This window comes from Leptosomus discolor, chromosome 19, assembly GCF_034619465.1.
Source record: "Leptosomus discolor isolate bLepDis1 chromosome 19, bLepDis1.hap2, whole genome shotgun sequence".
Classification (NCBI taxonomy): Eukaryota; Metazoa; Chordata; class Aves; order Leptosomiformes; family Leptosomidae; genus Leptosomus; species Leptosomus discolor.
In genome coordinates, this window is record NC_141409.1 from 11,086,744 (window position 1) to 11,149,667 (window position 62,924).

The 62,924-nt window shown below is 58.8% G+C and overlaps 1 protein-coding gene across 1 annotated transcript; it reads left to right on the forward strand.

The window, feature by feature from the left end:
- The first annotated feature begins 18,190 nt into the window (after positions 1-18,190).
- NOTCH1 (notch receptor 1) lies at positions 18,191-60,709 on the forward strand. The gene is made up of 34 exons (XM_086475884.1): positions 18,191-18,248; positions 20,013-20,094; positions 37,526-37,788; positions 38,170-38,508; positions 41,777-41,899; positions 42,074-42,307; positions 42,453-42,608; positions 42,695-42,880; positions 43,333-43,446; positions 44,031-44,144; positions 45,195-45,428; positions 45,751-45,861; positions 46,632-46,824; positions 47,058-47,203; positions 47,535-47,648; positions 48,631-48,750; positions 49,106-49,258; positions 49,690-49,918; positions 50,076-50,277; positions 50,423-50,576; positions 50,827-51,011; positions 51,211-51,343; positions 51,643-51,900; positions 52,030-52,142; positions 52,697-53,268; positions 53,984-54,412; positions 55,206-55,354; positions 55,980-56,196; positions 56,533-56,623; positions 56,900-57,065; positions 57,786-58,081; positions 58,415-58,562; positions 58,669-58,766; positions 59,228-60,709. Exons 1-34 carry the CDS (start codon positions 18,191-18,193, stop codon positions 60,707-60,709), a joined length of 7,662 nt encoding a protein of 2,553 aa, XP_086332010.1.
- The last annotated feature ends 2,215 nt before the right edge of the window (positions 60,710-62,924 follow it).

A 62,924-nucleotide genomic window follows, 5' to 3' on the forward strand; every position in this document is an offset into this window, starting at 1 on the left:
TGGGCTCTGCCGCCCCGACAGGGAGGGTTTCCCTGCCATTACGGGGCAGGTTTCGGTCCCTCCCCGGGGTCAGCTGCTCCGAGCAGAGCGGGGCTGTTCCCTGCCCGTCGGCACCAGCAGCCGCAGGGGGATGGCACGTTCCCACCTCTGGGCTGGGGTCCCAGGCAGAGGAGCGAGGTGCAGGCAGGAGAGGGCAGCGGGGCTGCTCCAGCTCCTGGGACGAGCGTTCCCAGAGATGACACCTCTCCCGGTATTTTTAATGCCCCCCTCGAGGCCCCACTTGGCCGATGGGTGCGAAATCTCTCACCCGCCTGCGAAAAGCAGCCGGGACGGCCATCGCCGCCCCGTCCCCCTGATGCCCTGGTGTGGGCAGCAGTGCCAGCACAGCCCATGGGCACAACAGCTCTGGCCTCACCACCCCTGGGGACACCCTCTTTGTACTGAAACAGGAGTGAGAGGAGACCAAGGCCTCGTTCCGGGACTGTGCTCAGAGCTGTACACCCAGTCACCCCCCAAAAGCTTGTGGCATCCCCAGGACAAGCCACCTTGAGTGGCGGGAGGGCGTCGGCGCAGGAGCCCCGGGAAGGGTCGGGGTGTCCCATCGCCTGGCCACCACCTAGGACACATTTTGCCTCGCAATTCTTAGCTTTGCTGAGGAGGAAAACCAACAAACACCCCCAAAGGAGCTGCGGGGAGGGGGAAATGCCTGACAGTAAATCAACCCAAGCCAGACACAGCAGTTTGCAGCCTATAGCTCCGGTAAGACCATGGTGTGCATCGCGCCCTCAGCCCCAACACGGCAATTAGCTGCGTCTGCAAAGCAACACCACCCAAAATGCCAGCTAAGCTCTGGGTAACCAGGCACCAGGTTTGGCACTTGATTTAGTGAGTTGGAAGCTAGAGGGGCCTGAGCAGAGGTGTGCCAGCACTGCCCAGCTCGGCCGGCTGCGGGCTCGGCTGCAGAGCTGTGCTCCCGTCAGCCGAGACGCGATTCTGACCCAGAGTGGTTTTAGTTTACAGTTGCCAAAGGCAAAAAACCCCCGAAACTCAAACCACTTTTTTTTATCTCCTCTTTGGCAAGTTCTGCTCTGAAAAACCTCCGAGTGTCGTAGTATTGTTGTCTTTTTCCAACCCGGAGGCTGCCTAGTGATTCGAACCATCAATGAAAGCTGCTGCCCCGGCCACAGCAAAATGAGGCGCTTTCAGCAGCCTGAACGTGTCGTTGGGAGGTTGCCATCAAATGCTGGTTAAAAAAACACAGCAGAAAAAAAAAAAAAAAAAACAAAGGCAAGAGTACAAACAGACAGGGCTTGGGATCAGACCGAAGTTTAAAAAAAAAAAGAAGTTATGAACTATATTTACTCTGACTGAGATACTTCACTGCCTTCGCTTCTGTACGCGGTTATTTATTCACCGAGGGCCAAATCGCAGGATGCGCTCGCAGCCTGCACCTCCTGGCAAGTCACTGGAGCTGCCACAGCCACCACGGTGGCAATCCTGTCCCCTGCCCACCCCGGCGATGCCGCCCCAGGGACCTTCTTCCAGCAAAACATGATGCCCGTGGCGTAGCTGGGAAAACGCGGTGTTCCCCAGTGGGTGCAGACCAGCACCCAGGGGAGCCACTATGTCACCTCCTGGTGATGGTTTCCAGCTTTTCTGGGTGGTTATTGGCACCCCCAGCACAAAACCAGCATAAGCACCATAAGCTGCCACCACCAGCAGTGTTTCTGCAGAGCCAGCTGGGTTTTAGTTGGGTAGGAGCTGCTCCCCTGTGGTACCACGAGCCCAAATTTCATGTGCCTGACCAGAGGAGTCAAGGAGGGGCTGGCCAGGCACCCAAAACCACCCTGGCTCCTGCTGTACCTGTTGTCCCCTGCAACTGGGGCAGGGGACTGGGTCAGGTCCCGCAGTTGCAGAGCAGCCCCGCGCCCCCGAGGGAGCCACAGGGTCAAGGTCACCCGATGGCAGGAGCTGGTTGCTTGTCCGTGCCTGTGATTGACCAGGGGCGTAATGGATGCCTTAAAGTCGCCCATAAATTGCAGCCCTTGGAGAGACCATGAGGCCCCCAGCGCCTGGACTGTCCAAGCTCGAAACGGAACAAAAGCGGAGGAAGCTCTTCAAGCGGGTTTACTCTCCCCGCACGAAGAAAAGGCGATGCCAGTTACCAGCACCAGCTGTGGCAAGGACAGACATCCCCAGGAGACCTCCAGGACACCCCTCTGCGAAGGGTCGGCCTTTCTGCCAGCCTCAAATCGCACCTTGTGCCCCAAAGCGGGCTCCTGGGCAGGCTGAGCCCCAACACTAGCCCGCCTGTGTTTTGCAAGGCAAGCAGAGAGGAGCTCAGACCCACCACGCCAGCCCCAGACCTCTGTCCAACCAGCGTGACCGGGGCTGCTGTCAAAAGCAGGAAGGGAGCAAAGGCTGATGGCTGCCCCCCACGTTCTTTTTCTTTTTCTTATTATTTTTCTGCCGAAATGCCTCCTACCTGCGTTCGGGGGTTTCTTACGGACCCCACGCGGGTCCCCAGCAGCGCTCTCACCCCGCTTTGGGGGAAACTTGAAATGCAAAACTTGCCTGGCTTTCAGATGCTCTTCACACATCAGTCAGGCCAGCAGTGAAAGCGCGCTGCAGCCCTGCCGAGCACTTCACACCAACGTGTCCAGCCCACCGCCACCACCGCCAGCACCGCCAGCAGCCCTGCAAAAACCTCCCTGGGTCCCCCCAGCCCAGGGTCGGGCAGCGGGGCCGGCCAGCAGCTGCAGAAAGGTTTCCCTTTGAGTCTTTGCTGCTTTCCAGGAGCATCAGCGTCAGCAAGGGGTTTCTGCCGGCTGGGAGCCCCGTGGCCGTCAGGGCTCGGCACTCCCACGTGCCTCCACGCAGGGTTATTTTTCTAGCATTTATTTTCCTTCCACTCATCCGGTACGGTTGTTGTGACACTATAGTCAGCAAATATCATTAAACAGTAGGAAACTTGAGGTTTTACTGCTTCAGTGAGATTTGGCTGATAAAAAGAGGAAGGCAGAAACCCTCTTCAAGAGGGTGCGAAGTCCCACTGTGCCGCCCCCAACCTCCCCGCACCCCTCGTCTGCTCGGACCCCCAGGTCTGGCTCCAACCCTCAGCTGCAGCCCCACTTGGGGTGGGGGGACGTGCTGCGGGTCACCCGCGAACCCGCTGGAGCATCGCTGCCTGCCTGTCAGCCCCACCCTGGGCCAGAAGGCAGGGTACGACCCCCTCGCTGCCGGCCATCGCGGAGTGCCTGGGGCTGGGGGCCACTCCCGGGACCCCCAAAATCTGGGTAGAACCCATGGGCTTGTTCTCGCCGGTGCTAGTGGCCATGCAATACCCATCGCCGGCACAGCCCAGGGAGCCGTTTTCAGCTGCTTTATCTGATGGGACATTTTGAGGGAACAATGTCCCCCATGGCAGAGCTGGGGCGAACAATGGGCGCAGGGGCGGCGGGCGGCTCGGCGGCCGGGCTGCGGGACCCCGGGCGCCCTGGCCCGCAGGAAATCCTTTTATTTTTCACTTGTGAACTGAAACAAACACAAGCTCCTGTTTATTTCCTGGTCGATTGTATTTTGGAGGATGGAGGTGGCTTCCCCACGCCGGGCAGCTTAACTCCTCCCGCGCTGGCTGCGACTGTCCCCCTCCCCGCAGCGAGATTGCTCCTCGCGCGGTGATCGCCATGTGGCAGGACCCCCGCTCGCCCCCACCCTGCCTCTGCTAATTTATGTTTCGTTTGAAAACCTGGGGGTCATAAATAACACGTGCTGACATGGGAAGTCTGGGAAGCGGGAAACCAACCTGTCCCCTCCCATGGCTGAGGCTGGGAAGCCCGTGGAGCGGTGGCTGGAGCTGCTGCGGGAGGAGTGATGCAGCATCCCCGGGGCTGCTCCACGCCAGCAGCCCGAAGCAGCCACCGCCGCGGCCCCGTGGGATGCCCCGCTCCAAAACAAGAGAGAAACTGGGCCCTGAAGCAGCGCTGGCTCAGCACAGAGCTGCTGGGAAGGACTTGTCCCTCCTCTCCCCATCCCTCGGCACCTCTCCTCGCCATCCCCCAGCCCGGACTGCCACCATCCCTCGGGCTCGGGGCTGGCATCGCCCCGTGTCTCGGGCTGCTGAGCCCTCTCCTGCAAGGAAGAGCGGCTCCCACGGCGAGGCCGAAGGTTTGCCGACCTCAGGCTTTTCTCACAGCTTCCCCGTCACATCCTCCCCGGCTCCCACGTCTGCCGTTCACAGGCGCTGCTCTCTTGGCTCCCGGCCCCGGGGCCTGTGCCTGGGTGGAAACAGCATCCAGATGGAGCTATTTTTTCACATTTTTGGGGGGGGGAGGGGAGGAAGGTTTGGGAAAAAGCCGCCAGGACCAGGAAAGCGGAGGGAAGGAGCGGATTTGCAAGGAGGCTGGTGAGCACGGCCCCATTCCTGCGGGGTGCTCGTGGGAACACCGGAGCTCTGCAGGGAAACTGAGGCACCGAGCGTCCCACACAGGGTAGTGTCCTGGCTGATGGTGGAGTCTTTAACTCCTGTCCCAACTCTGCGTGGATGCAACGAGGGGACGCCACGGTCTGGATCGCACTTCCATTAGTGGGGCACAGCTCCCCGGACAGGGAGTTTGGTGCTGCTGGCAGATCCCAAACTTGGCGCTCGCTCATCCAGAGGCTGGAGGGGGAGGAAAAGCCCCTCCGCCCCTTCAACCTTAAAATCATATCCATAGAAAACCTTTGAAACCCCACCATTGTGTTGGAGGATAAACATTTATTGAATATTTCCTGTTTGGCACAACTACTCTTCGACTCCTCTATGGTCTTTTTCTTCTCGTGTCTTTAAACGAGAATTATTTGAGCTGAATGTAAAGCAAAAGTATCCCCAGAGCGCGGAGCCCCTGGGAGCGCGGAGCGAAGGAAAGCCCACGTGTGTGCCATGCCTGCTTGCTGTTAGCTATTAATTTCTGTCTCCCGAGGTCTGACATGAGCAATGCATTATGCAAAGGTTGTGGGAATATTTCAGACGCTGCATCCCGGGAGAACTACAATTTCAGTTTTACAGTGTTTAGGGTATTTTTTTTTCCCCCTTTCGTTCAAATGTGTTATTTCACTGAGATGTAACAGCGGTTACGACTTACACAGCACAGCGAAGGACAAGCTGGGTCCTGGCTGGGGTGGTCAAGGGCTCACCGCCCCTGGGCACTCATGGTTCAGCCTGGCCCCTCGCACCCCCAAAGTCCTCCGAGGTGGGCACCCACCAGATGGAGGAGCAGCGGTTGGACCCCACTTGCATGCTTGGGTACAGGCGAAACCCATGGGGATGGACAGGGGCTGAAAACGGGGCTGTGAGCCACCGGGCAACTGGGGCCCAGGCAACAGCAGGGGCTGAAGGCTTGTGGTGAGGCAAGGAAGGCAACGCTGGGGGACACGCTGGGTTTTGGGCCAGCGTCTGGCACACCCTGGGCTGGGGAAAACCTTGCAAAACACGAGCATTTCCAGCAGAGAAGTCTTGCCACGGGCACCCTTCTGCTGCGGCACCTCCAGGGCTGGAATTGGGGAAGGTGGGGGAGACACGGGGCCAGCCTGTCCTGCACAGCCAGGAACCCAGAGGGAGAGAGAGGGCTCAGGTTGGGATGAAGCTGAGCAGGGCTTGGTCCGGAGGCAGTCTAATTCTGGCCCAGGCACAATCAAAAAGGATTTATTTTTAGGCTCCGGGCTATCGCTGGTTTGGGGAAATGAATGGAAAATGTATATTTAGCCTCTTTGGCTATTTGCTTAGAAAAATAAGCTCCTGTCACCGCTGTGGGTGGTGATTTGTGCCAGCCCTGCCCTCGCCAGCGCCGCCGGGCCCCCAGGCAGCCAAGCGAAGCCGGCAGCGTCGCCCCACTGCCCGGCTGGTGGCGGTGGCCCCGGCTCGCTCGGGCAGCGCTCGGCCGGGAGCTGGCTCGCAGGTTGGCCGCTTTTTCATTTCTCAAAAAGCCACTCGCCATCCCACAGGCTTTGCCCTTGCTGTGCAAACAGGGGTGTTGGAGGGCAGCGGTGAGTGCCCCCCCTGCACCTCCCACAGCCGGTGCACCCACGGGGCGTCCCACTGGGACCAGCACCGTTCCCGTGCCCAGCAGCCAGCGCAGAGGGACACGGTCACGTAGGTCCCGCTGCAGGGACTTGATTTATGTAGTGCCTGTGGGAAGTGTTGAGGCCCCTCTGGTGTGAAAGACGCGCACAAACGCACGGGAGGGAGACGGTGTTTCCTCCCCAAAATGCAGGTGAGAACCAGAAGGGCAGAGCACGGAGCCCTTTGCACTATAAATACACAGGAACCCGGGGCCCGTCGCTATTTTTGCCCGCAGGAAGCCGGGATGAGAAGGAGAGCATCCCTCCCTCCCCAGCACGTTGGTGGCAGTGGGACGTGCCCAGGGCCAGGGCTGCTGGGCTGGACACATCCTGCCCCGCGCCGGCTCTGAGCACTTGCACCCCACTGCTGCCAGCAAACACGAGAACGGGTGCGGGGCTGCTGCTGCCCCACCGCCTTCACCCTCGCCGGGCAAAGAGCCGTTGCCAGAGAGCTGGGTGTCTGAAAGAGGGCGCGTGGTCCCTCTGTCAGGCTGCTGCGAGGGTCTCGCCTCAGGGTGATGGCAATGGCCGGGGCAGGAGCCTGCGTCTGGGCGAACCCCGGAGCCTCGAGACCCTGCGGCGGCTCGTGCTCCCCAGCACTGGCTGGCCGGGCAGCTGAAGGAAAAGACCTGTTGCCTTCCCCGGGCCTGATATCAGCTCCACGTCCTGCAGAGATCTCTGCGGACTGGTGAGCTGCTCCCCTCGCACATGGGAAATGACATCAGCTTTACTGGCACTGGATCAGGCCCGTGAAGCAGCCGGTACGGGAGGCAGCAAGGGTTGCTGCTGCACTCCTCTCCATGGCCGGCTGCACTGAAGACAACTCCTGAGCAGCTCCAGCTCCTGATCTGTTTTTCTGACCCCACTTTTGGCGCGCAGACGGGCTGTGCCGCCGCGGGGTCACCAGCCCTCCCGTGTGTCAGGTGAAGCGCACCGGTGAGCCGAAGCGCAAACCGCATGGAGGGGATTAAAGGCGCTTGGTGCCGAGAGGGGAGAGCAAGACCAGGACAGGGCTTGGGCCTGCCACCTCCTCTGATCCACTCTCAGACAGCTCGCTCCATCCACACTGTCCCGATTTTCCCATTGCTCAGCTCTCTCTCGGCTGGCATAGCTTCTTTGGAAGAAGCCAAAGGCAATAATTGCACGAAACCAGTGATGGCAAATCACCAGCAGCGGCGTCACTAATTGCACAGACGTTATCACCACCTTCTGCAGTGCCTGTCTGCCTCTGCGTCCTCTCACCTCTGGAAAACGGAACTCAGAAGCATTCCTTGGTCCAAAAACCTTAAGGCAGAGTCCTGCCTCTGCTGGACGCTTGCTTGGTGTCTACGTGTGTGTGTGTGTTGCACACGCACGCCTGTGGGTTTGAGCGTGCGTGTGTGTGTGTGCACTTGTAGAGAAAGCACATTTTGCAACAGACAAAGGGGGACAAAATATTTCAAGAATGTCTCTTGAACAAAGTAATCTCGGGGAATTTGACAGCCAAGGTCACCAATAACTTTCTCTTCTTGTTTGCTCTGTGCAGAGCCGGGTCTGGGCTCCGCCTGGGCAGGGTCCCACTGGTGAGGAAGGTGGCTGGTGCCCAGCTCCCCAGCTGAGGACAGCTGTGCGGTTGGGGATCTACGTCCAAGAGCAGCAACAGCCTCAGGATGTGGCTGGGACCCAGAGCTCCCACCTCACCCCCTCAGCCCTGCCTGGGGAGTGTTTCTCCTCTGAGTCCTGGCGTGACCTGCCGGGGCACGCTCCGTCTCCAGCATTCACCGAAAGAAAAGAAGCAGGAAGAAAAAAAAGCCAGCCCCTCGTGATGCAGCCTCATAATTACCTGTTATTCTCATATCGAGGTAATTAACAATTAGGCAGCTGTCTGAATCACATGCAGAGGAACAATTATTTCGTTATTAATGGATTCTATTTAACAGGTCCTATTTTCCCAGATGTTTTTTTTTCCCTTGTGCTCTCATGAATTACCCTAGCAATTAAACCTGCACCAGAAAGAGGGAGGAGTAGTCCTAATATTTACTGAACCTTGCAAAGCATCGCATTTCTCAGCTTATGAACCTGTCACAAGTCATCGGGGGGCCATCAGCGGTGATGGGGAGCCCGTAACCCAACACCCTCTACTGTCACCTGCACAGATCTGCTGGCTCTGCCCCGCCGCTGCCGGGGAGCTTATTCATTTCACGGGTACCGCTGCAGATAAAAGCTATTATTTACAGTCAGTTACATATTTCCGTTGGCAAACCTCCTCCCTTAAGTGCAGGTTTGAAAACATCTCGCTCAGCAAACCAAAGCCGCACGGGCTAAAGCCAACGCGCTCTCGCGCGGGTGCCGTTCCTCCCCCCTCTGTGCTGGCTGCGGTTTGGGGTGCGGGAACAGCCTGGCTGGGCCCCTCACCTTCGTGTTCCTTGAAGGCGCTTTGCAGGAGGCACCCCGGGTTCTCCCCAGGGCTGCTGCCGGCCCACCCTGGGAGCGCTGCAGGGTGGGGGTGTGCTCCCCTCCCCTGGGCACCACGCTTTGCTCCCGCACCGCCGCCGTGCCCGTGCAGAGAGACACGTTAATAACCCCTGAATGCTTAAAATCCGGGATAAAGCAAGGATAGCCCGGGTCTGCCCCTTGGACTCAGCTCCCGTGGGTGCAGAGGTGGATTTGGCCACGCTGCCCAGGACTCTGCAGGGACGGGGACCTGCTGGGCTGCCCTGGGGAGCCGGGGTGGACACAGGAGCTGCCGCGGGCTGGTGCGGCAGGCAGCGGCGATGCCGGGCGGAGGGGCAGCAGGCACGTGGGGGCTAATTCCTCTCCAGGGAAAGTTTCATGTTGGTTTTCCCACCTTTCGATTTTGGTTCATGCTCTAAAGCACGAGGGTTTGACTCCTTCCCAAACCCTTGAGTTTGGGGTTTTTTAGAGGTGGGCAGGGGGGAGTTTTTTGAGTTTGCTTTCATCAGTACGGACTGGCCCAGCTCTGGAGTTTGTGTTTTCAACAGCCAGCCAGGGTTGAGCCCTCGCAGCCGCCCTGCGCAGGGCCAGGCACCTGCTCCGCTCCCATGCGTTTTTTCCAGGCACGGACTTGGGGATTTCACTGAAAAACAGGAACTTTGCCGGACAGCAGCTGCTCCGATGCGGTGAATCAGCTCGTCCCGCCGACGCCCAGGGGAGCCGTGCTAGTGCCGCGCCACGCTCCCGTGCCCAACGCCCCGCACGCTGGGGGCCCCGACGTGGCAGCACGTGCCACCAGCCCGGCGGGCAGCAGCCCCCGCAGCGCGGGGACCTGGCCGGCGGCTGCGACCACCCGCGTGGCAGCGGCGAGGGGTCTGCGGCTGGTGCCCCGTCCTCGCTGCCTGCGCAGAGGTCAGCGGGCCACAACCAGGCGCGGACAGCTAATGCCTTTTGTCCCAGCCTGACTTTTCCCCTCCCAGCAGGATTAGGACAGGATGACCGGCCAAGGAGGCCTCTAATCCTATTATCGGACCCTGGCGCAGCCCCGTCGGGCAGCCCTGGGAACCGGCCTCGCTGCAAGGCACCGGGGAGGCAGCAGGCGAGGAAGCAGCCTGCCGTGCCCCGCAGTGTTGCTGCAAAACCGAGCGCTGCCGCCGTCCCAGTCAGCCCCGTCTCCACCAGTTTTCCTAAAACCGCTTTGCAGAGCTCGGGGGACGACGCCTCAGCAGCGGGAGACGCACGGGCACCCCCAACCCCTGCAGCCCCCGCCGGCGGGGCTCAGCCCCCTGCAAGCCATGCACCCGGTAGCCTTTAGAGCAGGTGGTCCCGAGCCCTTTTGGCTCATTTGGCTCATTTGGCTCATTTGCCACATTCCTCCATGGGGTTGCAGCTGAGAGGGCAGCAAACCTTCTCCCGCCCGGAGAGCGAGTTGTTTTTCTCCCCTGACAGTTGCAAGGAGCCGTGTTTGTCTTTCTCTCCCTTCCTGTTTACTCGCTGCCATCAGGACGCGCTTTGATGTGTTTTTGCTGCTGGATGTTCGTGGGAGCATCGTCTCGCAGGCGCCTGCAGCTCCCTGCACGGTGCAGCAGGGACCATGGCTCTGAATGCAGCAGCTCCAACCGCACCGGGGCCCCGGCAGAGCCCGTGTGCCGCAGGGGCACAGCTCGGCGACATGCCAGGGCAGGAGGGAGCGAGCACACCCTTACGCTCGTCAGCGCGCAGGCTGCTGCCGTGCCTCTACGCTCCAAAGTCCGGGAGGCAGCGAGAGCCCTGCCCGGCTGTGCCTGCGGCAGACGTCGCTCCGGTGGGGCACAGGCTTGTGCTGGGAGCGTGGCGGTGGCATGGGGGTCCCGCTGGGCAGCATCGCCTCGTCCCTGTGTGCTGGGGCAAGGGGGTTGGCCCCATCCCTCCAGCGGGTCGAGGCGTGCGCGTATCCCCCCCTTGCACTCCCTGCTTCCTCCCCGGGGATGAGTTACACCGCCCCGTGCAAGAGTCGCTGCATTTGAAAGGTCACTGGGCTTTGAAGTCGTCGGCTCAGGGTGGCAGGGGAGGGCTCGCACCTCGCTGGCATCTCTGTGCCGGCTGGTTCCCAGCCTGCCACCCGCGCCGGCCCGTGCCACGGGGAGGGGTGCTGCCGGGGGGGTGGTACGGCACACGGCCTGGCCCGTGCCACCAGCCCTGCGCCTGCACCGCGGCATGGGAACAGCGGGAACGTCCCTATATGTGGAGATGGGGGGAAGCCCCGTGGGCTACCTGGGCCCCCGAGGGGGCAGAAGCCCAAGAGAGAGCCCCCATCCTGCTGGGGGAGGCAGCAGGCAGCAGCCCTCCCCAAGCAGGTGCACGCAGAGGGGACCCCACAGAGGGAGGAAGGGTTGTGGCATCACTGGGGCTTTTTTGTTAACTTATTTTTCAGCCTAATTCTAAACAAAATCCACGATGATTTTCCAGGAAATAAATCGCTTGCCTACAGCCACCAGCACGCAGAAGTTGGGGAACGGGCTCTGGGCCTTCTCCAAACCCTTTGGCACGGGCTGCAGCACCACGAAAGCCCCCGAGCGCAGCCAGCCCTGTGGGAGCCACCACGGCGCAGGACAAGGGACCCCCGGCGCCCTGGCATGAGGGACGATGCGCTGGGCATGACGGGGGGTTTTCCTATGGCTCCTGGATGCACCCAAGCGTGGCTCAGGGAGGTCGTCCCTCCCTCCCAGGCACGGAGCCCGCTGTGATGGGGGACCCCACAATAAAGCAGGCGGCTCCAGGGAGGCAGCCGGTGCCCCACAGCTTCTCCTCTCCGAGAGGAAACAGCGTCTTTTGGCTGATTTCTCCTGATTCCCGTCTTCGTGTGCCTGGCTTTGATTTGCGGCCGAGCCCTGTGATAATGTGGCTGCCTGGGAAGGAAGGGAGTAGAAGGAACTGGCTATTATGCTTGGCCCCTCTCCAGGAGGTGTTTTTGCTGGGAGGCACCAAGGTCAGGGCTGGGTGGGAAGCGTTCCCCAACAGCAGTCCCCGCACATGTGCCGGGCCATGGTGGAGGGGATGCAGGAGCCCCACCACCACGCTGGCAGCGGGGCTGCCATCCCACGTGCCCATAGCCCCAAATGCCCTGCATCGGCGCGGGAGGTGCGTGGTTCCCTCTGCGTGTGTTTTGGCGGCGGGGTTGGAGCGGGGGAAGAGCTGCTTTGCAGCCGCTCTGTGGAATGAAACATCTCCAAATCTTCCTGTTTCCACGCGGAAGGAAAGAGGGGGCGGTGGGTGGGAGTGCCCGTGAATGGAGCAAGCAGCAAGGGCTGGGCTGCGGAAAGCACTTCTTCACCCTCTTTTTGTAATCGCTGAAGAATTTCAGCTGGCTCCAGCCTGGCATAGGAGTTCTCAAGTCCCGAATCCCATTGCTGTGAGAACAGAGCTGGCACTGAACTCCCCCTGAAACTACCTACCGGCATCGGTGGCATCCCAGGACCCTGCAACCCAACCCGCCCCAGGTCAGCGCAGCGAGAAGGGGCATGCCCAGATCTCCGGGAGAAAAGTCTCCCGAAAAAACCCTGCCCAAAAACCTGCACGGAGAGAGTGTCCGCGCAGCATGACGTCTTTCTTGAGCGCTTGCCCTGGGAGAGGCAAATCCCAGCAGCGCGGAGCCGGGTGAAACTGCGAGGGTGCCAGCGTAGCTCAGATGAGCTTGGCATTGCGCGGCGGTCCAGAAATCCAGTATCAGGTTCATGCCCGGGCTTGCGCGCAGAGAACCACGCTTGGGTTTTCACTGCTGCGAGCGATGGTTTTCAATTATTTCATGTAAATATCGGAAGAGGTCTGATCCTGGCCCTTCCACACGCTCTGGTGAGCGATTTCTTTGCTGAGGTGATGAAAAGTCCCAGGTGCCTCAGCAGAAAAAAAGGAGGAATGGAAGATAAAGCAAAGAAACGGTTGGTTTTGAAAGAAAACGCACGTGAAATGCAGGGTGCAAACATGTCCCACACGTCCCCAGGGCTGGGGACAAGGCTGGGCTGGGGTCTGTGCTTTGAGACAGCTGGGGTCACATCCTGCATCCCTCCCGTGGGTGGGGACAGAGCCACCCCCTGCCCCGAGCTGAGTCCCTGTGACACCCCGAGAAGTTGCCCTGGGGAGGGAGAAGAGGGGACGGGGACACGCAGGGTCTGCAGCACCTGGGCGCCAGCAAGGACATGGAGGGGGACAGGGACACACATCGAGGGCTGGCTCGAGGTGCAGGTGTGCCCACGCCGCGGCACCCCCAAGGGAGCAGCGTGGGGAATGGGCCAGGCTTGGGACCGGGGCACGTTGTCACCCGCAGCTCCATAAATGCCATCAGCCTCTGTTTACACAACAGCGAATGTTTCGATTGTTTTATGGAGGGGGATAAGAACGGCGCAGGGGCCGGCGAGGCCGGGGCCGGGCCGAGAGACGCCTGCCCAACACCTGCTCTCCCTTCGCAGCCCATAAAGGCATTTTATTTTAAACGTGACACAGATTTTACAGCGCGATAGCGCAGCAGCACCTTTCACCCAGGTACAAACAGTGCGGGGAAATCTGCTCCTCGGGGACATCTCCCCGCCTGTCGCTAATCCCGTGGGTGAGAGTTGCTAAACTGACTTTACACACCGAGAAACGACGGCCAGAAGCAACCCTGCAATTAAAACCAGTTCCAGCAGCCTACGAGGAGGAAAGCCCCGTGGGTGCCAAGCCCGGGCACAGCAGCTGTGCCAGGGCAGGGACACACATGGCACCGACCTCCGCCCGTGGCGGCGAGGGCTGGCTGTCCTCTGTCCCATCCCGACCCTGCACACCCCGGTGGGACCGATCCCCGCGGCACTACTGGGAGGAAAGTCATCCTCCGTGGGCACGTGCTGCCGGAGGTGCTGCCATTGCCGCCGTGCTGGAGGGATGGCGCGATCGGTGTGGTTTATCCTGCGGCCGTCCGTTCACAATCCTCCACTCTGCTATTTAAGAAAAAAAAAAAAATTTAAAAAAAAATCAGCATTTAGACCGTTCTTGCAAATCCAGCCTCATTTCTCTGGTGCCCCGGGGAATCGCAGCTTAATCCCATTACGGGGCAGCCTTGGCTGGGATAGTTTTACATCGCAGACTCCATGACCGGCTGTATTTTTATCGGCTCAGGGTTTTCGGGGTGTTCTACCCACTTTAATTCAGGCTTAATTACTAAAAATTGCTTTTTTTTTGAGAGCGTGAGCAAGGGTGCGGGTGGGTGTACCAGCGCGAGGAGGTCTAACCCCGCGTGCCGCTCCAAAAACCAGCTGCAGAGGAATGCCAAACCAGGCACGGCGGGGAAAGCAGGAGAGATCCAGTTTGATGTCTGCCTTATCGGTCCTATTTTTATTGCACTGGATGTATAAGAGCAAAATATTGATTGTGATGATAAAGAGATGAAAGTATCAAGAAGGAATAGGCACACTAGTTACTCAGGCGATTGGAAGCAGCGTTGGTTGTATTTAACAGGCATTTGCCATTAAAAAAACGCCTGTTTTTATTTAAATAGCCTAGGGCAAATTTCTCACTAAACCAACTTTCCCACGCCAGCCCAGTGCTCTAACTCTGGTTTTTGGCAATTTTTTTTCCTGAGCTGTCAAGGCAAAATATATATAAGAATGCTGGTCTCACTTAGGTTTTTTTCCAGCCCCTGGAGACATGAAAATAATTTACAGATGTGCATTACCTGTTTATATTTGTATTAAGTTTTGCTTAACGGACATAATTTTCTTAGCTTGCAGTAACAAAAAAATATTCCCAGAGTTTCACTCATTTAATTTTAACTTATTAAAACTTTTAAACATGTGTGGAGGTTTTATGTTTTTAAATCACTAATCGCATGGACAGTTGCCAAGGTTTCTATTAAAGCCTTTTATGAACGCTATTTTTAAAAGTACCTAAAATCCCATTATTTTTAACCCCTGAAGACCACTCAGAAGAAAAAGTTTCTTTGGGTTTATGTCATATTCACCTCTTATTGCAAAAAGATTTATGCTAAGCGCTGACTTTTCCCTTCCTCCCCTTTTTCTTCAACGGGTAGGAGTCTCTGGGGGAGGCATTTGGGAGAAGGAAACTCAAGGAGGTTCCCTGGGAGGATCCTGCACCGGATCCCCCCCTGTACCAGGGGAAGGATGGCACCAGATTAAAGCGGGGCATCTCGCGGCAGCGCCTGGCTGGAGGAGTCATCCTCGTGCCGAGATGCTCATCCTGCCCGTGGGAAACCACAGAGGAGCCTTTTACCTCCCCCACGGCAAAGCCTCCCCTGGTGCAGAGCCGCCTCACCGCCGTGGGTCACGGCAGCCCCCGGGTGATGGCAATAAACGGGTGTATTTGACCTCCCGTGCTCAGGGGACGAGGCAGCCGTAGCCTTACCCCTGGTTACTGCAGGCAAACCCACCCCACCACAGAGGAGAGCCGGGGCCAGGCGTCACCCGTGGCTTCCCCCATGCTCTTTCAACCACAGGCTCGTGGGTGTCCAGCACCCTGAGAGCAGCCAGTGCCAGAGACACCCGGTTATCCGGCAGTGCCCGCCACGGCAGCATCTCCACCACCCAGCCCTGCCACCGCATCCCACCACGCTGCGTGGCAGCCGGCATCGCCACCCGTCCGCCCCCAGCCAGCACGGGCACTGCGGGGACCCTGATGGTCCCATGTACCCAGGCACGGCCGCAGTGGTCTGGTGGGGCTGGGGGAGCTCCCTTAAGTTTCGGGGAGCAAGCCCCTGCGCGCAGCTAAGCTGAACTCGTGGTACTTTCAGCACGTGGAGAACAAGCCCGGGCAAAGCTACGGCCGGTATTTCCAGGCAGGTAGAGCCGAGATGCTCCCTGCTCGCTGGGCTCCAGCGGGAAGGGAAAAAGGAGAAGAAGGAGAGAAAGAGAGCAGAGGTCTCCATCTCCAAGGAAGCCCGGGCGGTGGAAACCTCAAGCTGCCCTCGCCGCTGCCTTGCCTCCGGCTGAGGCTGAAGGTGGTGACATGGTCGCGGTGGCACAGAGATGTTGCTCAGCCAGGGCGGAGGCAGGAGCCACATCTCGCCGCCCAGCTGTTGCCATCCTACTAATGTCTACAGGGAGGATAAAACGGGGGACACTCGCTTCCCTGCCAAAGGTGGAAAACGAGGGTGAAGAGGCACTGCAGCCTCGCGTCCTTTGGCATCTGTTGATTGCTCTTGAAACGCGCTAATGGCCCGGCCTTGCCCCTGGTCTGCCGCGATGGAGCGGGGCAAGTGGCATCTCCCCGGGATGCTTTGAGGTTTCAGAGGGGGCTTGAGCTCCCAGCGGCACCTGAACCCTGAGCAGCACCATGCTCCGCTGGGAGCCCCGGCTCCCCAGGCCGGATCAGGGCACTGTTTTAGAGCCCAAAGCGACGAATGCAGGAGGAGCAGGGAAGGAGCGGAGACCGCGGGAGCAAGGTACCGCTGCAGGGCTCGTTCCTTTGATCTGACGAGCAGACTCTGCCCTTCGGTTTGTTTAATTGTTTCACACTTGCTCTGGAAATAATTTACAACAGGAAACAGTGGGATAACACCGGGCCTGGCATGGGACGGGATGAGCCAGGGGGCTGATGGAGAGGTGCCCTGTGATGAGAGACACAGATGACAGTGGTGTCACCTGCTTCCCATTAACCCGTTGCTGACCCTGGCTCCTCTTCCTCTTTCCCAAGCTTTCAGGCAAAGGCCGGCAGCTGGCCCTGCATGCCCTCATATTTGGGAGCTGTAAAAGAGCCATCCCATGGCCTCCAACAGCCACAGCTCAGAGGGGCTCGGGCAGAGACCCAGGAGCCCGGCAGGATTTAGGTGCCCCCATCCACGGGGCAGTTGGTATCCCCAAATTCTCCGTGCTCCGAGCTTTCCCCCCCCACCACCTTTGCAGGCACAGTGCTGCGGCGGCAGACACCAGCCTGCCGTGGCGTGACACAGGGAGCCGGTGTCGCGGTGAGCCTCGCCGAGCAGGGCTGGCCCCCGTAGCCCCATGAGGAAGCATCACCCATCAGCACCCTCACACGGGGCTGTTTCCAGCAGTGGGTACAGCCACTGAGCACGCCCCTACAGCCACAGCTCTTGGGTGACACCAGCAAACACGAGTTTAAGTGCTTAAGCCTGTCCCCAGGCTCAGGGCCTGGCTGGGTTTTGGGTGGGACATCACGCTCCCATCCCACAGGCTCTGGGGCAGCTCGGTGTGCCGGGCTCGACCCCGGCACAGCAACGGCTGGGGGAGCTGGAGCAGGGCTCTGGGGACGTGGGGGTGAGGGCGTGGGGGCGTATAGGCAGTGCTGCACGCACGGGAAGCCTGCGCCCATCTGGGGGTTGTCGGGCTGCCTCCTGGCTTTGGCTTCTCTGCTTCTCCTAATTTATTTGTTTATTTGTTGATGCGGTGCGTTGGGCTGGCCAGGGCTCTGCCGGCGAGTTCATTAGTTCACAGCACAAACCAAACAACATCCGACCCCAGCTCTGCGGGCAGCTGCCTGCACGTATGGGGAAGGCGGGTAGGAAAAGGCTCGGCGTACCTGCACATACCTGCGTCGCTGTGGTGGTGGAGGGTGGAGGGTGAATCCCACTCCCACGCCCCCAAACGCACCCAGCTCTCCTGTGAGCCCTGGGGGATGCTCAGCCCCAAGCCCTGGGCCCCCAGTGTAACCTGCCGTTCACAACCGCCCCCTTCCCGTGTGTCCCCATGTCCCCAGTGCCCCAACATCGACATGCTGAGGGTCAGGCTGGGGGCCTGAGTCCTCCTGCGGTCCCTGAGAAGGTGCTGCAGCCCGCAGGGGCTGTGCAGGGGCTGGGGGGGCTGCACTGGACGAGGGGCTGTGCAGGGGATGTACTAAGGGTGGTTACGGGGCTGCTCCAGAGCTGGGTTGGGGCTGTACTGGGGCTGCACCGGGCCTATGGGGGGGAATTGCACTGGGATTACGCAGGGTGTGCATGGAGGGGCTGCACCAAGGCTGGGGTAGGGGGGTGGAACTGGGGGTGTCTGGGGCTGCATTGGGGATGTCCAGGGGCTACACTGGGACTGTGCGGCGGCTGTATGGAGATGTCCAGGACTGTGCTGGGGCTCTGCAGTGCCTGCGTGGGAGGGCTGTGCTGGAGCTGCGCTAAGGATGGGGGGCTGCAACGGGGGTATCGCGGAGGGGGGGGGGGTGCTGCATGGGGAAGCTTCACTGGGGGTGTCCCGGGCTGCACTGGGGCTGGGGGGGGGGGCTGCCTTGAGGGGGCTGCACCGGGGGTGTCCGGTGGCTGCACGGGGGCAGCTGCCCTGGGGCTGCCCGTGGGGTCTGTGCGGACCCGACCCTCCGTGGCGGGAAGGGGGTTCCCAGCGGCGGGCCCCCGGGCTGGGTAGGGAGGAGCGTCCCGTGCCGTGCCGTGCCGTGCCGTTCCGTGCCGCGCCGTGCCGTGGCGTCCCGCCCCGCGCCGTCCCGCCCCCCCCCCCCCCCGCCCTCCCTCCCTCCCTCCCTCCCTCCCTCCCGCCCGCCCGGCCCGGCCCGGCCCGCCGGGGCTGAGCAGCCGCGGGAGGCGCCGGCGCTCGGAGTCGCTGCGCTCGGCGTTGGGGCGCGGTGTGTCTGGGGGGGGGTTCCCGGCGGGGCAGCGCTGTACCGGTACCGGCTCGGCTCGGTTTCGGCCGAGACCCCGCGGATCTATGCGGCTGTGAGCGGCGGGAGCAGAGCGGGGATGGAGCGGCTCCTGGCTCCCGGCCTCCTGGTGCTTCTGCTGCCCGCCCTGACGCGAGGTGAGGGCCGCCGCCGCCGCCGCCACGGGGCCCCGGACCGGCCGCCCCCAGCGCCCGGCAGGAAGTTTGCCGAGAGCGGGGCCGGGCGCGGCGTGGGTCCCGGTCCCGGCTGGGCACCGCGGGCACTGGAGCACGGGGCGGGGGGGGGGGGGGGGGGGGTTGTCCGGGATGCGGAGTCCCCGTGGGAACCGGCACTCGGTGCCGCGGGATGCCTGGAGACCGGGCACAGCTCTTGCGGGAGAACCGGGGCCGGAACTGGGGGAGCGGGGGGGAGCGGGGCTCAGCACAGAGGGAGGGGGGTCCGGGGCTCGGTGCCCCGGAGGAGGTGGCGTGGGAACGGCGCTCGGGGCCGCCGGGAACCGGAGCTTGGGGCCGGGGGGTGCTGCGGGGAACTGCGCTCGCTGCCGTCGGAGGGGACCGGCGCTCGGTAGCGCGGGCGGTCGGGGGGGGGGGGGACTGGAGCTCGGGACGGTGGGCAGTCTGGGGGGGCCGGAGCTCGGTACCGGGGGCGGCCGGAGCAGGGCGCAGCGGGCAACCGGCGGAGCCGGAGCTCGGGACGGGCTCGACCCGGCGGAGGGGCGCGTAGGGCGGCCGCGCTCCTGCCTGTTGTTCCGCGAGAGCTTTTGACCGTTTTGCAAATTTTTCTCGGTTTCCTGTTTCTTGAAAGTCAGCCGGGTATCCCCCCCCCCCCCCCCCGCCTCCCTCCCCGGGCCCCCCTTTCCCCCCCCCCCCCCACCTCCCCGGGCGCCGGCCTCGGGGCGGGTCCGGGTGCTTCGTCGCAAAGAGCGGGGCGACCGGTTGGGACTGGGGAAAAGAGCCCTAAAAGTGGCCGGAGGTGCTGGGCGGAGCGGGGAGCAGCTCGCCCCAGGGGACCGGGGTCCTTCGATGCCCCCAGCCCCTGTCCCGGGGGCCGAGCGAGCTGCCTCCTCAAGAGCAAGATGTCCCGGGAGGATTTTGGGAAGGAAAAAGCAACGGGGCTGCCTTCACCCCGCTTAACACCGGTGCAGCCCGGGCTGAGAGGGGACAATGTTTGCAGAAAGTTGTGCCCGGCTGGAGTGGTCGCCAGCACCCAGCTCCATCCCCAGTGGGACGTGCAGGGCTGGGGACAGAGCCCCGAGCGAAGTCCTGGGGTGTGTGTGGGGCTCGGCAGCCATCCGGGAGGGAAATTCGGTGGTGGCGGTGGCGGTGCGAAGCCGTAGTCGCTCAATGTGAAACTCCTCTGGCTGCACACGCGTGTGGCAGAACCGGTTACCGTGAAGAGCGAGCGGGGCAGAGAAGGGGAAGAGTGAGCCAGGGTGGAAATCGGAAGCGATTCTGATACTTTCAGCGAGTTGCTGTGGTAACTGTGCAGAATTTGGCTCTGGGGGCCAGACAATGAAACCTTTACTCACAGCAAGTTGGGACGGGCGACTCATTTTGTTACCGAGTTGATGGTAACTCATGGGCCCTCAGGCAGATGGTTTTTCCCAAATGGCATTTGTCACTCAAGGGCCTGATCTGGGGTTTCTCTCTGTCAGTCCTCCCGCTGGAGGAGAAGGCAGAGCCTCCCCTCAAGCCCACCCTGAGTTTATTTTTAGGTGAGCCTCTCGGCACTGGGCCGTGCGGTCCCTGCCCGCCTCCATCGCCCTGCAGCCCCCATCTCACCGGGCTGCACAGAGGGGCTCGGCGAGCCTGTCCCCGCTCCGGGTGACACTAGGGGCTGCAGCCCCCCTCCGCTGCCACCTGGGACCTGTGCTGTGGCTAACGCTTTCCTTCTGCTTGCAGGTTTACGGTGCACGCAGCTTGCCGAATCCTGCCTCAACGGGGGCAAGTGTGAAACTTTTCTCAACGGGACGGAGGTGTGCCAGTAAGTATGGAGGAGCCAGAGGATTTTCATCTCCCCTGACCAAAGTATTGACATGCATGTTGACTTTGCTTTGAAGGCTCTGGATTTAATAGGGCAAGATGCGTTTTCTTTCCTTGAGTGGCAAGAATAACCTGCTTGTGTAGGAGTCGCCGCGAGTTTGGCAGGATCGGGCTTTGTTCCTAGCTGGGTGGAAAAACATGGGCAAAGGGCCATGTTTTGCTGGTGTTAACCTATGCAGACTGCCCTGCTGATGGAGCAGGAGGTAGGGCCAGCCTGCAGCGCTCGTTGGACCGTCGGGCGGGGAGGGAGGCTGTCTGTCTGGCTGTCTGTCTTCCAGCTACTCCCTCCTGGCCCTGAAGCATTGCCTTTCAGTCCCTTGCAGCCCGGCAGTTTGTGGTCCAATACATCTCCAATAAACATTCAAGAGAGGTTTCGTGGCGTGGCTCTGGCTGCTGGAGCTGCCCCCTTGATGTCCGTAGGTCTGCGGGGCATTGCCCGGGGCAGGGCGGGGGGGCAGCAGGGCCACCTCCTGCTACAGCCCTGCCAGCGCTGGTGCCAAGCTGCGGTCCAGCCCGGCATTTCTGGCGGGACCTGGCACCCGGGCAGGAGCTTTCTCCAAGCTGATTGTGGGGAAGCGGATGTGTAAAGCGTTGGGACTCTTTGAAGGACCAACCGACCCACCGCAGCGATGGCCGATTCACTCCAGGCTCCCAGGGAACAATAACCAAGAGAAATGAATAAGACTCCAGCTCCCTTTTAAAAACTATTCCATAAAAGAAATGTGAATGGGCAAGGCTCTGTTTTCCGGCCAGATTTCCCCTCTGCCTGTTGAACGTGGCCTGAGCTGAGAGCAGGCGGGGAGACGTTCCCACCCACCCCAAATTCCCAAATAGGAAGTCCTCGGCGGAGGAACCTGAAGGCATTTCCAATCCCAACCTGTTGAATGGCAGTTTCCCTTGACAATGCGTGTTGCTTTTTGCAAATCCGCCTGGGTGCCGTTACTCTGCCCAGTAGCTGGGTACCTCCCGCCCCCTTTTCCAAGCTGAGCCCCCCAACCCTTTGGTGCAAATAAATCAGCAAATCAATCAGGCACATGAGCAATTTAATGGACAAAGGCTGGGTCCCTTTGTGAGACACTAATGAATGCACGCCACTTTTTTTTTGCACAGAAGCCCTTACCAACGCTTGACGCTCTAAATCTTGTTTTCTTTCATTCAAAGAGCGACAGCTGGGATTCGGTCGAAATTCGGCAGCTATTGTTAAGGGAGGCAGATTAATGCTGTGTGACTAATCATGTATGGCTTCCCAGAATGCCCAACCCTCCACCCCCTCCCCAACCTTACACCCCTCCTTTTCCTTGTGGTCATTCTTCCCTTTTTTTCTTAAGTCTCTGCAACTCCTGATTTACATTTCATGTGCAGATGGTGATGGAATCTAATTAGATCTGATGTGTGCGAGCTCTATTTGGAAGAGAAGCCTCCAAAGTAGGCTTGGGTGGCTTTTTTCTTTTTTTTTTTAAGAGAAAAAGTTAACTTTAAAGAACAACTTCGTTGCTGGCTGTGAATAACTGCCTCCCTCTTGGCTGCAGGCACCGGGACGGCTTCGCAAGTGTGTGCGAGTTATTTTTGCAGGAAGCCAAGGTGCGTGCTCTCAGTGTGTTAAGGCGCTTGTCCCGTGCAGGGTGCGCTCCGTGGGTGATGGGGGCAGATAGGAGAGGTACCGCCAGACTGGAGGAGGTGCAACTTTCCGAGGTATCTGATAGCAGCTTGCAAAATCCTGGTTTTTCACTTGTTTGAATATCTCTTTACGAGGAGTTTTGCTTCCAAGCTTCTTAAACAAAGCAGAGCCAAGAACACAGATACCAGACGCAGAAAAGCTTGGCACTGCCCTTTGGCGCCTGCGTGAAATGCACCATTTTGGCTGCTGGCCACATCTCCGCTCGGCCTGGCACTTAACAAAGTTTGGCCATAAAGCCCCATTGTGCTGCCCCCACAAATCCAATTAGAAAGTGGAGTGAAATAAATAGCGTACGAGGGAGACGCTACTCCAGTGGACGAGCGTCCCGGCGTTTGTGGCGGGAGGGAGCTCGTTGGGTTACGTGAAGACGACTCTGATAACTCCAAAACCGAGTTATCAGCCCTCTTACAGAAAGGGAATTGGCTGGTGTGAGACGAGGAACTTTCTCTGCCTTTATTGTTTTACAATGACAGTTTGTAAAACTCCAGGTGCCTTATCTTGCTTGTCCCTTTGCCAGGCAGTCCGGGGCACTCGGGGCTTTAATTGAATGGAGAGGACTGAGCATTTGATCGGCTGGAGGGCTCGCGACAGAAGCGGCCTAATTAAGCCGCCTTTGGAGCTGCTTTCCATCTTGGCAGGGGTAGCCGGGTCTTTCAGTGCTGGGAGAGCAGCAGCAGCGTTCCGTGCGGCTTGCAGGGACCCCAGCTGAAGGCGCGGGGTGTTTCTGTCCCACGGATGGCGCTTGCACCAGATCTGGAGCTTTAAAAGGTCCGGTCTGCAGCCGGGGGGCTGCTGCGGTGTTTGCCATGTGGTTTCACGGCGCTGGGGAGCTGTGGCTTTCCAGAAAGGGCACTTGCTTTTCACTAAGGCATTTTCCCAGGCAAAATGAGGTTTTCCAAAAGGTCATTTTGACTTCTAGCGATAGCTCCTAATTAGACTGCTGGATAACTGTAGTTTTGACTGGCATCCCTGCAAATGAGTAGGGCTGATTTTAGATTGCTGTGCCATGTGACGTGTGTTCCCAGGACCTCCCTTGCTCCGCTAGTTAAAAGCAGATGGCATGAAAGAGGGCTGAGTTTCCAACCCCGCTCCACCAGCCTTTCACCATTGAAGTCAGAGGAGCTGCGTCTGGGTTGTCGTACTCTTGCCCAGAGAAGCAAAGGAGACGGCAAAGGAAAAGAATAAGTTAAATTAATCACTAGGCTTGCGCTGAAAAGGGGGAAAAGTCGGTTTGCTAAAGTACTTCCTCTGTTTATGAATCAGCGCGGCGTTGTAGTTCAGCCGGGGCGAGGGCTCCTGAGCTGGTGCCCGTTGCCACCACCAGCTTCCACGGGCAGAGGGCCAGAAATGTTGGAAGAAACATTCAGAGGGGGACCGTAGCGGGAAGAGATGATTATTTTAGCTCAAAACTCTTTGAGGAGACAACCAGGAAGACAGAGGAGTGATCTGAGCCCTGTGGCTCTCTGTGCCCTTCAAGTTATTCAACTGCTCAGTCATTGTTATCTCATTGTAAAGGGCGGAAGTTTCCTTCTGGTTTGGTTTTTCTCATGTGCTTTAACCCAACGTTATTTCCATGAAATAATAACAAAGAAAAAAAGTGCAGTCTCCGTGCTGGAGAGGAAGAGGGTGGAGTGTTGAACAATCAACCAGAGGAAGCTCTTAAAGAAGTAGACGAGCGGTGATTCAGCCATGTTGAGAACTCTTGATGGCTCTTTCGAGTTTGATCTCATTCTCGGAAAGAACAAGGTGGAAACGGGTAAGAGGGCAGATTAAAATACAAAAACGTCACCTGTTGCAGATTCCAGTGGAAGAGAAACGTAGCTGCGGAGCCCAGCTGGTGAGGTCACTGGGACGGCAGCAGGATTTTTTAGCTCACTCTCCTCTCCGCAAGGCGTCTTGATGGTTATCAGCTGTCTCAGGTGGTCCCACTGACTCCTCCTGACTTGCCTTAGGATTTTATTTGTTAGGCTGAGGTTTTTTGCTTGATTTTTCTCATGGCTTGGATATTTGTAATGGCCAGAGGGTTGTATTGCATTTGGGCAGGGGCCAGCGTGAGTCACGTTCAAGAGGAGATATCTCAGTAGCTCCCTCAGCAATACCCGGAGCACGGGGATGAGCAGGAGAGATGGGGTGATGCCAGCTGAGATGAATTTGCTCAGGGGCTCCCCAGGATGCGGAGGGGATGAGGTATTCACAGTGGCCATCATCACCTGAGATCAGAGGGGCTGTTCCCCGCCAGGTAGTTGTAGCTGTTAAATGGGTGGTGCGGTGCCCGGGGCTCTGCTCCATCGACAGCTTCTGTAGGTCACTCACTTTGTCGTACAGGGTGTGTTTTATTCCACCAGAATTTCTTCCATCTCAACCACCTGACTTGTTGTCTTCCTACCTGCTGGGAGCCACGACACGTCCATTTGTTCCAGCTGATGCTGCACGCCCTGGTCTCACCTCCAAGGCTGTTATGGTTTATTGTATGTAGCTCGAGGGAGACACGTATAAGTCATTGCAAGACCAAGCTATTCACCAATTAAGGGCTTGGATAACATAATCAGGAGGCAGTTAGCAAGTTTTAAAATAACATTGTTTGGAAATTAACCTGCTCTTTCCAGGCCTGGAGGTGTGGTGACCCTCGTTTTGCTCGTGTTGGTAGGTGTCCCAAATGGTAACGGCATGTGTACATGAGTGGAATGTGAAATTTATAGAGCATCAGCATGTTTAACGAGAGAGTAGCCTCGGGGTGCAGTTACTGAGAGCTGGTAAGCTCTGGATCCGGATGGAGACTTCTCCATGGTTAACGCGCTGACAAACTCCAGGTGAAGGGTTTAGACCACGTATTGGGGCTGTGAAGAGCCTCTGGGATACAGCTTAAACCACCTTGGGAAAGCAGACTTGCAGTGCCGTCTTGGTTGAGTCCTGCCTCTATCCCAGGGGCCAAAAAGGTGGTCGGGGTCCGCCTGCTCTGCTCGGAGCTGCAGGTGCGTGGCTTTGTGTCCAGCCATCCCTGAGGACTGCTTGGCTCCTGCTGCCCCACCTGGGATGGGGCATCACCGTGGGGTACGTGGGCTGCTCACTTACCCCTCCCCAAACTGGTCTTGGGCTGATCTCCTGCAGCTTTTCGCTTTGGGGCCCAGGGTTAGAAAGACCATCAGGCTGGAGAGGTGATGGTTTGGGGTGCTTCCAGATGCTTTCCGAATGGTGTTTTCATCTCATTACCTGCCCTCGGCACATGGCGCTGAGCCCCAGTGCCTGGAAGGATGGTGCTCCAGCCACCCAGCCTGGCGGCTGTGCCAAAATCCCACAAGTCCCTGATGCTGCCTTGCTGCGTGGTGCCCTCATGAGCCCAGATTTGCCGCAGGAGGAGGCATGCCAGCTTTCCCAGTCCATCTGTCCATGGAAGGGCTCCGTCCTGCGGTGGCAGGTTCCTTGGGGTTGGCCTCAGCAGGTATCAGCAGCGCTGAGTCGGTGTTCCTGCCATCCCCCAGAGGACTGCTGGCCATGGGCGTTGTGTTGGGTGCTCACCAGCCCAGGACCGCGCTCGTGCTTTGGTCTGGGGCAAAACTGCAGCTACTCACATCGATGAAAGAACTGGAATGAGCAGTAGAAATGCTGCTCTGGTGTTGAGGGGGACGTTGCAGTTTTGCTTCACGGGTAACATGGAGGCATCCAGGAGCAGGAGCAGAGACGTGTGAGGGTCAGGGCCCTGCTTTGGCACTGCTGGCATCAGCAGGGTCTGCGCAGAGCTGGGGCTCTGAAGGGCTGAGGAAGCCCCAGTTTGGACTTCATAGCACAACTCTCGTTGCACATCTCTTGCATGGGATGTTGGGAAGTCTTTGCAGCGTCCTGCTCGGTCTTAGTGGCACCAGACCATGGCAGCGCCCATCTGCGTGCTTGGAGAGCCCCCGGACAGTTGGAGATGCCCATCTGGGGCCACCCCAGTCTTTACGTTGACACCTGACTCTTGCTGGTAGAGCAGCTCAGTGCTGCTTCCCCCTGGCCGTCTGACCGAGGTGTGATGGCGCCTGTTCAGACCTGCACACCCTTGTCTGGACTCTTCCCTCCTCGGTGCATGGCAGCACCCGGACCTGTTGCAGTGCCTCTGTCTACAGCTCTAGCGTGCGTCTGGCGGGTCAGATCCCCTCCTTGCATCTCCCCGTGTTGGCAAGTACCCCGTGGGCCGGGGTCTGCGCTATAGGCCGGTGTTGGGGTTTCTACATGCATCAGGTGAGGTCTGCCTAGTGCCTCAGTTTCCCTCCGTGTCCTGTTGCTTATCTGAACATCGAAACCTGTCTTGCTGCAAGGTGGAGCAGCACAACCTGCCAGGCGCATCCTGGCTCATGGAGGTGAATTAGGTGATGGAGGTGCCCGATCGCGCTTGGTGCGAGAAGTGCAGGATGAGGACCACGACTAAAGCCCATGGGAGGGGCTGGGTACAGGGCGGGGAGACCTTTGGCTGGGCCATGTGGGGAGCTCTGCCCCAGAATAGACTAGAATAGAGTATTTTCAGTTGGAAGGGACCTACAATGATCATTTAGCCCAACTGACGGGGCAGCACCCTGCCCCGCGCACAGCGGGGTTCGTGCTGTGCTCGCGACTGGTGGTGTCCCACATCTCTGCAAAGGGCTGTTGGGAGCGCGACGTGAGCGGTGCGCGCTCTGGGTGTGCTTCCCTCGCACAGCCGTGATTCATGTCTACTTTAAGCTTTCACCCGTCACGTCCTCCCTTCCCCCACGGCAGCCTGGAGTTAATATTGGAAAAGTCAGTTAAACAGTTAATGTTTAGGCCCTGGTTATTAGGCTTTTGCACATTTCCAGCGAAGGGAGCGGAGTTGCATTTTAATGGCAAACTTTCACGCTCAGTCAAGTTGCAAAAATTTATTTGCGCAGAAGTCATTTTCTTTTAACAAGTTTTCACCCTAATTCCCTTCCCCAAAATCTGAATTTAATGGTATTTATATGGGAAATGGATTTATTAAGTTTTAATGATGCTATAATGTTGTAATAGAGGGGACATGCTGCAGGCAGGTGGCCTCGTGGTGGTGGGCTGGGAGGGCTGGGTGCCGGGAGCGGCACCGACGGCCGCCACCGGGCTGGGAAGCCTGTTGCTTTGGGCTTGATCTAAAGTCGGTGTAGCTGAGGGTGGCGGCACCAGGCTTTGCTTGGACCTGTGCAGGATCAGTCCCAGGCTCTTGCAAGGGCCGGGGCTGCGGGGCTGAGCCTTGCCTCCTGCTGCTGATTCCTCCTCGTTCTCCTCCATGGCTCCTGGCACGACGTGCCACCACCTGTGTCCGCGACTGTCCCCAAGAGGAGCAACCAAAGGAGGGTCTTCGCTTCGTCAGCTGCTCTGTCCCATGTCCCCTTGCTGAGAGAGCCACCAGCAGCAGAGTGATGGGGACTCCAAGGACCTTACCCCCCCCACCACCAGCATCGCAGCCTGGGGAGGGGGTGTGAGTGTTTCTGAGCGTGCAGTGGTTTATTTTAAGGTGGAAATTACCTGATGTTGATGAGCAGAGGTGGAGGAGAGCACATCCCCAGCGCTCCCGCCCCGCCGGCGCGGTGTTGCGCAGGGGGATCAGAAAAAGACCCTCCCAAAGGCACTCCCGGCCCGTTAACCCCTGGAATAGCTCCTCTGGGACAGATGGAGGAATGTGGCCATGGACAGCAAGATGTGCAGTGCCACCCGATGCCCGTTGTCGGCCGAAGCCCCGCGCCCCAGCTTCGGGGCGGGCTGGGCGAGTGACCCCATGGAGGGGGTGGCCTGGGAGAAGGATGGGGGGGGGGCTCTCCCTGGCCCCCAGCCCCTATTAAAATGTTAGACACAGACCTCCAAGTCAAAAGGCAGGGCGACAGACGGCCCTTTCACAGGGCCTGCTGCTCCCCACAAAAGGGGGGTTTCCAGGGGAGGGGGGCAGGAATGCAGGCTGCGACCGGAGGGCAGAGCCGCCACCATTGTCCCCGCTCCCTCGGCGAGGGCGTCATGTTGACACAGGGATTTCTGCTGGCAAAAGGTGTCGGAGGCAGAGTCTTCCCTCTCTCCCTCGCCGTTTCCTTGGTTAAACTCGGCAGCAACAGAAATCCTGGGATACAGATCCCGGGAGCAGATACCCATCTGCTCGGAAGCGCTTACGTCCCTTGGGCCATGGTTTCCACGGGAGTGAGGTTTTTTGTTGGTAATAACTATTTTCAGGAGCTTTGTTTTGCTGTTGGTTTCTCTCTGCAGCTTCGTGGCTGTGAGGTTGGGGGGAGCTGGATCCATCACTTGTCCGGCCGTTGCTATCTTTGCCCACTCACCATCTCACCGAAACAGCCCCGGCACGAATTGCTCCGGCTTTCCGTAGGGTTCATGCTGCAGGGGCACCCGTGTGCTCTGCAAAACCCCCCTCTCCTCCTGTTTATAAATATCGGAGCTAAATATAGCTTGTTTAAACTCTTGGTGGCTGTTCAGATCCTAATCTCAGGTTTTATGTTCAGGATTAGAAGAGTGGGATGGTGGGGTCACGCGTGTCCCGGGTGGGAGTTTTCCATATTTGGCTCTCGAGCAGCGCAGTGTTTAGCCAAAGCTTGGTTTGAGGGGGGAAAAGGGAAAAAAAATAAGAGAGTTCATCATTGCTTAATGAGATGATGACACCGGCGCTGCGTGCATGCTGGAGCTCCCAGGAGCAAGGCAGCGTGAATTCTCCCTGCACAGGCAGCAAGTGTGGGCAGCGCTGTGTTCAGAGCGGGTGAAAATGGGCATTTGCTCCAAAAAGGGGTGGGGAAGGCAGAGTGACCTTGGGCACCAGCAGTGCTGGGCTGGCAGGTGGCCTGGGGAGGTGGAAATTCCTCATCTGCCCCAAATTTCAACTCTTCCTTCTGCTGGTTGAAAGAATAAAACCTTTTTAAAGGGAAAATGTTTACAAATGAAAAATCAGAGCAGGGGGGCAGTTGCAGCGGGGGCTCTCCAGTGCCACAGCTGCTGGGCAGCACGATGGAGGAAGGGAAGAGCTGGTGTTTAATGGTGTCTAACAGGCGCACCAGTCACCGGGGTGGGCATTTGCTTGAGGACCTGCCCCTGCCCCAGGACCATTTGCTCACCTCAGCCCCGGCTGTGTTGCCTGGGGATCCCCCACTGGAAGCTGATGCTTCACGGTTGTACCATAAACGGGCTCCTCCAAGAGAAGGAGCAGGGACTGGGATGAGCTGGGAGAGCAGAGCCCAGCGCAGGACAGCCCGCTCCCACAAACAATGGGGCTGTGCAGATTTACACCGGCAGAGAATATAAAAAAACATCAGCTGGGGAAAAAAAGTATTTCATAGCAGCCATTGTTGAGGGTGGGAATGAGGCAAGTTTTGTCTTGGTCTCTTCCTTCAACAACTTTCATGTTTGTTGTGAATGAAGCTCCATTGAAAGGCAGCTCCTTCCCAGGTAGCCAGTTACCACCCGGTGAATAGCCTGGCCATTTTGCTTACTAATGGAATTATATTGTTTTTCATTACAATGGGAACTTTGATTTTCCCAAACTGTCCTGACTAATGTCTGCTTAAGAAACAAAGCTGGGGGTTTTTTTTCCCTCTTCCCTTCACGCTGGTAGGAGGAGCAGGGCTCTAGTTTTTCCCCACTCCTGTCCATGACTATATCCAGCTTTGGGAATTCCTTTAGTTTCTCTCCAGATGAAAGTCTGGGTCTTAAAATCTCAATTAGATGGCTTGGGCTAGGTCAAAAATGAAATGGAACAAAAAAAAAACCCAACACACACATCAAAGACTTTGGGTTGCAGTTTGCTTTTTTTAATTAAACAGGACTGGAGATCTGCTCTTGCTTTATTAACCTGATGTCACTCGAAGTAACCTGCTGCTTTGCCAACCACCCTCCCTGTGTGAAACTCTGTTTTTTTCCCAGGCTGGTGTCCCAGAGTGTTTAATAAAGCAGGGCCTGGATGGGACTTCATAAAAAAACCCACCGTTTTGGTCTAGTGCTGGTTTTTGGTGCTGGGAGCCACGTCGCGGCTGCCGGAGGTGTTTGTGGGGCCCTGCCGGCGCCGGGGGAGCGTGGCAGGGTCGGGGTGCCCCGCTTGGGCAAGGGGGAGCTGGGCAGCTGTGCCTTGGCTCTCCTGGGAGCCGTGGCGAAGCCTTTGGTTTCTTAACGGACGCGTGTGCCAGAAACCACAGAGCGAAGCTGCAGGTGAGGTGCGGTGAGCCCGGCTGTGCCTGCTGCTGGGAGGGGGCTTGAGCATCCCCCCCCCCAGCCCCTGGCTGCCAGGGCAGGAGGGAGCATCCACAGCATCCTTCTGGCGGCTCCAGGGGTGCCGTGCCACGCCGAGCAGGGTGGCAATGCCAGGGCAGGAGGTGGGACCAGAGCGCAGGGTGCTGAGCTCTGCTTTCCCAGCGGGACCGTTTTCCCGGCCTGCCTGTCTTCCCCTGGCTCCGGAGTGTGCTCCCACGCTCGGTGGGGTGTTTCCGAGGAGGGCTGAGGCCGCTGGGAAGCCATCCCGTAGAGAGTCGTACGCACCTGTGGTCCCCAGCGATGCTCCATGCAGGAACACAGGAGGCAGTGGAGTAAGAGTGAATGGAGTAAGATGGAGTGGGAGGATGGAGTAAGAAGCAGATCTCTTCTATCAGAAACGTATCCCTGAGCACCAGCCCTTTCTCTGGTCAGTTTGGAGCTGGGAGAGATCAGGGTCCCCCGGGCTGGCACAGAGCAAACGTGTCTTATGAGGAAGGGTGTAACTTCAGGAGAAAGCTGGGGTGTTGCTTCCGGGCTGCGCCAGGCGGGAAGCCACTGGGGCAACTGGAAAAGTGACTCTTGTGCGTGGATGCCTGATGGAAAGCAAGCTTAATGCCCCGGGTCTGCAGCTGCTGGGGTTGCGTGGGGGAAGGCAGTTGTGGTTCCCGTTCGTAAGCCCGAGGATGACGGTTACCCCGAGAGGTGTGAGGACGATGGGGTAGGGTCGTGTCACCGCTCTGCGGGTGGGAGCAGCGTGCGGTGGCTGGGGTCCTGTGTGCAGCTAAGGGGGACTCTCCTGCTGGTTATTTCTCCCTCCCTCAGCTGTTGCCAGCAAACACGTGAAATCTGAGTGTCCTGCTCACGTTTGGCCACTTGCTTCGCTCCGTGGGGCCCGGACCGTGCTGGCACAGGCATCCGCTCGGTTATGCTGGCGCAGAGGGTTCCGCGGGTGCGATGGTCCCTCAGTGGGGACCCGCTGCACCACGCAAGGTCACGGTTGTGGTTCCTGAACCGGCCCTGTGCTGGGGTGGCTCTGCTGGGGACTCGCGGGTGGCTCTGCTGGGATGGCTGCTCTGGGACACGGGTACCGCGGAGCAGAGAGCAGCATCGCCCACAGCCTAACCTGCACAGGGGGATGGGCGTTGGGGTGGGAGCTGCTCCCCGCTGGCACGGGAGACCCGGTACCTGGGATTGCTGCTGCCCCAGCGGCAGTGGGGACTCTCCTGGCCCCATTAGTCTCAAGTACCCCCAAAACGGGGCTTGAGTAAAGACCTGAGCCTCCCCTCCTCGTCTTTCCCACGGTGCTCGTAGCTTGGGGAAAACAACGGCGGCCGTTTATGCTTCCAGCAGATGAGGGTGAGGAAGAGGTTATGTGATAGCAGAGCAGATAAGAGGCAGCCTGGACGTGGAGCCAGGGGCTGGGATGGGGCTCCCCACCAGCCCCCCATCCCCTCCCGCAGCGTGGGGCTGCCCCTTGGACCTGCCCCATGGGACGGGGACAGGGGACAGACCCTGCGTGTCCGGTGGTTGTGCTACAGCTTACACCTGGCTTTCATTTTGCTTGTTGGTTTATTTTGTGCTTTTTAAGCCTGAAGTGGGTTTTACCTCCAGCCCTGCCGGGGTCTCACTCCTTGGGAGGACGCCCTGGGGCCAGGCAGGACAGCAGTGGGTGGTGTGAGCGTGGCCGTTCTCAGCTGCGGGGTGATGCAGGCTGAGCCCCCTGCACCCAGGGCATCACCCACGCGCCCAGCACCTCTGAAACACCCCCTGGGCAGCGCAGGGCTGAGACATCCCGAATTTGAACAAAGGCAGACCCCCGTGCCGCCATGCGGGAGCCGTGCCGGGGCGGGGTGGGCTGCGGGAGCGCCTGGGTGTCATCTGTGCCGGCCGTGGCAGATGGCAGCTTAGCGCAGAAAGGAAAACATTAGTCTTGGGTCAGAGGTCGCAGAAACATCTGCCTCGGGATGCTTTCAGTGCCCGCATTGCTGCGGAGGGACAAAACCTGTTGCTGGTGGGTTGGAGGAAAAGCTTTGCCGGCTGCAAGCGGGGAGGGAGCGAACAAAGGGCCGGCGGCGTGCGCGAAGCTGCGCCCGCAGAGGGCCGAGAAGGGCACCCCAACTCTGCCTGTGGGGCAAAGGGGGTGCTGGAAGTCGCAGCGCCCGGGCAAGCCAAGCGTAGCGCGAAGCTGAGGCAGCGGCGTGGCAGCAGGCGGCAGAGCTTGTTGGCTCTCCGGTTATTTCCGTGGCTCGTTCGTGCTTTCGATTATCCGATCTGCCGAGCTCTTCTGGAGCCTCGCTGAAATAGCTGCAGCGTTGGGCCGTTGTCTGCAGCTCCTTGAGGATGTGCAGCAGACACAACAAATGCACGTGCCCACGCTGAGCAGATCCAGATTTGGCCTGGGCTCGGCGCTGGGAGCAGGGTGGGAATTTGGGGCCGCTGTTCCCATTCCCAGGCCGTCCCCGGGGACTCGCTGTCTGACCTTGGACAAGGCCTTCTCCATCACCCTTCACATCGCCCGTGAATCGTGCCAGAGATTTATGGGGCCGGGAGCGCGGTGCATTATTAATTGCGCCTCCCCCCTCGCAGCAGTTTGCGCTCTGGGTGCTCGCTCGGGGCTGGTGCGGAGGGCGAAGACGCGTCGCAGCCCGGTGCTGTGGGAATCCAGCCCCCAGCCTCTGCCTGACCCCCCAAAACAAAAAGCCACCGGGATAGATGGCAGCCCTAGATGCTCGGGGGTGTGTGTGTGTGTGTAAATCAGCGTGTTCACACCTGCAAGGAGCACATGCAGCATCCTCATCCGCAGGGATGGGGACCAGCTGCTGCATCGCTGTCCCCTGTCCTGCCTGGTGCTTCGGTGGCAGCCCCAGTCCCTTGGTTTGGTCGCGTGGAAAATATCCTAGAAGAGAAGAGTTGTGAGATTGTCCGTCCTGCCTTGCTCCTTGGGCCGGCGCGGTGCTGCATCATGCGTGGGAGCAAGGCTTGGCCATCACCGGGGTCGGGACGCTGTCACCCTCTGTCACCGTCTAAAATGGCGGGGTGGGTTGCAGCTGGAGCACTTGGTGCCTCTTCAGCAGGTTCATGAGTCAACGGAAACGTTTCTCAGCTGCGTGCTCAGGGGAGGGACACCGATATTTTTAGCCGTTCCTGCCTGGGTTGGGAACGGGGTGTGCGTCACGCGTGGGGCTGGGACCGTGGCCGTGCTGGCCGCTCCAAGGATTTCATGGAGGCTTCTCAGGACTGTGGGGAGCTTGGCTGCCTTTCACTGCCTCGAAGCTGGTTTCTAGTGTCCCTTCTGAGCTGTTTTGATGCCGGAGCACCCGCCCTGTCCTCTGCCAACACATCTATCTATAATTAAAGCATAGCTTTAATGTCTCTTACGCTAATTTCCATAAGCTGCTTGGGGTTTGGTTTGGGTAGCCCTCGCTTGGGAAATGCCAAAGGAAAAACCACAGGGTGATCTTCACCTGGCTGAGCCCGCGGGGGTGGCACATTCTCCATGTCTGCTCACCTGGGAGCCCCGACGCCACCACCCGTCGGTATGTTTTTACAGAAAATAAAGGTCAGCTCCCTGGGCTGAGCTTTAAGAGAGGTTTTCAGCCCCTGGAGAAGTAGGTGGACGCATGATGAGGTTGCAGCATGGCTTGGAGCTGAACCTGGCTCTGCTGAATCCAGCCTTTCCAGACCTGGGAGAGCTGAAAAATAACCACGTCTTGGGCTGGCTTTATTCTTCACCTGGTTTTTGATGTCTTGCTTTGCATGCAAGGCTTGGCTCCAGGCTTTCCTCTGCAGCCAGGACTCTCTAAAGCCATTGCAGTTTAAATGCAGCTTTTAAATGCAGCTCCAGAGTCTCTGGCTGTGAGTGAGCTCCAGGACCTGTGCAGGGGGGAAACAGCGAAATTCATCCCATGGCTTTGGTCCGCAGCCGCGCTCTTCCCTGCCTTGGCTTGGACTTGCTGTTGCAAACAAGGGCAGGGGTAGCATCATTTCTGTGCAGAAGCATCTAAAGGTGATGCAGGAGCAGTGTGGAAGCTGCTGGGTGCAAGGCTGCCCGTGGGCATGTCCTGGGTGCTGCTGTGGGTGAACAGAGAAGCGTCCGGTGTCCTCGTTCCGTGCCCTCGCTGAGCAGCACGATCGCGGTCGGGGCAGTGGTAGCGCTGCTGTCAGAGAGACCTTTTGCTCTGAAACCTTGAAAAGAAACTGAGATGACTTAGAAACCGTGGGAGGAGGTTGAGAGGGCTCCCCGAGCTGGGAGGTGGTGCGGGGTGTGCAGTGGGCACGCGAGGGCTGTCCCCGTCCCTGTCACCACCGTGACTCAGGAGCCGCCAGGCATCCACCGTGGGTCTGTGCTGCACAGCCCCGCTCTGCACGGTGCAAACTCCTCCGGGGGTTATAGTAGTGATACTGGGTTTTAAGGGTGCCCGTGTTGTATTGCTTTTTTTTCCTGAAGAGTTGCTTCACCAGCACTTCTGAGTGGCTGGAAATACCCTCCTTGCGGGGAGGAGAAATGCGGTGCGTGAGCGTACCCCGGTCCCGCCTGCCCACGTGTGCCCATCGCCCAGCTCAGCCCCTCCTGGCTGGGGCAGACCTGTGCCGAGCCCTTCCCCGGCCTCTGCCGCACCCTCCTCACTTCTTGAGCTGATTAAGTCCATAAACCAGCTCTTAAAATAAACAAAGAGAAAGCCATGCAAAAAAAAAAATAATAATAATCTGCAAACTCCATGAAACTTGAGGGGTTTCCTGAAACAAAAGCTTGGAAAGCACCTGGCAGCCCAGCCGGGTGTGGGGCAGCCCCCAGCCTGGGCACCGCCAGGGGCCCCAGCCCCCCTCGGCCTTCAGACAGGGGCTCCCCTGCCCCCCAAGGCAGTTCCTCCAATCACTAATTAACCTCCTGGCTAATAACCATGCCCGGGCTCGGGCTGGGCTCTGCTCCGGCTTCCCATCCTCGAGCTCAAACCACCGCTTGCCTGCGCTGGAATTGGAAACGGTCTGACAGCTAATTGGGTGGGAGGGTTTTCGGCTCTGCGCCCCTCGCCCCAACCTCATTTAAGCCCCTATGGCACAGGAACCCCAACCCCAACGATAGCCCCACCGGCCGCCCAGCTTGGCCCAGGCTGCAGAGCATCACCTCCCAGTCCCGGCTGCCCATGGCGGCACCACCGTGAGCCAAAGCCCGTGCCGTGGCGGTTCCCGCGCTGTCCCCGGGGCTCTTTGTCCAGCATAATTTGGTGGGGTTTGTGGGGTTTTTTTTTTCTTATTCCTTTTTTTTTTTTTTTCCGCCTTTTTCTCCCATTGGAGAATCTCATGACGCTTCCCTGTCCGCCAGCCGCCGCGAGAGCCCGGAGGATTGTTTTAAGAAAAAAAGCGTGTGTGGTGCGGGGAGGCGGGGGAGCGCGGTGCTTTTAACAGATGACTGCACACTTGAGCGGTTTGCCGACGGCGTGCCTGTGCCGGCCGCCGGGCCCCGCACAATGGCCCCTCTCAGGCGACCGTGGCCCCAGCCCTCGCATTCCCCCGCGCGGGGCCGAGGCGCAGCCACCCAGAAGCGTCGTCACCCCGCGGCCACGGCGCCCCGGACTCGGAGCCGCCGGCGAGCCGGGCATCGGCCGCGGGCGCCGGCAGCTGCTCTGCCTCATTAGGATGCACACCTGCTCCCCGCCGCCCTTTGTGTGCCGAGCAGATGCCCTGATTTATTATTATACACATTTTCTTTTTCATTTGGCCTGGATAATGCCGTCTCATTAACTCAAAATGTCTCCGAATCCTGACAAATTCTCACACAATCCCCAACAATGAAATCAGAATTGGGTTAAAAAAAAAAAAAAAAAACAAAAAAAAACCTAAAAAAAAAACTAGGGGAAGAGGAGAGGGGGAGCGGGGCCGAAACGTGGTCCTGTCGCCAGCATGGCGCGGCGAAGCACGGTGGCTCCGGGTTGGGGCCGGCTGAGGGGTGGGGGTTTGCTGGCTGTGCTTCGCCGGAGGTGCCCCACGTTGTTGTTTTTGGGGTTTGCAGGTGAGTGCTCTGCTCTGCGGCCGTGGGGGCGCAGCATTCCCCGGGACCCTCCCTGTCATGGGAGCCTTGGAGGCCATACACAAGGCTTGGGGACACAAGTTCTCCCCAGCTTGGGTGGCAACGGGTGTGAGCCACGACCTGGCAAAGCACAGCGGGGACCACAGTCCCCCCAGTGCCTGGGTGCTGTGGCCTTCCCTGGCCATCACCCCCAGCAGTGGTTGCCTTACCCCGAGCTCGCGGCAAGGCGTGCAGCCACCCCCAGATCTCTTTCGGCTCTCAAAGCCTCGGATAGCAGCCGGCAGGCTGAGCGTGGCGTGCCCTGCTCTGCTGCGGTGGCGTTGCCATCGCGGTGTGGGACAGCAGCGTGCCGGCGGCGTCTCCCTCCTCCCGTGCCCTACTCACGACGGCTGCTCGGCACAGCCCAGACGGGGCAGAAAATCCCCCTCTGGAAGCGGTGTAACGTGAGCGGAGCTGGTTGGGGACAAAACACGTGGCATCTCGTGTTGCAGACGTGATACAAGAGATGCCGTGCAGGAGGGTTTGCGCTGGGGAGGTGCTGAAGGGCCTCGTCCCCGGGATCTTCTTTTGATCTTCGGCCTCTCTGTGCGCAGCTTTGCTCCGTCCTCCCTTTTCTGGGGGCACCTCCCCACTCTACGGCGTCCTTGTCCAGCCCCGTGTCCTGCCCAGCCTTGCCGGGATGGCCGGTGGGATTTGCCCTTGCAACATGTCCCCATCGCCTGCCCCGGCCCTGCAGCAGGCAGTTGCTTCAGCCCCATCGGTGACAGATGGTTGAGCTGGTGGCCACGTTGGGGGGCCTTTTCTCAGGGCCCCCACACAGAGAGATGCGGCAGTCGGGGCCACTCGTCCCTCCTTGTGCAGGGTTTGCCTTCAGGGAAGATCTCACCCGGCTGCACGGAGCAGGAACGTGTCCCTCCTGCTACCAGCCAACGCGGAGCCTGCGTTTGATCATGTTTGAGTGATGTCTTAGGGTGGAGGGAGGATGAAAATCGCCCCGGTGGAGCAGGGACGGGCAGGGGCGCAGGGCTACCCCCGTGTTGCTTGTCCCCACGGGCCACTGCAGGGTTTCCTCTCCCTCAGGGTCTGTAGGTGCCCTGGGTTGGGTGTGGGGGTACCCCTCCTGGCTTCCACCACGTCCCCCCTTGTGCCTCGGTTTCCTCTTCAGCGAAGGGGCGGGTGGCAAAAAAAAAAAAAAGCACATGGCGATGAGAAGCGGGACGTCAGCGCTGGAGGCTGCGGTTCTGCAAGTCGGTGCAGGCCCCTTTGTTCCCGGCGCCTCTTTCATCTTCCTCTTCTCAGCCCGCAGCGGGCAGGGCAGAGCTTTGCAATTGCCAAACCCGATGGGCCGGGATGCGGTATGGGGTCGGGCCTGGGGGAGGCATTCCCGGAGCCGGTCCCTGGGGTGTCTGCGTGCCCCCCCTCCAGCCCCTCAGGGCCGGTTCCACTGACGACGTGTCTCGCCCTTGCCAGGTGTAGCGGTGCCTACGTGGGCGAGCGGTGCCAGCTGCCCAACCCCTGCCTGAGCTCCCCCTGCAAGAACGCCGGCACCTGCATCCCGGTGCTGCGCGGCAGCACCGTGGACTACACCTGCGCCTGCCGCCTGGGCTTCACCGACGAGCTCTGCCTGACGCCCCGCGACAACGTCTGCCTCAGCAACCCCTGCCGCAACGGGGGGACCTGCGACCTGCTGACGCTCAGCGAGTACAAGTGCCGCTGCCCGCCGGGGTGGTCAGGTGAGGCGGTGACTCTGTGCGGTGAGGGGACACGGTGAGCCAGCCAGGGATGGGGAGAGGGACAGCCTGTGGTAGGGGTGGCTCCTGGAAAACCCCCATGGATGGAGAACAGCTGCCTCTGATTTTGGTGCTGGGGGAAAGGCCGGGGCGGGAGGTGGTCTGCAAACCCGAGTCGGGGCTCGGGAGAGTCGCTGGCTGGGTGGGCTGGAAGCCTCCTGCACGGGTGGGGGGTTTTACAGGTGCAGAGGTGGGGGGAGAATTAGTCGCAACACCCACCAACACAGACCCAGAACCGGGTCTGCCCCCCCAGCACCAAGATCGCTCCCACCAAGAGCCTCGGCTGCAGTTTGCATCCTCATCCTCCCTCCCTGCCCTCCCCAGGCAAAACCTGCCAGCAGGCCGACCCCTGCGCCTCCAACCCTTGCGCCAACGGGGGCCAGTGCGTCCCCTTCGAAGCCCACTACATCTGCCGGTGCACCGCCGGCTTCCACGGGGCCAACTGCAAGCAGGACGTGAACGAGTGCAACATCTCACCGTCCGTCTGCAAGAACGGCGGGAGCTGCACCAACGAGGTGGGCACCTACCAGTGCTCCTGCAAGCCGGCGTACACCGGGCAGAACTGCGAGCACCTCTACGTGCCCTGCAACCCCTCGCCCTGCCAGAACGGGGGGACGTGCCGCCAGATCGGAGATACCACGTACGACTGCACGTGCCTGCCAGGTAGGGGCTGCCTCCAAGGTGGTGGATGGGGAATAGGGGACCCTCTTGCAGCCCTTTTGCCCCCGCTAAACGAGTCGTGCCTGATCCTCCTCCAAGTTATGGCTCTGGGAGGGAAAAAACGGAGGGGCTGTGGGCTCACGGTGCCACGTGCGTTTGGGAAGACGCTGGGCAGCGATGCCCGAAGAGGAGAGGTCATCTGGGGGCTTTTTATACTTGGTGATTCACCAAAATAGCTCTTCTAAAACAACTGTTTCAGCAGAGGCCCCTGTGCGGATGCTCATATTCCAGAATAAGAGTGCCTTTTTCCGCTTTAGCTTAATCCACTTCCAGAATGGAATAATTAGCCCGGAATAGCTATTTTGGAAAGTTTCCGAGTGCGAACGGAGTTGGGGAAGGGAGACCCTCTCCGTGCTCGCTGCTGCTCCCTCCGGCAAGCGCCGGAGCAGCCCAGCCGAATTACAGCCTCTGAAATGAAGGGCTCTTGCAGGAGGGGGCCTGGCGGGTGCTGTCCTGGGAGCTCAGCACCCGGCAAGGGAGCTTGGCACCCTGCGTGGCGGAGGAAAGAAAAGCGGCTGTGAAAGGGCCCCCTGACCCCGGCAAGCCCTTTCACTTCTGCCCTCAGACAGCGCGGTCGGGGCAGGGAGCGGAAGGGGCTGAGCGTGGCCCCACGCTCCCCCCCGTTCCCCGCGCTGGCTGGAGAAATGCAATAGCGGAGTTTCCTGGCGGCACAGCCCAGAGCCACGCCGCCGCCGCCCGGTGCAGCCCCACGCTCGGACCATGGCTGGGTTTGCCGGGGCGGGGGGGCAAGTGCCGTTTCCCACCCGAGCCAGCCAGGCTGGCCAGCTGCGGCAGGAACGGAGGGGATGCGTCCACCCTCTCCCTTGGAAGGAAGCTGTGGGCAGCGCTAAGGTGCCTGAGGAGTCTCTCGTGGGATCGCTTTGGTTGCCCGTAGCTCTGCAGGGGCTGGGGCAGGACCAGGGGTAGGCGGTTTCCCTGCTCTGCACCCTGGGCAGTGCTTGGCGTTACTGCGGGCAGCTCCAGCCTCCCTCCGCCGGAGCTCCTGCCCCACCGCCGCTGGGGACGTGGCATTGGGGTGGGGTCTCCCAGCCGGCACGGCCGTACCCGCATCCTACTGGCAGCCCAGCCCAGTACCGGGGGATGATGTGCAATCCCAGCGGGGCAGCAGGGGGGATCTCGCCTTGATCTCTGACACAGGCTCAGAGGTTCAATCCCCTTCCCAAAGCTTTTGGCTGCAGTAACTCAGGAAACTCGTTAACCAACCATCCAAAATACACAGGGCCCTGCAGGAGCTCTTGCTTCCTCTCCATGCCTGCTCACCCAGGCTGGAGCAAAGCTCCTGTCCTGAGGGGCAGTGAGGCTTTGGGGCTGACCAGGCGAGCAGCACCAGGGAAGGAAACCTTTCCTTTTGGGACAAGCCGGTGCAGCTGAGAGCTCCCAGGGGCGATGCTCCACAGGAGCAGCTCCAAGCCTTGGCCCGGCACGGTGGTATTGCCGCAGGGACAGGCAGGTGGAGGGGGCAGGAGGAGCGGCGCTGGCCCTGCCCTGCCGTTCTGCTGACGAGGCACTTTTCCCCCGAGCAGCCCAAGCGTCGGGCACGTCGGGGTGAGGTATGGCCCTGGGGGAGCATCCCTGCTGGTGGAAGGGGGGGGGGGGGGGGCATCGGCGCTTTCACACCCAGCTGCGGCTTCGTGGGCTGCTCCCAGGAGATTTGCATGCTGCACGAGCTGGTTCGCCTCCTGCGAGGTGGCACGGGCACAGCCGCTGCTCCCGGGGGGACAAGGGGGGTCCCCAGCACCTCCGCCATCCGGCATGGCTCGCTGCAGGAGCTGCACCGGCTTCGGGTAGAGGCAGGAGGGACCGGGGGCTGTTTCTCATGATAAGAGAGTGATTGATACGCTGGTATGCAGCGCAGCAGACCTGAAACAATGTCCCCTTTTCATTCCCGGAGAGGCCGTACCGGGTTTCTTCAAGTTAGACTAATCTCGGCTGTTTTATCATGCCATCGCTGTAGAATGTAACCCTGAGTTTAAAGTAATTGCAGTACTAATTACTCATTCGGATGGTTCAAAATGAGTTAATCCTGGTATCTAGGACATTGCCAGTTATTGCTGTTCAGTCTCAGCCCAGCTGCTTAAAAATGAGGCGCAAATCAACGTTATGTGCTTTGGACTCCTACCAGCAGTCATAAATAGCTGTTGCTGCTCCTTGTGCGATGGGGCTGAGGCTACGGGGGAGAGGAAAGCACAGCCCTTCGGAGAGAGCAAGGGGAAAACCCCCCAGCTGGGCCAGGGTTTGGGGTCCCACAGAGGATGAGCCTGGGCACCCGGTCCCTTCCCCGCGGAGGTCACGTAGTGAGCTGCCTGCGTGGGGGAGCAGCCTGGTCTGGACCTGCAGAGCACCTTGGGGAGTTTGGGGGAGCTGCAGGTGCACGCCGGCACCGCGGGGAGCTGCCGTGGGCTGGCATTGCCGTCCCCTGGGCGGGCTGGGAAGGCTGGTGCCTGGCAGAGGCTGGGTCGGGGGCTCTGGGGGTCTTACAGTAAATGCAGCTCTTAACCCAAGCAGCAGTTGGAGGGGTGGGTTGTTGCAGGTGCCCTGAGAAGGGCCTGGCTGTTTTATTTCTGCTGCAGCCGCCGCGGGGAGAGGCCGGGGGTGGTTTTCTTTCCACACATGCCGCCCTGTCGGGTGGAGGCAACAACATAAACCGGAGCAGCCGGGCTCACCGCGCGAGGGGTGGGCTGGGATTAGCACAGCGCCGCGTGGGGCCATGGTTCACCCTGCCAGGGACTTGGATTCCCCTCCAGGGGAAGCGCTGCTGATGAGGCTCTTTACACGTGAAATTAAAAGCCGGTGATTCAGCCCCGGGCGCCGCAAGCCTTCGTGGGAGCAGCCCCGGTTCATCCCGGCTTGCAGTGGAGCCGGATCCTCCACTGCTTGAGGCGAGCGTCTTCAGAGCTGGGGGCTTTGGCAGCCGAGCCCCACGCCGGGGACGCCCCGTCTGCCCTGCAGACGGTGATGGCACCTGGCAGGGAAACCTCCACGGCAGAACCAAACCCCAGCAGAGGCAGGATGGGGCTGGGGCTGGGGATGAAACCACGTGTCTGGCCTCAAAGCTGGGCTGGAAGTGCCTGGCACACGCTTGGTACCCGATAATAAGCAGCCTGCTATCAGCAGGGGAGTGGCGGGGGGCTGAGGCAGTGGCAGAGCCACTTGTTTGGTCGGCATCACGGCAGACGTCTCCTCTGCGCAGGGTTCAAGGGCCAGAACTGCGAGGAGAACATCAACGACTGCCCGGGCAACAACTGCAAGAATGGGGGCACCTGCGTGGATGGCGTCAACACCTACAACTGCCAGTGCCCACCTGAATGGACAGGTAACGCCGCTGCCGGTGGCGAGGGTGGCACGGGGCTGGGCCGGGAGGACGGATCCTGCCCTGGGGGGTGCCGGGGACTGGGTGGGGAGAGCCGTCCTGCTCTGCAGCGGTGCTCACGGAGCCTGTGGGAGCTGGGCTGCACCAGCCTCACGCAGGTGCCCCGTCCCTTGGCAGGTCAGTACTGCACTGAGGACGTGGACGAGTGCCAGCTGATGCCCAACGCCTGCCAGAACGGGGGCACCTGCCACAACAACCACGGCGGCTACAACTGCGTCTGCGTCAACGGCTGGACGGGCGAGGACTGCAGCGAAAACATTGACGACTGCGCCATGGCCGCCTGCTTCCATGGGGCCACGTGCCATGACCGGGTAGCCTCCTTCTACTGCGAGTGCCCCCACGGCCGTACCGGTGAGGATCTGTCCCATCTTGCCCCCTGCTCACAGTGGAGGGTGGCAGCTCCCCCGCGTGTCCCCTGGCTCCTAGCTGAGGTCTCGGTGCGTGGTGACTTGTGTGCCCATCACCCTTGACGTGCACCTGCCTTTTTGCTGCCCAGGTTTGCTGTGCCACCTCGATGACGCCTGCATCAGCAACCCCTGCAATGAGGGCTCCAACTGTGACACCAACCCCGTCAACGGCAAAGCCATCTGCACGTGTCCTTCGGGATACATGGGGCCAGCCTGCAACCAGGACGTGGATGAGTGCTCCCTGGGTGAGCAGCTGGGGAAAGCGCTGGGGAGCAGGGAGCTCGCGGGCAGCCGGGAGCAGTGTCCTGTGAGCCGCGCTCGTGTGTTGCAGGAGCCAACCCTTGCGAGCACGCGGGAAAATGCATCAACACCCAGGGGTCCTTCCAGTGCCAGTGCCTGCAGGGCTACTCGGGCCCTCGCTGTGAGATCGACGTCAACGAGTGCCTCTCCAACCCCTGCCAGAACGATGCCACCTGCCTGGACCAGATTGGGGAGTTCCAGTGCATCTGCATGCCCGGTGGGTGGACAGCCCTGTGGACCCCCGCCCTGGTGCTGAGTGCGGGTGCAGGGAGGGCTCTGGGTGCCCCTGAGCTTCAGCTCGGTATTGGTTTGGGTGAGGAGCCACGGGAGGTGCGTGTGCCTGGGGACAGCACCGAAAAGAGCTTGGTAAAGATCGCGTGGTCTCCCACAGCGGTGTAGGGATGGTAGGTGGGAGTTGGGCACCATCAGCCCGGCTCTGGGCTCCTCCTCTTGCCGACCTTGCTGTCTGGGATCAAGCCAAGGGCAGGGAGATCTGGGGAGGACAGCCATAGAGCAGCTTGTGCATCAGGTCCCAGCAGCCATAGCACAGCTCCTGAGCCACCTTTGTAAAGACGGGGGGACCAAATGTGCCTTGGTGTAACCTGCCCGTCCTCCACGTTGTGCCGGCCCTGTGCCGCGGCGCTGACGGTGCACCGGGTCTCCCCGCAGGTTACGAGGGGGTTTACTGCGAGATCAACACGGACGAGTGCGCCAGCAGCCCCTGCCTGCACAACGGCAACTGCCTCGACAAGATCAACGAGTTCCACTGCGAGTGCCCCACCGGTACGCGGCGTCGGTCCCACTGCCATCGCGGTGGAAACAGAGCCGGGAAGGAGCTGAAAATGGGCTCCCTACGTTTGGGAGCCCCCTGAAATGGGGAGAGGGGGCTGAGCGCCTCTTTTGGTGGGGCGTTCCCTCGTTGCCGCAAGGGGCTGAGCCCCGCCGTAGGCGAAGCTGCTCCAGGTCCAGCCCATGGGAGAGGGGAAGGAGGATTAAACCCCACGGCTTTGCACTTGAAAAGGCCCCTCTTTGGGAAGGAGGGCTGGGGGCCGGGGTTGGGGGGGGGGGGGCCGCACCAGCGGCTTTGAATGCGGTGTCAAAGTCACGGGGTGGAGCGGAGAATGGGGAGACGGTTAATCTGTGAAAGGAGGTTTTGAAGTTCAGAGACTTTGCTCCTCTAGAGATGTAAATAAGATGCTCTCAATGGTGGGTCGCAGCCCCGCATTCAGGGCCCCCAGCAGCCATCCCCATGGAAACCCGGCGCCCCGGCCGGGATGCGGGGGGCCCGGCGGGATCTGCCCCGGTGGTGGGGGGAGGCTGGCGGGTCCGGCCGCTGCGCGGGGAGGTGACTTTTCCCTCCGTTTCAGGCTTCAACGGGCACCTCTGCCAGTTCGACATCGACGAGTGCGCCAGCACCCCCTGCAAGAACGGTGCCAAGTGCGTGGACGGCCCCAACACCTACAGCTGCGAGTGCACCGAAGGTGAGGGGTCCCTGGGCGGCTCCGGGGGGTCCCACCCCACCAGGGAGGAACAAGCCACCTTCTGCCCTGTGCTGTGCCGTAAAACCACGTTGCCGAATCATTAACCTCCCCAAGCACCTGCCGTGAGGGATGGCCCCGATCCCCGCTGGCAGCGGGGTTGGTCCCTGCTGATGTGGCTCCCACGGGGCAGGACTGTCCCTTTGGCAGGTGTCAGTGGAGCGAGTTGAGCCCCGCTGGCCCCGGAGCCGGGCGTTAACGAGCCCGGTGCTCATTAGGTGTGGCCCCGCAGCAGCCGTCCCGCCGTGCTCCCCGCCTCGGCGGCGGGCGGCAGCGAGGGGGAAGGCAGGAAGGAAGGAATAAAGCCGCCTCTATGGGGACGCAAGGTGCAGGGCTTGCGGGGGCTCGCCGACCGAAACCCAAGGAGCGGTTGCACAAAATGATGACTTGAGCCCTGGTGGCAAACAGTGGCTCTTTTGTGGAGCAGCTCCCGCCAGAAATCTTCCAGCTGAATGGCCTCTAATTAGTGTCTTGCTAATGCCAAGCCCCGATGAAAAGCTGCTATGTGGGCTTGGCGGGGTCTAGTCAAAGCTGTACTTTGTCCTCAGCTCTCCACCCCCAAACTTGGCGGGGAGGGAGCCGGCCAGGAGAATAGGATCTGCTGCGGGGGGAGGTTATTATTCGGGGGTGCCTGTGGCCTGCCCCCCCCCCCCCCACCCCCCCGCACGCTCCGGGACGAGCTGCGGGCGAACGCGGGGCCCCGCTCCTGAGCCGAGGCGGTTTAATGCAGGTCATTGTGCGCCCCGGGACAAAGCCTGCGAGCTGGGGTCTGACCGGCCCCGCCGCCAGCACGCTGGGGTGCTCCCCTGCCCGCACCCTGCTCCTGGGGGTCCCGGGGCTCACGGTGGGGCGGGTGGGCAGGTGAAGTCACCCCGGTGCACTGCCTCACACCTGGCCGGGTTGGGAAGGAGTGATCCCCCATCCTGACCCCGCATCCCTCATCCTTACCCCGTGTCTCCCATCCTGAGCCTGGGTCCCTCCCGCTGGTGACAGGTTTCTCGGGTGCTCACTGCGAGATCGACATCGATGAGTGCAACCCCGACCCGTGCCACTACGGGACCTGTAAGGACAGCATCGCCGCCTTCACCTGCCTCTGCCAGCCCGGCTACATGGGCCACCGCTGCGACATCAACATCAACGAGTGCCAGAGCCAGCCCTGCAAAAACGGGGGGACCTGCCAGGACAGGAACAACGCCTACAACTGCCTTTGCCTCAAAGGGACCACGGGTGAGCGGGAGGGACACCCCCCGCAGGGGCTCCACGCACGGCATCCCCAGTCCCATCCCTGTCCCCGGGGTGGGTTGGCCCTGAGCCGCTGCCAGCAGCCGCCCTGGTGCCGGAGCTGGCCTGAGGCATCCTTGGTGAAGGGCGAGTTCTCCCGGTTTGGTGCCTGGCTCTCGCAGGAACTGCGCCCCAGCCGGGAGCCGGGGAGCTGCTGGTGGCGGAGGCGCTTTGTTGTGGAGCGGGAGCGGCGCTCGGTGCCGGTGGGCTTCGTTTTGCCTCGTCAGCGGGGCCAGGGACCCCCTAACGGCACCGCTCTCCTCGCCAGGGCCCAACTGCGAGATCAACCTGGACGACTGCGCCAGCAGCCCCTGCGACTACGGCAAGTGCATCGACAAGATCAACGGCTACGAGTGCACCTGCGAGCCGGGGTACACAGGTGAGAGCAGGGCGGCCACCGCGGCACCCTGGGGACCTGGTCCAGATCCAGCCTCGTGCCAGGGACCCCTGGGATGTCCCCTGTGCCCGCAGCAGTGCAGGGATGCCCGCAGCTAGTGGTGCCCCACACAGCCAGGGCGAAGGTGCAGCGAGGCGGGGAGGTGCCGCCATCCCACTTGCCAGAGGTTTTGCACCCTCCGGCGCTCCAGCTTGTTCAGGAGGGTGACCCCGGCTCAGGCCGAATTCAAAGGGTTGTCTGGTGCTGCGAATTCGACTCCCGCCGTGCCCACTCCCATGGGTATCGGGTTGCCGCCTGGTCCGACTGGTTTGTTTGATCGCTGCTGGAAGTGGCGGAGGGCTTTGATGGGAGCAGCCCCCACCTCTCCCCGCTCGCGCGGCCCCTTGTCCTCCTGCCCGCCGGGAGCCGGAATAAAGCCTGGCTTTGTCGGCCACGGCAGGTAGGGTTACAGGCTGAAACTGGCTCCCTTCGTTATCCCCTCCTGGACCAAACGAGCCTAGGGCACCGCCTCTTCCCAGTCACGTTTAATTAAGCCAGGTGGGCAATGCAGGGGTGTGAAGTCACCCTACCCCGGGGTGGGGGGGCAGCCTGCTCCTATGCAGCCAGCACACGTGTGCCCAGAGATTCGTTCCCCAGGTGGCCAGAGGGGGACCTGCCCGGTGGGTGCCCCCTGGGAGGTGGCACGCTCCCACCATGCCGTGCCATGCCATGCATCCTGTGGGGTGACGTTTCCTGACCCCCTCCTTCCCCAGGGCACATGTGCAACATCAACATCGACGAGTGCGCCAGCAACCCTTGCCACAACGGGGGCACGTGCAAGGATGGCATCAACGGCTTCACCTGCCTCTGCCCGGAGGGCTTCCACGACCCCAAGTGCCTGTCCGAAGTGAACGAGTGCAACAGCAACCCCTGCATCCACGGGAAATGCCACGATGGGCTGAACGGGTAGGCTGGAGGGCACAGGGGCTGCCTTTGGTGACCAAAATCGAGCTTAAAGGCAGGGTAAGCAGCTGCCCCCTGGGCCGGTGCTCGTCCATGCTCTGTGCTAGTGCCCGGGGGTGTTTCCCTGCAGGGGCATGATTAGGAGCTGGGGTTTGCTGGGTAAATGATGGCTGGTGTAGCCAGGAGGGCCAGGTCGGACCATATCATGTGCTTTATGCCCCAATTTTGCCCCAAAGCTACAGGTGTGACTGCGACTCAGGCTGGAGTGGGACAAACTGCGACATTAACAACAACGAGTGTGAATCCAATCCCTGCATGAACGGTGGCACCTGCAAGGACATGACCAGTGGCTACATCTGCACCTGCAGGGAGGGCTTCAGCGGTAAGGGTGCAGCCAGGGACACTGTCCTGTCCCCTCCGTGCTGGGGCCTGGGTGGGAGCTGTGGGTGTGCACCCCCATGATGCTAGGTGGGCTGGAGGCTTCGCTGTGGGGACGGTGGAGACCCCAGGTCTGGCTGGGAGATGCGGCAGTGCAGCCAGCTTGGGGGCCTTCAGCAGAGTTTGGGCATCTGCAGCTGGAGCTGAGAGCAGGAGGCTCTTCCAGGGTGATGGGTGGGCCATTGCCATTGTCACCACGTCCCCACCGTACCCTCAGCCCCCTCCCACCAGCACACCTCCGTCACAGCCACTTTTATCTATTTTTCTTAACGCAGGACCCAACTGCCAGACCAATATCAACGAATGTGCCTCCAACCCCTGCCTGAACCAGGGCACGTGCATCGACGACGTCGCCGGCTACACCTGCAACTGCCTCCTGCCCTACACAGGTGAGGGGGAGAGCCCCATGTCCCCAGGCCCTCGCTGGGGCTGCTGCCTCGGGTGTGACAGCAAATAGGTCCCTCTGCACGTGCAACGAGCCAGCACCAAGCGCGGAGGCTTCCCTTGCGCTGCCCTGCCACGGGGCTGCTCACCGCTGCGGCTCCACCTCCCCATGCCGTAAGGCAGCTGGAGGAAATTTGGAGGAGCTTTGGGAAGTGGCCAGCCAGAGCTTCCTCCCTCCTCCTCCTCCTCCTGGAGGGCACCGAGGCGAGGCGGTGGCTCAACCGCAGCCTACCCGCGGGGCAGCAGCGCTGGGCAGCCGCCCCACTCACACCCCACCGCCCTGGGGGTGTCGGTGCTGTCGGTGGCCCGGTTCTTCTGCCACGATGCTCGGGCTGGAAAAAGCAAGCCGAGGCCGAGGGGCTGGGGGGATTCTGCTGAGCCAATTCCTGTTTGCCGGCCTCCCGCTTCCGCTCGCGCAGAGCGGCAGCCGGAGCACAATTGCAGGAAGCCATGAGCCGTTTCCTGCCCTCGGCAGTGGCCATAGAAACCCCTGGGGGGACGGGACGGGGCAGGCGGGGAGGGGAAGGCTCTGGAAAATAGCAAAGGCCAGTTCGGGAGATACTGGCTGACAGGGAAGATAAGGGTTTGGAGGGAATGTGTCCCTTGGCTGGACGTAAACAGGAAAAGCGGCTGAGAGGGATGGAGGAGGGGGAAGAGACACCCCAAGCAGCGCTTCCCTGCCAAAGGAAGTGTGCAGGGCTTTAATGGAGCCCAGATTGCCAGGGCTTAAAGGATTCGTGGAGGGTCTGGGGTCACTAGGGAGCAGGGATGGAGGAGACAGCCCCAGCTGGGCTGCTCCGGGGCGGTGGGGAAGGCCACAGCCTGCCCTAGGACTGGCAGCGGCCCAGGGCAGGGGACAGGGTTAGTGGGGTCTTGGCCCACCCATTGTTTTGGAGAGGGTGTCAGCTGGTGCTTGTGCCTGTGCAGGAGCCACCTGTGAGGACGTGCTGGCCCCCTGCGCTGGCGGCCCGTGCAAGAACGGCGGCGAGTGCCAGGAGTCAGAAGACTACGAGAGCTTCTCCTGCAGTTGCCCCTCTGGCTGGCAAGGTAGGGGCATGGCCCATCTTGGGGTTCAGCACACCCCGCTCTCCTCGGCTGCTCGGGGAGTGAAAGATGGAGGGGGGAGGGAGCATGGCCGGGGAGCAGCGGGCAGGTGGCTGCCTGCGTGCCCTGCCAGACGGCAGCAGCCCTGCACGGTGCCTGGCCTCGGGGAGGGTCCTGACCTGCCCCACGGCTCAGCGGGGTGGATGGGACGCGGCCACTGCCTGCACCCCTTGGCTAGGGTGCTTGGCTGCAAGGGCTCCCGCCCTGGTGCGAGCGGCGCCCAAGACCTCACTGTCATCCCTGGGGCTTTTGCCAGCACCTCCAGCCCACATGGTCCCTGTTCTGCTCTGTCCCGCAGGTCAGACCTGTGAGATCGACATCAACGAGTGCGTGAAGAGCCCCTGCCGCAACGGGGCCACGTGCCAGAACACCAACGGGAGCTACCGCTGCGCCTGCAGAACCGGCTTCACCGGCCGCAACTGCGACACCGACATCGACGACTGCAAGCCCAGTAAGAGCAGGGGCCGCTCCGCCTACCGTGCTCAGCCTGGCCCCGAGCCACCAGCTTCATTGCCCTTCCTGGGGCTGGGATCCTTCTCCCCGTGCGTGGGAGAGTCCTGGCCACTGCTTTGGCCGTGCTGCAAGCCCTACTGGGGCTCTTGGGCTGCCTCAAGCATGTCCTGGTTGAGCTGCATCGGTCCGAGGCCAGATGGGAGCTGGCAGGAAGGAGGCTGGGGGGGAGAGTGACATGTGGGCAGTGAGCAAGTGTGTCCCATGTGCCCTCCTTGTGCCCAGTGGGGCTGGCCTGGCCTCTGCCTGGTCCACAGGCTCTGTCCCATCCCTCTGCACAGCCAGGGGATGTGTGCGGGGACGGTGCCGCGAGGCAGCTGCCGGGCAGGGCTGGACCCGTTGCATCTCCACATGCACATCCCTCCTCTCCAGATCCATGCCACAATGGTGGCTCCTGCTCCGATGGCGTCGGCACGTTCTTCTGCGAGTGCCTGGCTGGTTTCCGCGGACCCAAGTGCGAGGAGGACATCAATGAGTGTGCCAGCAACCCCTGCAAGAACGGCGCCAACTGCACCGACTGCGTCAACAGCTACACCTGCACTTGCCCCTCCGGCTTCAGCGGCATCCACTGCGAGAACAACACACCAGACTGCACGGAGAGGTACAGCCCCGTGCGGCTCCTGCAGCCTTTGTCGGGGCTGGAGCAAGGGGCTGAGGTCCCTGTGCTGCCCCGTAGTCCTGGGCTGGTTTAGGGGGGGGGCTTTGGCATGGAGAACAACCAGCGGTGGTTCACTGGGATGTGATGTCTGTGTTCCCAGCTCCTGCTTCAACGGTGGGACCTGTGTGGATGGCATCAATACCTTCACCTGCATCTGTCCGCCCGGCTTCACGGGCAGCTACTGCGAGCATGACATTAACGAGTGCGACTCCAAGCCGTGCCTGAACGGGGGCACGTGTCAGGACAGCTATGGGACGTACAAGTGCACTTGTCCCCAGGGATACACCGGGCTCAACTGCCAGGTAGAGGAGCCTTGGGCTGTCCGCCGCTAACCCCGGCGTTCGTCCGTGCTTGCTGGTTGTGGGGTTTTGGGGGGTCGCTGCAGTCTTCACTCCTGCAGAAACCCTGCTGGGTCCTGACCCCCATCTCCTGTTCTGCTCCCCCCAGAACCTGGTGCGTTGGTGCGACTCCTCTCCTTGCAAAAACGGCGGCAAGTGCTGGCAGACCAACAACCTGTACCGCTGCGAGTGCAACAGCGGGTGGACAGGGCTCTACTGTGATGTCCCCAGCGTCTCCTGCGAGGTGGCTGCTAAACAGCAAGGTCAGTCCCTGCCGTGTGTACGGCCTCACAGGGTCCCCAGTGCCCCGCTCATGCTGGGCTCGGAGCAGCGACATGTTCAGTTCTCCTGGGGGGTGTCTTTAGCCCAACCAGAGCGATCTCAAGGACTGCTGTAACGTGCACCCCCCAAGGCTGCAGCCCTGGCTGCGATCCCTGGTGGCACACGCGGTGGCCAGGACCTGTGCGTGGGTGTCACTGTGGTCCCTGCGTCTCACTCCGCTCTCTCCGGCAGGTATCGATGTAGCGCATCTCTGCAGGAATTCGGGGCTCTGTGTGGACACCGGCAACACTCATTTCTGCCGCTGCCAGGCCGGCTACACCGGCAGCTACTGCGAGGAGCAGGTGGACGAGTGCTCCCCCAACCCCTGCCAGAACGGAGCCACCTGCACAGACTACCTGGGAGGCTACTCCTGCGAGGTGGGTGCTGCGGGGGGCCCGAGATGCACGGGGAGGAAGCACCGATTACTGCCTTTCTGCTGCCCAAGAAGCTGCAGCAGCTTCAGGCTGGCTCGGAGTCCCTTTACCGAGTTGAAGGCCGGGCTGCTGGCTGTGCTCCTGCAAGCCATGTGGGAATTGAGTGAACCTCTCTGATAGTTCCCCTCTTCCCTCCTTGTAGTGTGTGGCTGGCTATCATGGAGTTAACTGCTCGGAGGAGATCAATGAGTGCTTGTCCCACCCCTGCCAGAATGGAGGAACCTGCATCGATCTCATCAATACCTACAAATGCTCCTGCCCCAGAGGAACTCAAGGTAAATTAATTCCCCAGGCTGGGGCATTAGTGGGCTGAGTATCTGCTCATTAGCTGCTCGGGCTAGCAGAAGCAAATGCAACGGTAGAGGTTTGTGTTAGCCCGCGAGCTTAGCCATCAAGGCCACGCGACCTTGGACGCGAGCTGCGCGGTGCTGCGTGCCTCCTGCCAGAGCGGCGGCTCAGACTGCCGTTGAGTTGGTCAGGCTCAGCCCCTTCGCGGGGAGGGTTCACACAAGGGACCACCGGGCACCCCGATACTGTTTGATGAGCTGTGTGGGTTGTTCCCCCGTTTCTCTAGGGGTGCACTGTGAGATCAATGTGGATGACTGCAGCCCTTTCTTTGATCCTGTCACCCTGGGGCCCAAGTGCTTTAACAATGGCAAGTGCACGGATCGGGTAGGTGGCTACAGCTGCATCTGCCCCCCTGGCTTTGTAGGGGAGCGCTGCGAGGGAGACGTCAACGAGTGCCTGTCCAACCCCTGCGACGCCCGCGGCACCCAGAACTGCGTGCAGCGGGTCAACGACTACAAATGCGAGTGCCGACCTGGCTATGCAGGTGAGCGCCGCCTCCTCTCTCCCCCACGCCCCCTCCTGCTCCCAGCGCTCAGCCCTGCAGCCCCCCGGCCACCCCAAGCATCTCGCACGCCCCTTCCTCTGCTCCTCACGCGCTCCTCTCCCTCGGCAGGCCGTCGCTGCGACACCGTGGTGGACGGCTGTAAAGGCAAACCCTGCAGGAACGGTGGAACGTGCGCGGTCGCCAGCAACACCGGCCGTGGTTTCATCTGCAAGTGCCCCCCGGTAGGTACCTGCCCTTCTCCAGCTCTGAGCGTGGGATGTTGCACGGGTCCTGTGAGTCAGCCCCTTCCACAGAGCGGGTAGTCAAGGGGCCAGTTTAGCCCCTGAGGCTTCCCCGGCTGGGATAGCCAGGGGTGAGCATGGAGGGAAAGATGCTTTGCTGTGGGTGCTCGCTGGAGGGAGGTGTATCTGTATATGCACACCCTCCTCCCTTGCAAGGAGACTGGGTTAGGGTCAGGGAGGAGGAGGTGGCTCAGCCCTTCAGGTGCAACGCACAGCTCTGTAGGACAGATTGTTGCCCGGCTGACCATTATTTGCACCACGTAAAGGTGGAGCAGGCAGCTAGGGAGAAGAGCTCCCTTCACTTTGAGGGGGCTGCTCTAACGGGGTTTACATTCTAGAAGGTTCTTGCCCATCACTAGTTTCAGAGGACGCGCCAGAGCCGTGTCCCGATTCACTTGAGTTTGTGCCGAGTTTCCCAGAACACACGCGTGCGTTAGGCTGCTGGTGGGACAGCGTCGGTGAGTCTGACTCCCTCCTTACTGTCCCCTCCCCAGGGGTTCGTGGGTGCCACCTGCGAGAACGACTCCCGCACCTGTGGGAACCTGCACTGCCTGAACGGTGGCACCTGCATCTCCATCCACAAGAGCTCCAAGTGCATGTGCACGCCGGCCTTCACGGGTCCCGAGTGCCAGTACCCGGCCAGCAGCCCCTGCACGTCCAACCCCTGCTACAACGGGGGCACCTGCGAGTTCTTCAGCGATGCCTCCCCCTACTACCGGTGCAACTGCCCTGCCAACTTCAACGGCCTCAACTGCCACATCCTCGACTTTGATTTCCAAGGTGGGATCGGGCAGGACATCATCCCGCCCAAAATCGAGGAGAAGTGCGAGATTGCGGTGTGCGCAGGGTACGCTGGCAACAAGATCTGCGATGGGAAATGCAACAACCATGCCTGCGGCTGGGACGGGGGCGACTGCTCCCTCAATTTCAACGACCCCTGGAAGAACTGCTCCCAGTCTCTGCAGTGCTGGAAGTACTTCAACGATGGCAAGTGCGACTCCCAGTGCAATAACGCTGGCTGCCTGTACGATGGGTTTGACTGCCAGAAATACGAAGGGCAGTGCAAGTAAGTGACTGGCTCATTGACCCTCTTGTTTTAAAGCCACGACCCCTGTGCCGATAGGCTGGGGGTATTTTCTGGTTGCACCTGCTCAAGCTCCTACGTGCAGACCCGTTGTTCGCTCTCTACGTTCTGTTCTGCTGCCTATGGTCAGTGGTCCCTGTGGTCTTACTGGGTTTATATACACTTGGAAGCTCTCTGGGTTTGGCTCACTCCAGATGGCTTCCCTGTCCTTGCCTGTATCGTGCCATAGAAGTGAATTCTCCCAACTCACAGTAGTAACAGTGAGTTTCAGTGTAGGGAGACCCCAGATGGAAGAGCAGCCAGAATACACGATGATGTTAACATCCAGGCGGTTGCCAAACATTGTCTTTGGCAACAGCAGGAACTTAATCCCAGATTCCTGGACAAACTCTAGTCTGAGTAACTGCTCTGTGTCCCCATGTCTTCTCTGAGTCACAGTAATTTGTCCCTTTTTCCGGCATCTAAATCGCAACTTATAATTTAACAGCTGCTGTCTTCCACCTGCAGAGGTGGATGCTTCGTAGCGCTGCATGAAACAGCTGCCTTCTGTGTAAACTAGTTGAATGTCCGTCGAGATAAAGAATATTTACACGGAAGAGAGGTCCTTGTGGACCACCGCTCGTTTTCTCAGCAGATAGGTAGTAGGCACAGTACTTGGTCTAATTCATTCTTCTGCCTTTCTTTTTCTTCTCCCCAGCCCTCTGTATGATCAGTACTGCAAAGATCACTTCTCAGATGGTCACTGTGACCAGGGCTGCAATAATTTTGAGTGTGAATGGGATGGTCTGGACTGTGCGAACAACATGCCAGAGAAGCTTGCCGATGGCACGCTGGTGGTGGTGGTCCTGATCACTCCCGAGAACCTGAAGAACAACTCCTTCAACTTCCTGCGGGAGCTGAGCCGCGTGCTGCACACCAACGTGGTCTTCAAGAAGAACCCCAAGGGAGAGTATATGATCTTTCCGTACTACGGCAACGAGGAGGAGCTGAAAAAGCATTACATCAAGAGGTCCACGGAGGACTGGTCAGATATGTCTAGTGCTGTCATCAACAAAGTCAAGAGCAGCCTCTACTCCAGGGCTGGCAGAAGGCAGAAGAGAGAGCTCGATCAGATGGACATCAGAGGGTAAGGCGGACCAAGGGGTTTCTTTTTTCAATGAGCGGCGTTTGTTTTCTGTGTTGATAATAGTAACACGCTATAAAGGGAAGGATGTGGGCCTGATCATTGTATTTGGATGTTGCTTTCTGTGTGAATAGAAACCGGATTTTGCTCCCATGTGGGAAAAGCCAGCGATTGCTCAGGAATCCTGATACAATGCTGCGCCAACTCTCACGATTGAAGGAGTCCTGTGTATTGTTGGGAGCCGGGGCTGGGCTGGGTGGGACCTGGAAGCAGAGGTTGGCCTGACCGACCGTCTGACTTCAGGAAGTCATTAAGTTAAGCCTCAGTTTCTCCCTGGGAAATGCTTTCTAGAGCTTTGTTGTAAAACTCAATTACTGCAAACACAGTTTGCAGATCTTTGGTATAAACATATAGATCTAACCTTCTCCCTCTCTGTGGGCTCAATCAAAAGCCGCCGACAGCAAAGGAGTTAGAGTAGCGAAACTGATGGGAAGAGATCTGAAGGCTCCCAAACAGCATTATTTAAGATACTGATAGTGTCTGGGTAATTTTAAAACATCGTGAAGCAGAGACTCCCTTCCATTCCTGCAGATAAGGAGTTACTATTTATTGAGGCAAATCCAAAAGACCACGAGTGTGAGCTGCAGGGCTTGGGCCACAGGGAAGCGAGGGGATGGGTTCCCACCTTCTAATTCCCACTGATTGGGGGGCTTAAGGAGGGAAGGGGGACAGGGCTCGCCGGTCTTCTCGGTGTGCTCATCGCTCTGTGTTTGTCATCGACTCTCCTCTCGCACAGATCCATTGTCTACTTGGAAATTGATAACCGCCAGTGCATCCAGTCGTCCTCCCAGTGCTTCCAGAGTGCAACCGATGTGGCGGCCTTCCTGGGCGCCTTGGCCTCCCTCGGCAACTTGAACATACCCTACAAAATAGAAGCTGTTAAAAGTAAGTGCGGCTGGTCGGCTGGGGAGGAGAGACAGCCAAAACTTTCTGGCTGTATCCATGTTTAGTTATCTGTCAGCTGGCTGCGTTGGAGCACACTCTGGTTTTAATAACCTTCCATCTTTTTCTTTTTTTCCTTCTTTCTGGTCTTAAAAAAAAAAATAAATTGCAAAACCGGTTTATTATTTTTGCTTATTCCAGGTTTATTTCAGAATCATTATCACTATAAAAGTTAAAAAAAAAAAAAAAAAAAAGAAAAGAAAACCCAACCAGCTCCAATCAATCAGTGACATGCAAGGAGTTGAAGTTTGTATCTTGAAAATCCCCCCTAAATCCTTTTGTCTTAACAGCTCAATGCAAGCGCAATGATTTGAAGTTTGCTAATCCTTTTCCTTAAAGGAGAAAAAAGTGAAGCTGTCTCCTGGTGCAGGCTGGCTTGTGCAGCCGAGAATTTGCCGATAGTTTGCAATTCTGATTAATAGGGTATAAAATGACCTTATTTTGGGGGGGCTGATTTAGATCAGACTTCGGTACCTCTATTAACTAATTTTCCTTCATTTCCACTCTGTCCCTGGTTTGCTATGCAGCTTAATGTCTCAGCATCTCTTTGTGCCCCACTGTTTTGTAGGTGAAACAGCTGAGCCCACAAAGAACTCCCAGCTGTATCCTATGTACGTGGTGGTGGCTGCACTGGTCTTGCTTGCTTTCATTGGAGTGGGAGTACTGGTGTCTCGTAAGCGGCGCAGGGAGCATGGGCAGCTTTGGTTCCCAGAAGGCTTCAAAGTGACAGAGTCGAGCAAGAAGAAGCGACGAGAACCACTTGGGGAGGATTCTGTTGGACTGAAGTGAGTAATTTGCTTGCTAACCCGTTAAACGCAGCGCAGCGGGGCTGCTCGGGGCTCTTCCGAAAGAACCCATCGGAGTTTTGTTCTCTAGTGCATCATATTGGCGTAGCGGGGAGGAGAAAAATCAGATTTCTTAAAGTTCTGCATGGGGAAAACAGCATTCCCATCTGGAGGAGGTTTTTAAATGCTTCGTGGTCTGTTTGCACTCGGTAAAAAATGAAAGGCAACCCGAGGGGAACGTCCTCTTCTTTCAGTTTGTGCATGTAGATGAACGCAGTCCATCACAGACTAGTGCCCGCAGGGGAGCTAATTTTTTGTACGGTTTTGTTTTTAAAGACCCCTCAAAAATGCTTCAGACGGCACGCTGATGGATGACAACCAAAATGAGTGGGGTGATGAGGACACCTTGGACACCAAGAAGTTCAGGGTAAGCTCACTGCCGCGTTCCCTTTCTGTGCTGCAAGCGGTAACTCGCTGGGTTTTGCCACGGAAGGAGCGGAGCGCTGCGGAAAGCAGCAGAGCGGAGGGACCCTGGGGGGCCCGGTCTGCACTAGGCACCGCTGCTGCCGGCTCCTTTGCGGACCCGCCGGTGACCAACTCGCCTTCGAGGCTGGCAGAGCTTCCCACGGTGGAGCTCAGCCCCCTCTTCCCACCCTGACTCGTGCGCTTCGCTCGGCGCTCATTTCCCGCTGTCCTTCCTCAGTTCGAGGAGCAGGCGATGCTGCCCGACACGGACGATCAGACGGATCACCGGCAGTGGACCCAGCAGCACCTGGATGCCGCCGACCTGCGCATCTCCTCCATGGCACCTACCCCACCGCAGGGGGAGATCGATGCAGACTGCATGGATGTCAACGTCAGAGGTCCCGGTAAGGTGGACTCCTTTCACTTCTGAGCCATTTGCCAGCTGGTGTAAAATCCTGCCTTCCCCCTGTCCCAGACAGCCCTGCCTGTCTCCATGTCTGGTACGGAGGCGCTGCCAGCCGTTCTGCATCGCGTGGTTGCTGTTGTGCGTGGTTTAGAGAGAGACCCTGTCACGGTTTGCTTTCCGTGAGATCTCTTTTGTTCCATCACTGAGATGGAAATTAGAGAATACAGAAGAAGGATCTATTAAATCATCCAGCTTATCTCTCTGCCACTCCTAGATTCCTCTCCTCCCATCCAACTGCATATTTCACAATCTTCTTTTCAGGTTTTTACCTATATTAATAGTTAATAGGCTTTTAAATGGTTACAAACATTTGGTCTTCCCCACATCTGTCCTCTGAAATAATACAAGTGTTTAAGGCTGCACGGTACCTTACTCAAGTTTGCTTTGAGCAACCTTCCTTATAAATTGCAGTTTACATGTTAGTGTGCAAGCTGGCAGATGAAATAGGAAAAGCAGTGAGCAGTGAGATACCACTAAGGAATTTCAGATCCATATCAGAGGAAGGATATTCGTGTTTGATGTTTAGAACCAGTCAGGAACTCGGTCTTGATGCACCCACGAGAATAAGCATCTATCACAGACAGAGCATCTTGCTGAGCCGCCTGCATTACAGAAGGGTAAAAAGCCTTTTTTCACCGAGTTCCCCTGTGCTTTTCAGATGGCTTCACCCCCCTCATGATCGCCTCGTGCAGCGGAGGAGGCCTGGAGACCGGCAATAGCGAAGAGGAAGACGATGCTCCCGCCGTCATCTCAGATTTCATTTACCAAGGCGCCAGCTTACACAACCAGACGGACCGCACCGGCGAGACGGCTCTTCACCTGGCTGCCCGGTACTCCCGCTCGGACGCTGCCAAGCGCCTGCTGGAAGCTAGTGCCGATGCCAACATCCAAGATAACATGGGCAGGACGCCCCTCCACGCCGCCGTCTCTGCCGATGCCCAAGGAGTCTTCCAGGTAATTGATCCTTTCACCACCAGCCTCAGGGTTTTCTGTGGAAAATATGGGTGGTGCACGTTGAGTCGGTCACACAGCAGAGCTTATCGCAGGGGCTCCAGCTTGTCCTGGCAAGGTGCGGGCTGAAAGTCTTGAAAACTGAAGCCCCTGTTGTCTCAGGGCAGGGCACAGCAAAGCAGCAACCCCGTAGCAGCCCTGGACTGGGAGCGGGGACTGGAGGGAACCAGCCTGTGGAAAGGGGGTTGCAGGTCCTGAGACCTGGGTACCTGGGGTGTCTGCTGTCTGTCCCCCCCCCCCCCTAACATTCCTGCCCTTTGGCCTTTGTTGTGGCAGATCCTGATTAGGAACAGGGCAACCGACCTCGACGCTCGAATGCACGATGGCACCACTCCCCTGATCTTGGCCGCTCGCCTGGCTGTGGAGGGCATGCTGGACGATCTCATCAACTGCCATGCGGATGTCAACGCCGTGGATGATCTAGGTACTGCGGCCCACTAAAACACAGGCTCCCTCCGAGGTGGAAGGAAAGGGCTGCTTGCTGTTACCGCTCACTAATGTGTGTTGAATTTCGTGGTCTTCCTCTGCAGGCAAATCGGCCCTGCACTGGGCAGCTGCTGTGAATAATGTTGAAGCCGCAGTTGTCCTCCTGAAGAACGGTGCCAATAAGGATATGCAGAACAATAAGGTAGGAGGTCTCCTGGGCTGACATAGGCAAGGAAAGAACCATTTGGGGAGTCTGTTAAAGGGTAGTTTTTGCCTGAAATACACCACTGCCTGGCGCTGAGACTCTGATTTGATTGTCCTTCTGGGAATGAAGCTGTTGGATTTAGCTCCAAGAAGCACTGTGGGATTTGGTCCTGTGGGTGATGTTGAGGAGCCGTGCAGTGCTTGGTGAGCAGTGTGGTACAGTGTTTGTGTGGTCATCTCCTCGCATGTTCTGGGTCACTCATAGGGTTCCTGGTGTGATATCAGGATAAGGATGTGGCTCAGCAGGGTAGGAAAAAGCAGCAGCAAAACCACACCAGCAGAGAGACCAATACCATCTCTGCCACCCAGCTGCACGGTGTTGGGCGTGGAGCTCAGGATGATAGCGTTAGCCAGGAGAATCCGTGAACTTAAACCTAACCATCTTTGCTGGGTTTCCAGGAGGAGACCCCGCTGTTCCTCGCAGCCAGAGAAGGGAGCTACGAAACCGCCAAGGTCCTGCTGGACCATTTTGCCAACCGCGATATCACGGACCACATGGACCGGCTCCCACGGGACATCGCCCAGGAGCGCATGCACCACGACATCGTGAGGCTGCTGGATGAGTACAACCTGGTGCGGAGCCCACCGCTGCACAACGGCCCGCTGGGGGCACCCACCCTGTCCCCACCGCTCTGCTCTCCCAACAGCTACATCGGCAACCTGAAACCTGCCGTCCAGGGCAAGAAGGCCAGGAAGCCGAGTACCAAGGGCCTGAGCTGCAACGGCAAGGATGCCAAAGACCTCAAAGCTCGGAGGAAAAAATCACAAGATGGAAAAGGATGCCTGCTTGACAACTCCAGTGTGTTGTCCCCAGTGGACTCCCTGGAGTCGCCCCATGGGTACCTGTCAGATGTCGCCTCTCCTCCGCTGATGACCTCTCCCTTCCAGCAGTCCCCTTCCATGCCTCTGAATCATCTGCCAGGCATGCCTGATGCCCACATGAGCATCAATCACCTCAACATGGCGGGGAAGCAGGATATGGCCATGGGAAACTCCAGCAGGATGGCCTTCGATTCGGTGCCGCCACGTCTCTCTCACCTCCCCGTCTCCAGCCCCAGCACGGTGATGAGCAACGCCCCGATGAATTTCTCCGTCGGCGGCGCGGCCGGTCTGAACGGGCAGTGTGACTGGCTCACCAGGCTGCAGAACGGCATGGTCCAGAACCAGTACAACCCGATGAGAGGCAACATGCAACCGGGGGCGCATCAGCCGGCGCAAAACCTCCAGCACGGCATGATGACCTCCCTGCACAACGGCCTGCCCACCACAAGCTTGTCGCAGATGATGAGCTACCAGGCCATGCCCAACACCCGGCTGGCTTCCCAGCCTCACCTGATGCCGAGCCAACAGCTCCAGCAGATGCAGCAGCAACAGCTCCAGCAGCAGAACATGCAGCCGCCGCCGCCGCAGCAGCCGCAGCAACCCCAGCAGCCGCCGCCGCCGCCGCAGCAGCCGCCGCCGCAGCATCACAACGCCAGCTCCAACGCGAGCGGCCACATCGGCCAGAATTTCCTCGGTACGGAGCTGAGCCAGCCCGACATGCAGCCGGTGAGCAGCAGCGCCATGGCAGTCCACACCATCCTGCCTCAAGATTCCCAGATGCTGCCCACGTCTCTGCCGTCCTCCCTCGCCCAGCCCATGACCACCACGCAGTTTCTAACTCCACCTTCCCAGCACAGTTATTCCTCCCCTTTGGACAACACCCCCAGCCACCAGCTCCAGGTGCCCGACCACCCTTTCCTAACGCCGTCTCCGGAGTCGCCGGACCAGTGGTCCAGCTCGTCTCCTCATTCCAACGTGTCCGACTGGTCCGAGGGCATCTCCAGCCCTCCCACGAGTATGCAGTCACAGATGGGACACATCCCCGAAGCCTTCAAGTGAAGGAGGGTGTTTCAGAGACGCTGGTGCTCAGCGGGAGTTAGAAGCTCGAGGGAGATCTTTTTTAAAAGGACATCGGATGCTTTTATTAAAGGATCCTTTTTAAATATGTTTTTATAAAAAAAAAAAAAAAAGACAAATTAATTCCTTTTTTTTTTTTAGTATTTATTTATGTACTTTTTATTTTACATGAAAACACTGCCTTTTTATTTATATGTTCTATTGTTAAGAACTCAATGTGGGACACCAGTTGTGTTTCAAGGAATCAAAAAATTAGGTTTTTATAGGACATTCTCTTTTGTTTGGAGGGGTTCATTGTGTTTGATTTGAGAGAAAATGTTTATGTAAAGCTATAAGCAGTGATTTGTGATTCTAAAATGCCATTAATTTATTTTTTTTCTCTTTCAACTCAGAAAGAGAGGTGAGAAAGAAAAGGGGGAGGAAAAATTGACTAAAAATACCACCCCTTAGGGGGGGGAAAATTAAGTATGGATGGATTTTTGAAATGTACTTTAAAATGTTTCCTTTGCTATTATATCTGAGAGGACATTTTATGGTACCAGTCATGAATCTTTGTTTAAATTTCAGTATTATATAGTTGTACATTTGCCTTGATAATAGAAATTTTTGTTCTCTCTTGTTTTTATATATATAAAAGTATATATTTAAATGATTTTTATGATCTAAAAAAAAAAAATAAATCTGGGTTTTAGACCTGTAAGAACAGGTTCTAAGCTAAAAAAAAAACAACCAACAAACCCTACAAAACATGAATACCGTCCCCCACCAAAACCAAGGGTATTTGCCAAACTTTTAAGCGAGCAAGCCCATAACTATGGAGTCTATACCAAACCCCTAACTGTGGAGTTTATACACAAAGGAGACTTAATTTTACTTTGAATATCTTTACTGTTTTTTGTTTTCGTGTTTGCATTTGAGTAACTGTTTAAGAAATAAATGCCAATATAAACTTGTAAACCACATCCTTATTTTAAGGATGGCCTGCCTATTTTAAAGAAGGCGTGTCTATTAATGCAGACAACCTGAGTGAGATGACAAAGCATTATAACACTGCCACCACCGAGTGCTCGCCCGTATCCAGCTCCCCTGGCAGCGCGGTTGCTGGGTGCTCAGCGGAAAGCGCTGCCGGTTTTGGGGGGACGCTGGGCTGGCTCAACAGGAGGGCGAAGGACAGCCCGGCCGAGTCGGGGCTGTGAAACGTTAACATTTTGTTCTTGTTAGTCTGGAGTGCTGCATCTTTTTTTATATTGATGTACACTCTTTCTGTGTATCATGTAAAATATAGTATAAGCCTGTGGCAGATTTAATGTTTGTAAATATGTTTTTTTTTAAAAGAAAAGGTGGATTTTGTTTCAAAAATCTAAATGAGCAAGTCTTAAATATATCAGAAATATATCACCTTATAGAGGTGTTGGAATATCACTCACTCGGGTGCAAAGGCAAGCAGACACCCTAAGACTAGATACGTGTGTGGGACAGGCAAATAGAGAGCAGTGAATCAAGATCACCTAAGAAAAGGGTTCCTTTTCCTTGTTCCTTTTCATTAGAACACCAAATAAAACGGATATTTCTCAAGGCACAGCGCCTTGCTGAGCACTCATCTTAGTTAACATTTCAGACCATTGTTATTGTGACATGCCTAATATGAGTGATAAAAACATCACGTGGTGTTGAATCTTCCTATGTTTTATAAACTAGAGTGTAGTTTAAGAAAAGATATCTTCTGTAATAAAGTTATCTACATGCAAAGTTGTAGTTTGCAAAAATGATGTATTTTTTTTGGTTAACTGATTTGCAATAAATGATGCTTCCAGGCATCTAGATTTTACTAAAACTGGAACTTAGTGTTTTTGTTACGGATTGGTTGAAATCTGGGCTTGATACCCGCTGGCTTTCAATACTGCAGGGCTGCCTCTCGGCACAAAGTACCAGCGCTTTTCTAACGTCTTGTTCTTCGTGTTAAAGCTCAGAGCAGGGCTTTGGATAATGACACTTTCTCCTTAACTTGTGCAAAACTCTCGTCGACTGGAGACGCCTGGTTTGAGCAAGGCAGGAGGGGCTCTGCCCAGGCAGCCCTTTACCTGTGCTGTGGATGCTCCGATGTCCTCTCAGGCCTCTGCCGTTAGGTCAGGATCTAAAAGGGGAAACATTGAGAAGTTGTTTTGGAGAACATCACTCCCACATGTTCTAAGTACTG

Excerpts from the sequence above, each read along its gene's own strand:
- NOTCH1 (XM_086475884.1), top strand. The coding sequence starts at position 18,191 with ATGGAGCGGCTCCTGGCTCCCGGCCTCCTGGTGCTTCTGCTGCCCGCC. Across the intron at positions 45,429-45,750 it reads TTGCCTCAAAGGGACCACGG|GGCCCAACTGCGAGATCAAC; the intron begins GTGAGCGGGAGG and ends TCTCCTCGCCAG. Across the intron at positions 52,143-52,696 it reads TCATCTGCAAGTGCCCCCCG|GGGTTCGTGGGTGCCACCTG; the intron begins GTAGGTACCTGC and ends TCCCCTCCCCAG.